The sequence below is a fragment of the Lepidochelys kempii genome, chromosome 14 (genome assembly GCF_965140285.1).
Source record: "Lepidochelys kempii isolate rLepKem1 chromosome 14, rLepKem1.hap1, whole genome shotgun sequence".
Classification (NCBI taxonomy): Eukaryota; Metazoa; Chordata; order Testudines; family Cheloniidae; genus Lepidochelys; species Lepidochelys kempii.
Window position 1 is genome coordinate 42,082,052 of NC_136393.1, and position 61,778 is coordinate 42,143,829.

At 54.0% G+C, this 61,778-nt stretch overlaps 1 protein-coding gene across 1 annotated transcript; it reads right to left on the minus strand.

Annotated features, from left to right (window-relative positions):
- Positions 1-28,587: 28,587 nt before the first annotated feature.
- Positions 28,588-56,327, minus strand: LOC144929313 (E3 ubiquitin-protein ligase TRIM39-like). Its single transcript, XM_078848482.1, has 6 exons — positions 55,845-56,327; positions 51,242-51,337; positions 47,770-48,000; positions 47,254-47,276; positions 47,051-47,154; positions 28,588-29,507 (listed from the first exon to the last, which is right to left on the minus strand). Exons 1-6 carry the CDS (start codon positions 56,262-56,264, stop codon positions 28,948-28,950), a joined length of 1,434 nt encoding a protein of 477 aa, XP_078704608.1. The 5' UTR covers positions 56,265-56,327; the 3' UTR covers positions 28,588-28,947.
- Positions 56,328-61,778: the final 5,451 nt, after the last annotated feature.

Genomic DNA, 61,778 nt, shown 5'->3' on the forward strand with positions numbered 1-61,778 from the left:
ATTTCCAATTTTGGTGGTGGTGGGGAGGATAATTTCACCCTGATTCCAGGGGCTACTTAGGCACCTGAAAACTCTAGTGTTTTGACAGATAACTTAGCAATGAGCTGACAGGAACACTTGCCAGACTGCTTTCCGGGGAAGACAGCTATAAGAATGGATCCAGGGAATGGTTCTGTATTTCTGAGCTGTTTGGACACTTTCAAGGAACATTCCTGATGCAAGACAGAGATCCCCAAAGTTATCCTGGGTAACCCTGAGAGACTTATGGAAAATTAGCAGATCCCACATCTCTGCTGTCACTTTGCACTGACAAACTCGGACTGTCCGAACCTGTTCATGTATTTTACATGCTTTAACCTCTCAAGAACTTTCACATATAAAAGAAAGAAAATTAAAGAAATGACATAGTTACATCGATATAGGGCCGTAGCATAAACCCGACCTCAGAGTTGTCCCATTGAAATGGAATTATTCACAGCAGTAATTAAAGTGAAACATGCACGTAAGTGTTTCCAGGGCCAAGATTAAGGCCACAGCTTAGGAGAGGTGCAGACGCAAGAAGAGAAGAGCTGTGCAAAAACTGAAATGCCACTTGGAACCTGGCCCAAACAATGCATCACGAAAAATAAACTCATCTTGTTATACAGTCACAGAGCTGGTTCAAAAGTGTTTTACACTGACAATGCAACCTTTTAACTAAAAATGCCACTTTGGATTACATTGATCATTTGAAAAAAGTTCCCTCTTTAAAAAAAACATTTTGGATTTCTCTGCCCACTTGAGAGAGAACATGGAGTTTTTCCCACCAAAACGAAAGAAAAATTTGATAATTAAAAACATTTCCAAATAAGTTTGAAGACTATGGGGGTGGGGAGTGGTTTCTTCTTCAATTTTCATGAACCTCTCCACCCTCGCTATTTTTGACCAGTTCTAATTGTGAATAAATGTCTGTCTGTCCATGAATGATAAATATGTCTGCTACTGAAACATTTACAAACAACGGCTCTCATCAGGAGCAGTGAGGTCACATTACGCAGAGAAACACCCAGAGAAGGGAGTGGGGGGGCACTGTTTTGGGGGCAAGGGGTGGCGTGAAGTGGGAGCTCAGGGAGAAAGGCGGTGTGAGGGGGGGCCTCAGGGAAAGGAGCGGTTTGAGGGGGCAGGACCTCGAGGAGAAGGTGTGGCACAGGGGCTGGGCCACAGTTTGGGTGCCAGCAGCCCCCCACAACTTTTAGGAAGCTTTTGCCCATCCTGCCCTCATCCCAAATTAATTTATTGCAGTAAGAAAACTTTGAGCAACAAGGAGACTTAGAGACCCACAATATAACAGCCAAAATCCTCACCTGCCTCTCGAGCTGGGCAAACAGAATATTTTGGTTCCTGGCAATTCCAAAAAAAAGATGGAAAAAAACGGTTTCAGGTTGAACAAAACTAACATTTTTCCAAATTTTTGATGAACCAAAAAGTTTTAAAAAAAAACAAAGAGACCCAGGAACATTTCAAGGGTTGTAACTTTTTGAATTTTTAAAATAAAATTGAAGGACATTTTTAAACACAAAAGTTTTTCAAACTGAAAAATCAAAATGGTTTGTTTGGAAAGCGTCTAAATGAAATGCTTCGACTTTTTAAGAACTGTGGGGAGGGTCTGGACATGAACAATTCAGCAGACCAGATACGAATTCGCAATCAGGTCTCCTTCCCCATTCTTCAGGGCTGGATCTCGATTCCTGTTTCTGGTTCCCTGGGCCTGGTCCCCGTCCCTGTCACACACTGCGGGGAGCTCAGATTCCTGGGAATCCTGCCGACTTCCAGGCTGCGGGGAGGGATGAGTCAGCAGCTTCCTGAAGATGAGTTGCGAGTAGGCAAACACTTTTCCTCTACCTTTCCAAAACCCACATCGGTACAGTGAGATTATCACCCCCACCACTGCCACCACTCCACGCACCAGGAGACGATTCCAGGACGCTGGCTCTGAAACAAAAGTGAGAGAAAGGCCCCATGGCTAAGGGGCTCCATTAAATCATCCCACTGCTGCCATGAGGATCCCAGAAGATGAAGACGTTCCTGGGATACAGGAAGAGCTGAGCTGGGTCGTGCGCACATGGGCACCACTCAGAGCAGCGGGAATGAGATAATGAGATCCTTATAACCAAAACCATGAAGAGCCTGGCAATACATTGAGATCAACAGTCCACAGTGGAGAGTCCCATCAGCCCTGACCCACAGGGCGCAGCTGGGACTCACCATGTTAGGGCATGGGCAGGGTAGTGGGGGGATGGCAGTTGAGGGGTGCTGGAGGGATTAGGGGCCATTGCTAATGAGACTGGGGCAGTGAGGAGGGGAGGGGGCATTTCTCCACTTGCTGCCCACTCCATCTGGGAGAAGCTGCGCCAGGGGCCAGGCCCAGTTCACACCCGTGCAGTGCGTCTGCACTCAGGGTTTGCAGTGGGGCACCAACATGGCTGAGACACTGCTGTGCCACGGACCAGAGCCCCTCCCCTCACTGGGGTTATGGAGCAATAATTACAGGGTCACTGGAGCAGGGGAGCTGGACTCTGGGCTCCCAGCAGGGGCCCAAGCCACTGGGTTGCAGAGTCAGTTTCACTCCCACGCTCTGGCCCATGCCCATGGCAGTGTTTAGACATTCAGGGTGTCTTCAGCAAGAGAGATTGAGGGAGCCCCACACCAGACACCTGGAGCCCAGTGGTTCCAGCCCTAACCTCGGGGGGGCACCCATATTCCAGTTCCTGCCCCACATCCCACGGGGGGATGGAACCAGGGGCTCCCCGCTGAGGGCCCAGCCACAGAGCTAAAGGCTGGAAGGGAAGCGGCGGCACCTTTCTGTTCATTGAAACTTGTCAGCAAACTCGACATGGATTCACGAATCGTTTCTGTCGACCCGAAATATAATTTTGCAGCAAATAAACTATTTACCCCCCAAATTACATGCAGCTTGACTTCAACTTAAGAGCCGAAATCCCAATGACTTGCAGTGAGTTACTGTCAACACCTCCAGAAATGCACAGTTACGGGCAGGGCAGGCTCAGGACATCAGCTATGAAACACTCCAGAACTGCTGTTAAATTTGCCTTGGGTAGAAACATTTCCCCACGGGCTCCCATAGCTCTTTTACTGAAGGCTGCGAGAAAAAAGATACAGACAGTTGTAATTACTGACGCTAACAAGGAACTAGTCTGAATGAAAGAGACCTTGGAAGAGACTAGCTGCAGAGTTATGTGAATTCAGGGGACATCTTTACCTGGTAGTCGTGGAGTATTTTTCCAGGTAGGTAGAAAGAGTGTACTTGAAAGACATAACAGACCAAAGTGTTACAGAGCAAGTGAAGTGCACTTTTGGGCATTTCGGGGTTCCAGAAGACCTTGTGACAGAGCATGGAACATAATTTACTGACGTAGAATTTAATTTATCCAAACAAAATATGATCTTCCTCATATTACTAGAAGCCCATATTACTCACAAGCAAATGGAGATGCTGAGAGCTGTACAGACAGCCAAGAATATCCTTCAGCAGGAAGATCCATTCTTTGCTCTACTGAGTTATAGATCAACCCCAACAGCAGCTACTGGATATAGTGCAGCACAACTCCTGATGGGAAGACGACTCAGAACTATCCTCCCAACTTTGGAAAAGAATCTATCTCCAAAGTTGTCAGACACGTAGAGAATAGCCAAATCGAATAAAAAGGGGAAAAAAAGTTTACGAACACTTTTACAACAGACATCACTTAGAAAACTACCAGGCCTAGAACCTGGTGACCATGTTTGTGTCAAACTGGATGGAGAAAAAGAATGGAATACTCCAGCTGTTGTAAAGAAAAAGAATTCAACACACTGGTTGTATGTGATCAAGACCGAGAGAGGAGAGTTCAACAGAAACTGTCAACATCTACAGTTTGTTCCTCAGAAAGAACAATCAACTGAGCAAACTCTGCAGATGGTGGATGCAGAACAAGAAGATGACTCAAGGATTCCAGACTGACCACAGTCAGTCAGTGGAACTAATGGACAGCCAGATGACCAAGCTGTTACCTGTTTGGGTGATGTAATTAGAAGGCCAGTACCATTCAGAGACACCTACCAGACTGATCCACACTGAACTTCAAAGACAGTGCGATAATGTAAACATTATAAATGGTAGAAATGTAGAACTTAAAGGGGGAGATGTAATGGAACGCTAAACTGTATTCTGCTGTTCAACCACTAGGTAGCGCTGGGTAAAAATACGATATTTAAGCTGACCTTAGCCATGGTTGGTAGAAAATTAAAGGATTTTGTGATGAACACTTCTGGTGTGTATCTGGCTGAGAGGGAAGCACTGTAGCCAGCCCATATCTGCTACAGGACCACCACACCAATGATGAAAGCCCAGTGCTATCGACTACCTCTGCTATGGCCAACGAGTTCTTCTGAACTATGACATGCTGAAGACTATGGGGGATTTTACCCATGACATGTGCTACATAGAGACTTGGGGAATCAAACTCCTGGTTTCTTCATATTTCAGTGACGAGAATAAAATTATTGCCAAGGGCCTTGCAGATTTCCTCGTGGCAGCAGGGCAGGAAGTACCCCCCACCTCACCCCAGCTGCAGAACATAACCAAGTATCAGCAATGATCAAGCCGACCTTTGAATACAGGTTGGCTCTCGGGGGGAAGAGTGGGAATGTGTCAAGAGGGCTGGCCCTTTTACAGGAGTTAGGGAGAGGCTACCTGTGATAGGCTCCTGTAAGGGAGAACCAGCCAACCCAGACCAACCTGGAAGTAATTAAATCCCTAGGTGGCTAGTTGGCAGCTAAATAGCTAATGAGCCTGATAAAGGGTTACCAGGGCTCAGCTGAAGGGATCCGAGGGATAGGAAGCTGCCGAGGAGAGGAGCTCCCAGGAGAGTTCACCAGAGCAAGGAGCCTGGAAGGGGTGATCCTAGAGCAGTGGTCCCTAAACTGTGGGTTGTGCCCCCCAGAGGGTATGGAGGAACATTTGGGGGGCATGGCAGGGCCTGGACCAGCCCCCATGGGTGGTGGGAAGGGAACGCCACCCAGCCCTGCTCTGCCCCCAGTTCTACTCTGGCCCCATCCTAAACCCCAGCTGCAGCTCCAGCCCCAACCGTGCTTCCACTCCCAGCTGAAGCCCACGACTTCTGGACCCAAATGCCGTTCCACTCCCAGCCATGGCCCGCGGCTCCTGGCCCCAGTTGCAGCCCCGTTCCTGGCCCAACTCCTGACCGCAGCTCCTGACCGCAGCTCCTGGGGTGGGGGCACAAACCAGGTAAGGGAGGGCATGACCAAAAAAGTCTGGGGACCACTGTCCTAGACAGAGGAGCTCCCTTACGGGGGAGGAGCTGCCAGAGATGACAATGACAGCAGCAGCTGTAGCAGGACAGAGCCCTGGAGAGCTGCCCCCGGCTGGAGAAAGTGGACGCAGAGAATAAAGGCACAGTCTGAAATCACCCCAGCTCTGGGAAGGAGGGCTGAGGACTCCTGTCTTGAGGACAGTGAGGAGCTTGAGTGAGAGCTGGAGGCTGGAGCAGAGTGAAGGAAAAGATTTTATTTTGGGGTTTACTTGGACTCAGAGCAGGCCCCAGGAGGGGATATTTCTCTCAGATCTTTTTGACTGTAAGACTTAATTTAAGGAGTGCTGAAGATGGTAAACTGAGGCAAGATGCTTGCCAAGACACCCTGAAACAGCTGAGGGTGATACCTGAGGGCGCGTCCCCATGATGAGTCTACAAAATTGGAAAAAGAAAAGGAGTACTTGTGGCACCTTAGAGACTAACCAATTTATTAAAGCATAAGCTTTCGTGAGCTACAGCTCAAAGCTTATGCTCTAATAAATTGGTTAGTCTCTAAGGTGCCACAAGTACTCCTTTTCTTTTTGCGAATACAGGCTAACACGGCTGTTACTCTGAAACCTGTCATTATACAAAACTGGAAGCCATTTAACGAAACTGCTGCCCCTTCCCCATGCAGACAGAGCCTCGCTATCTTCAGTCTGTCTGGGTGGGCCCCTCACCCCAGGGTCTGACCCCAACAGATCCTGCATCACAGAGTGGGAACCTGGAGAGAACACAGCACAGGGTTTTGGGCCACCCCCCTGGCTTCCACACTGAACTTCCACACCTGTCCCAGCTCCCAGGCTGCTCCCGCTTCCCCACAACTTCCAGCTCCCCCCGTCCTCAGGCTGCCTCTGCCCTGTCCTGTTCCCTGGGGGGGTGACCCAGGGTCCAGCATGTAGCCATCAGGGTCACTACAATACTGTCTACCACACCCAGAAGACAGGCACAGGGTGGGCTCAGGGAGTGGCTGGCCCCACAATGGGACCCCCGTGTCCCCACCCCCAATGTTTGCTGCTGCCCTTGCTGGGCCTTGTCTCCACTCAGACCAGGAGCCCTGTGGGGCTGGCAGCCCCGTGTTCTGTCTCTGCAGTGCCTGGCTCACTCGTGAGCACTATACGAATGAAAACACTCACTGCCCAGCCCCGAAGGGCTACATGACAGCGCGGGGCCTTCCCCATTGCACACGGGGACCCTGGGGCGCAGGGAGCCCTGGTTACTCTGCCCCACACATTCACCCAGCGACTCCCCCGAGCTGCCAGACCCAGGTCCCTGGGGTCAGAGCGCGGGCAGTCGAGTGGCACTGACCGGCCGGGGCTGCTGGGGTGGGTGGCAGGAAAGAGTTGCCCCAGACCCAGAGAACCCAGGGGCCGGGGGAGGAGCAGCCCCAGCAGCGCCACATTGGCCCTGGCACGGGCTGAGCCTGCGAGCGCAGCACCAGAGGCTGCGGCGTGGGGGGGGGGCTCAGCCATTGAGAGCAACAGGGTCCCCCCCCACCCGCAGGGGAGGGGTCGGTGCTGGGACAACAGGCCGGGCTGGGCCAGGGGCTGGGAGCTCTGGCAGCCAGCACGGGGCCGGCACCAAGGGCCCTGCTGGAGACCCTGGGCCTGGCCAGCCGGGAGCAGCCAGCGAGTGACTCAGGGCCTGGGGCCCTGCCCAGGACGGGGTTTCCGGGGGGTGACAGGAGGCTCCCCAGGGGCTGCTGATCCCCTAGAAGGAGGCACGGAGGTGACTGGCTCAGGATCCCGACAGGCTCAGGGGCCAGGGCTGTGGAATGGCCCAGAGCCCAGCCGTGTTCAGGGTCCGGTGGGCACAGACTGGGCTGGGCTGGGGGCAGCGAGGGGGGAGGGGAGCAGGGATGTGCTGGCTCCAGCCAGCCACAGAGAGGAAGCTGCTTCCCCCACAGCCTGGGGTTCCTGCTCCCCGGAGCCCTGAGATCCTGGCCCTGCAGCCGGCACCCACTGCGCAGCCTCCATCGGCCGGGACAGACACACCCAGCTTGGCCCCTTCGACTGCCCCCTGCTGGGGGTGGGGGGTGGGAAGAGAGGAGGGCGGGGGTAGGATGAAAGGGCCAGTTCAGCAATCACAGACCGAGCTCACTGAACCTTCCCACTCCCCCTCTCCTCGGCCTTAGTTTCTTCTCTGTCCCTCCTCGCTGTCAGGTTTCTGCCTTTGCCCCAGTCTCTGTGCTGGGATTGTGGGGAGGGTGTCAAGGTTCCTTCCCCACTCTGAACTCTAGGGTACAGATGTGGGGACCTGCATGAAAACCTCCTAAGCTTACTTTTACCAGCTTAGGTTAAAACTTCCCCAAGGTACAAATTATTTTACCTTTGGATTTCCACTGCCACCACCAAACTTTATCTGGGTTCCTGAGAAAAACGTAGTTTGGACATGTCTTTCCCCCCAAAATCCCCCCAACCCTTGCACCCCACTTCCTGGGGAAGGTTTGGTAAAAATCCTCACCAATTTGCATAGGTGACCACAGGCCCAAACTTTGGATCTTAGAACAGTGAAAAAGCATTCAGTTTCCTTACAAGAAGACTTTTAATAGAAGTTAAAAAAAGAATCATCTCTGTAAAATCAGGATGGTAAATACCTTATAGGGTAATTAGATTCAAAACATAGAGAATCCCTCGAGGCAAAACCTTAAGTTACAAAAAAGACACACAGACAGGAATATTCATTCTATTCAGCACAGCTATTTTCTCAGCCATTTAAAGAAATCATAATCTAACGCATCTCTAGGTAGATTACTTACTAAGTTCTAAGACTCCATTCCTGTTCTGTCCCCAGCAAAAGCATCACCCAGACAGACACAGACCCTTTGTTTTTTCTCCCTCCTCCCAGCTTTAGAAAGTATCTTGTCTCCTCATTGCTCATTTTGGTCAGGTGCCAGCGAGGTTACCTTTAGCTTCTTAACCCTTTACAGGTAAGAGGATTTTTCTTCTGGCCAGGAGGGATTTTAAAGGGGTTTACCCTTCCCTTTATATTTATGATGGAGGGGTTTGGATGGGGGCAGCCCACGCTCAGACACTGTGACAGGATCACACTCTTGCGTGTGAGTCTTACTCACTGAGCAGCAAACCACTGACCCAACCTCACACTGGGCTGTGCTCAGAGCAGTCGAGGGGCCCGTAGGATTCAGCTTGTTACCCAGTAACATGCAGCCCAGGTCAGACCGCAGCAGCCAGACCGGCCTCTCCTCCAGCTCAGAAAGCTCAGCCAAGCCTTGGCTAATGGAGGATGGGGCAGTGCTGAGTGGTGGCCACATAACGCAGCCCTCACATGTCCCAGGACAGAGGCACAGACACATCATCCGTTACCAGTCTGTGCAGCTCCCAGCACGAACAGACCAGTCCAGGCCCACAGCACCTGGCTCAGGGACACCCATAAACGCAGCCATGGAGGGGTCAGGATGTCACAGTGATGGGGCCTGGTCAGACACCTGGGCAAGTACCAGCAGGTGGCTCTAAGTAGCAGGGAAACTGCCCAGCACTCAGCGCATCAGCCTCCAGCTATCACACAGCTCCAAGCTTGTCAACTGGGTGCAAGAGTGTCCTGGGGTCCCAGGCTCTGTCCAGATCCCCAGCACAGTACAGTTGAATGTCCCAGTAGATGCCACTCACCTCTGAATTTTTTCGGCGCTTCCCTCATATCAGGGGAAATTTTATACACATTCTTCAGGTCAGTAGAAATGGCTTCTGGTTCCTGGAGTTTCACATTCTCAGTCCTACAAAGAAAACATCCCATCATCACTCAGCTGCTGTGTACTCATCCCAGAACCACCACCAAGAATATCAGACCAATGAACATAGGAAACACACCTGCTCAATGTGCTTTTCACATCCTGAAAGGAAAAAGAGAATCAATGTTCTGTATTAACACAATGTGCATAAAACTGAGTGAGTCTCACTCTGGGCATCAAAGTTTCATCCAGAAAAGAGATCAACCCTCTCAGGCTTCACTGTTTTGTGGTAAAATCTCACACTCTATGTTGCATTAACACTTGTTTCATTTGTGGAGGCGAGACAGGTATTTAGCTAAAGGGTTCTCCCTTCTCCGGACCCAACCCATCAGAGTCTGTGTTTATCGACTGGGTTAGGTCCAGTTTTCTGGAGTCAGAGCAGGGATGGGTTTTGCTCAGGATCATTTTTGTATCATGCCAACATCTGGGTTCTTTTCGCCACCAGCTGCCTCCAACACCTGTAGCTTCACCACCCAGCCCTGTGACCCTTATCCACTGCACTCAACCCCCATCACCATGCATTTTAGCCAGCCTGAAGGGCAGCACTCATTGCACAGCACTCCAGACATGAAGGCCGAGTATGAGAATAAGACATGCCCAAATCTGTGATTGTACCATTCCCCACCCCAACCTTTGCCCTTTCTGTTTCCCAAGCAGTTGTGTTTCTTTTCAATAAATGGCTTTTTTGCCTTTGAAACCATTCTTTATTATTGTATTAAGGAAAAGATACCTTAGCCCGGAAAAGCAACAGGCACTGCAAGTCAGTGTAGCAAACACAGATTCCTACTAACATTGGAAACACTGCACTTCACTCCCATGCAGGGCACCAGACATTACTGGTGGCTTTCAGCCTCAAATTGCTCCCTCAAGGCATCCCTAATCCTTGCAGCCCCACACTGGGCCCCTCTAATAGCCCTGCTCTTTGGCTGTTCAGATTCAGCCTCCAGGTGTTGTACCTCCGAGGTCCATGCCTGAATAAATCTTTTAGCCTTCCCTTCACAAATGTTCTGGAGGGTACAGCATGCTGATATAACCGCAGGGATGTTGTCATCAGCCAGGTCCAGTTTCCCATACAGAGAGCACCAGCGGCCCTTTAAACGGCCAAAAGCACACTCCACAGTCATTCTGCACCGACTCAGCCTGTTGTTGAACCGCTCCTTGCTTCTGTCAAGGCTCCCTGTGTAGGGTTTCATGAGACACAGCATTAAAGGGTAAGCGGGGTCTCCAAGGGTCACAGTGGGCATTTTGACTTCCCCTACGGTGATCTTCTGGTCTGGGAAGGAAGTCCCGGCTTGCAGTTTCCTGAACAGGCCACTGTTCCAAAAGATGTGTGTGTCATGCACCCTTCTGGGCCAGCCTGTGTTAATGTCAATGAAAGCCCCACGGTAATTCAAAAGCGCCTGGAGAACCACAGAGAAATAACCCTTCCGATTAACGTACTCGGTGGCTTGGTGGTCTGGTGCCAGAATTGGTAGATGCATCCCATCGATCGCCCCTCTGCAGTTAGGGAAATCCATTTCTTCAAAGCCAGCCACAATGTCATGCACGTTACCCAGAGTCATGGTTTTTCTGAGCAGGATGCAATTAATGGCCCCGCAAACTTGCATCAACACGATTTCAACGGTCGACTTTCCCACTCCAAACTGGTTAGCGACCGATCGGTAGCTGTCTGGAGTTGCCAGCTTCCAGATTGCAATAGCCACTCACTTCTCCTCTGTCAGGGCAGCTCTCAATCTCATGTCCTTGCGCCACAGAGTGGGGACAAGCTCATCACACAGTCCCAGGAAAGTGGCTTTTCTCATCTGAAAGTTCTGTAGTCACTGCTCGTCATCCCAGCCTTGCATGACAATGTGATCCCGCCACTCAGTGCTTGTTTCCCAAACCCAAAAGCTGTTTACCACTGCGGTGAGCATGTCCGTGAATGCCACAAGCCATCTCATGTCGTATGCGTTCTGCGAGTCAACATCATCGTCGGAATCCTCACTGTCAGTTTATAGCTTAAGGAGTAACTCGAATGCCAAATGTAAAGTGCTGGTGAGACTCGTCAGCATGTTCCTCAGCACTTCGGGATCCATTCCCGCAGACGGAAAGGGAAGACAGAGCGCACAATACAAAAAACATTGAAAGATGGCACCAAATGTGGATGGAAGCACAGGGATTGCTGGGATGCAAAGTGATGCATCACAGGGCATTGGGACAGGACTCGGAATGCCCCGCACCCTGCAAAGGGCCGTGGGCCTGCAGCCTCCTTCCCCACCTCCTGCTGGGAGGTGTTGAGTTACAGCTAATTCGAGTGGTGCAGCGTTATTGTATCTCCTAACATCTCCCTTCACCAGACATGGACAGCGCATCCTTCATGGGGGCCTGTCTCCTCCCTGGCCCTGCTCCCACCCGTGGGGATACTCCCCACCTGGCTCAGGCCCATGACAGCCCCTCTCAGGGGGTGACTGGCCGCCCCTGCTGGGGCTTGTCTCTCAGTTGCTGGGGCTGCAGTTACTCTGCACCAAATGACACTGATCATTGGGCCGTGACCTCTGGTGCTCTAGGGTTTAACTCGCTCTCACTGGGCGATAATCAAGGGTTTCAGAACCACCCAGTGACTGTCCCAAGGTGCAGCTGTCTCCATAGCGCTGGCTGGGCACTTTCTCCAACATATTCAAACCTGGCTGTTAATTGTTATGAACCTAAGTCCCTAAGGTCTGAGGAATTGAGCACCAACTGCTTTCGGTGCGGGCCATGGGAGCTGCTGCGGTTCTGTCCTCTGGAAACCAGCCCACTTCCTCCGGGCTCTAAATACAGCATCAGATGCAGAACCAGGGGCACCCAGCTCTGAGCATTTCCGACAATTATAATACCCTGGCGTGTACATCCTGGTGCACAATACCAGGCGTATGTCAGCTATAAGGCCACCCCACATCCTCCTCATGTTATCTGGGCTAATGGCCGCGGGAGTTAATGTGGGTGGAGCAGGGCTGCTGGACGGGGAAGAGCTGAAGGAGGAGAGAAGAACAGATTATGGGGAGAGAAAGAAAAGCAGGACACAGGTATGAGCAGTGGCTTTCGGTGCCAGTGATGTACCGGGATGCGTCAGGGTCCAGATTGTTTTGGGTGCAAGCAGGGTCTGAATGAGCTCTCCCCCCGGCAGCTGGCTGGGGAGGAGAAGCCTTCAGGTGCAGACTGTATTTACATGAACACACCGACTCTGCCTAGGTAGCCAGCAGACAGGGCCGTGTTGCCAAAGTGATCAACTGTGGTTGGTGCTGGATTACAAATCACTTCAGTATTGAATGTGGGGGTAATGAAATTGTGTTATCTTTCTTGTATGAGTAAAGGACAGCAGAGTAGCACTTAGCCTGTCCTGATTGAGGGGGTCACCCTCCCCTGAACTGAACTTGCTAAGCAGGGGGCTTCAATGCCAGACCCCAGTGAAGGTGAAGAGGGGGTGGGCACAGGTGTGCTTGCTGGGCAGTGTGGACTTTACCCAAGAGTCTTAGGGCTTGGCTACACTTGTACGTTATACCGCAATAAAGCCGCCCAGTGCGCTCTACCTCACTCCCCATCCACACTGACAAGGCAGGTCGAGTGCTCTGAGCCCTGGCTAGAGCGCTCCTGGTACTCCACCTTGGCAAGAGGGATAACGTCTGATGCGTCTTGGGTGAGAAGCTCCAGTGTCAGTGTGAACGAGGTGTTGCATTACTGCGCTCTGATTGACCTCCGGGAACGTCCCATAATCCCCTTAAGGCAAGTGGCCAATCTTGTCATTGTTGTGCAATCAGCTGTAGGAATGCGGATGTGCCCTTTCAAAGCTCCGTTTCTGTCAACCAGCTGCTTCTCTGCCCCGAGACAAAGCGAACATTTACTATTTGCTATGAGTGAGTGAGAGAGAGGCAGAGAGGGGAGGGGGGTCTGAACTGACCAGACAGCATGTTGACGCACTCTCAGCACCCCAAAACCCATTCTCTCTCCCCAACGTACACACAACACACTCCCTGTCACACGCCACCCCACCCCCACATTTGAAAAGCACGTTGCAGCCACTTGAATGCTGGGAAAGCTGCCCATAATGCACCGCTCCCAATGCAGCTGCGAGTGCCGCAAATGCGGCCACGCCAGTGCGCTGTCAGCTGTCAGTGTGGACAGACTGCGGCGCGTTCCCTCGTGCACTCTCCGAAGGCTGGTTTAACCCAAAGTGCTCTTCATCTGCAAGTGTAGCCAAGCTCCTAGGCACGGTTTAACTTGCTCCTCTCCACTGTTCAAAGACAGAACTAACTAAGGCTCCAACTGGAGTCTTTTGTTTTGTTAAGTGATCAGTAGAGCTGAAATCACTTGTTGTGGGTCAGTGTTTCGGCCCAGCCTGCTTCAGCAAGGAAGTTCCCCCACTACGGGCTTGGCTACACTGGCAGATGTAGAGCGCTGGGAGTGAAACCAGCCTTCGGAGAGCGCAGCAGGGAAACGCTGCCGAGTGTTCACACTGTCGGCTGCAAGCGCACTGGCCTGGCCACATTAGCAGCTCGTGCAACACCACAGAGAGCAGTGCATTGTGGGAGCAATCGCAGTGTGCAAGTGGCTGCAGCCTGCTTTTCAAATGGGGAGGGGTGGAGTGTGACAGGGAGTGTGTTGTGTGTATGTGGGGGGAGAGACAGTGTGTTTTGGGGGGCTGAGAGCTTGTCAGCAGGCTGTCTTCTCAGTTCAGACAGCAGCAGACCCCCGCCCCCCGCCTCTCTCTCTCACACACTCATAGCAGCAGCATTCCACACTCATGGTTTGCTTTGCCCCAGAGCAGAGAGGCAGCCGGCTGTCAGAAACGGAGCTTTGAAAGGAGATATCCACTTGCCTGCAGCCGATTTCAAAACAGTGACAAGAGTGGCCATTTGATTTCAGGGGATTATGGGATATTTCCGGAGGCCAATCACAGCGCAGTAATGCAACACCTAGTTCACACTGACACCCGGGCGTTTCAGCCGGGGCGCAGCGAGCGTTATGCTTCTCGTGGAGGTGGATTACCAGGGGTGCTCCAGCTGCAGAATCCAGGTGCTTTACGTGCCTTGCCAGTGTGGACACCTCAGGAGTTAGGGCGCCCGGGGCTGCTTTAATGCTCTCTAACTTGCAAGTGTAGCCAAGCCCTAGGAGTTGAAAATCACTAAGAGCAGCGTAGAACCTCAGGAGACTGATCTGCACAGGTTATAGCAGAGAAGCAGGTGATGGCTGGCAGGGCGGCCGGTGGAGTGGGCCAGTGGGGTGTGCGGCAGGGTGGTGACACCAGAGCAAGTGCTTGGACAGCGGAGCAACCAAGGTGCCTTCTTCCTCCCCCTGCACCCCCCCAGGGTGGGAGCTGAGCTCACACAGATGCATCCCTGAACCCTGAGTCTTCACTGACCAAGGACAGCCACTGTGAGTGGGGTGGGGTGAGGGAGCAGAGAGGGGCACAGCAAAGGAACTTTTGGTTATTGAACTCCAGAACATGAGGCAGAAGACACTGACCAACGTACACTGGAGAGGGTGTTTTGCTCACGGTTTTATGTTTATGAATCCTGCGTGTGGCATTTTCCTTTGTCAATGCCGGTGACTTCCCTCCTCTCATTTAGAGTTTCTTTTCTACCATCGGCACCAACTCTGTGGGTGCTCCAGGGCTGGAGCAACCATGGAATAAAAATAGTGGGTGCTCAGCACCTACTGGCAGCCCCACCGATCAGCTCTGCCCCTGCCCCGCAATGCTTCCTGCCCGCTGGCGGCCCGGAGACCAGCTTCTGCCCCATCCTCCCAGCGCCTCCCACCTGCCACAGATCAGCTGTTCAGAAGCTGTTCCCAGAAGCTGGGAATGGGTGACAGGGGATGGATCTCTTGATGTTTACCTCCTCTGTTCATTCCCTCTGGGGCACCTGGCATTGGCCACTGTCGGAAGACAGGATACTGGGCTAGATGGACCTTTGCTCCCACAGGGGATGGCTGTTCTTACAGTCTTAAGGTCTTGCTGCCCACTCCACCTGGCAGACGGGTTGCAGGTGCACAAAGAGCCGTCAGCCATGTTCTCTCTATTACATGTTGGAACTTGCAGTTTTGGAGCAAAAAAAGTTCGGATCTTTTCCAATTATCCACAACCCACAGTGCTCATCCCCTCTGAAAACCAGGCCCTTTTCGTTTAGGTGCCTATCTTTAGGCAGCCAGGTGTGAATGTTTGTCCTTGTATTGATGGGGGATAAACCTGGTGTCCTTAAAGGGTTTAATTAAGCAAAGTCAACAGCATTTCTTACCTTGCATCCCTGGGCAGCCTCCTCAATGAGAACCACAGTGTGAGACTTGTGGTCCCGGGATTTCTCACGCACCCAGCAAATAGTTTCTCCATCATCCTCACAGAAGTGTTTGAGATGTTCCTCGTGTCTCTCACACAGATCCTCCTTTTGCTCTTTTCCTGGTTTTAACCCCAGTTGTTTGATCTTTTGTATGATGTTGTTCAACTGTGTGTTAATTTGCAACTCCCTTTTCTGGAACTGGGCTCTCGCACTGGGGACAGGTCAGGGGTGTCCCCGTTCCCTTCTCCTCACTATACTGGGTGAGGCAGGCTCAGCAGAAGTTGTGCCCACACGCGATAGTCACCGGCTCCGTCAGATATTCCAGGCAGATGGAGCAAATAGCTTCATCTTGTATTTCCCCTGCTGTAGCTGCAGCGGCCATGGCAGCTGGGTGAGCATCTGTTCTCTCTGCCCTTCGCTGTGCAGTGTGGGCTTGTGCTGACACTGGGAGGGGCTGTCTGCAAGTATCTGCTAGTCCCAGCCACAGAAGGAGAAGAAGAAAAAGGAGGAGCCAGGAGGGGGAGAAAACAGGAAAGTGAAACTGAAGGAGAGTAAAAGAGGGAGAGGGCAGGAGAGAAGGAATGAATGGAGGTGGGGAGAAGGGATGGGAGAACAGGGGGCAATGGAGAGAGGGGGAAGAATATGAACCAATCTGATGTGTATTGCTGTAAGGGTAGAAGGGAGAGCATATCCCCTGCCCCACAGGCAGGAACTGTCTAACCCACCCCAACACTCCCTGGGGATTGAAGTGGGGACCTACAGCGCTTAGCACAAGTCTCTATAGCTGGAGCTAAAGAGTCAGTCTGTGAAGTTCAGAGCTGTAAAAACCCACAAAATAGGGTCTGGATGAAGCATGGTCTGAGGATGCTTAACCCCCCTCTCCCCCCACACCCCCCACAGACCAGGGTGAAGCCCTAGCAGTCCGGTTTACTGGGCCCTGCCTCAGCTGGATGTGGTGATTTCTCCGGACCCTTCCAGCCCCACATTTCTATCCGTGAGCTTTGGCCTGTCTGAGACTCTCCGGGCCTTGGAGCCTGATCCGGTGCCCCTTGCAGTCAATGGTCAGATTCCCATTGGCCGTTTGATCTGGCCCTCGCGCACATCCCATCACCTGTGTATTGCACTCAGGGCCGGCGCAAGGATATTTTGCGCCCTAGGAAACTTCCACCTTGTGCCCACCCTCCCCCTCCTTTCCCCTCCCCGCGTACTGCTTCACTGCGGTACGAAGTGGCAAGGACAATATCAATATGACAAATTTCAACAACACACGCATATCGGCACGTAAACAGACACACTCAAATACTGAGCATACCCACACAATGGACACAACATATTCGCGAAGTGATGCAGCAGCACTTGCCAGAGTCTGAGATCTGAAACAACTCCACAGACATCGTAAGCCTCAGTCGACAACCTCCGAAAACGAGTCAACGTAGCACGATAACCAGCCTGTCAGAACGGGTGACGGCCGTGCGCAATGAGGAAACAACGTCACACGCACACACACACACACGAACACACACACACAGAGCGGGAGGTTTCCATGTTTGGTAACTATAATGCCTCATGATGCCCGCTTGTCTCTTCATTGACCAGCTGTGGCTCCAGGTGAGCACTTCCCATAGAAATCCTGAGACGGGTAAACTGTCCCAAGAAATTTAAAAATGTCCTGGGCCAAATGTAGAATGAGGGGGGCAGGCAGGGGTCTCCGAGGCTGCTCACTATGGGGAGCTGGGGCACCAGCGGGAAGGCTGCGGGGGGCACACGGGGAGGCAGTGGCAGGTACCCAGGTACCCTCAGGCTTTGGGCCAGGAGTCCTGCTCCATCCTCCTTGCGCCTGCCTTCAGCTCCCATCTGGTCTCACCACAGCCCTGCTCCATGAACAGTCCCACCATAGGGGGACGAGCCTGTCCCACCTCATGGGCCCGTGGGGGCTGTGCTCTGCCCCAGAGCAGACTGGGCCCCGTGCTCTCTGCCCCGGAGGGGGATGGCCTGGCTCCTCCCAGGGCCGAATTAACTTTTTGTGGGCCCGGTGCCAAACATATTTGTGGGCCCCCCCTGGGGAATGAAGAGGCCGGGGCAAGAGCACAGCGGGCAGGGTAGATTTGATTTAAATCATGACTTAAATCACTAGTTAGGAAGACTTGATTTAATCATGGGTTTCTACATAAAAGTGCATTCTTGTTGGTTGTTATAACCTTAATACATATTCTTCACAACTCAGAGACAGATGTAGGTTTCATTTCTAGAAGGCACTCACTATACATTTGTAAACCGTGATTTATTTTGAAAACTTTTCAGATGAGTTTTACGGCTGTATCAGAAAATGAATGATTGTTTGGTTATTTCATTTGTCAAAGATAATTGAAGCAGATATTTATGAAGTCATTGGAAGGTGAACTATCTCCAATTCAAGAGGTTAATCATGAATATTTGGAGGATTTTCTTGTCAGGCTGTATTAAGAGGAGAACACTACCAGACAGACATTTAAATTGTTTTATTTAACTAAAACAACAACGTTAAGTATTTTTTTCTTCAACAGCAAACATAATATTTTAATAAAAAAGCATATGTCCATCACTTCTCACATTTATCTCCAGACTTCTTCTCCTTTTCCAGATCTATTCTGCCCCCAACAATCTTCTGTTCATTGAACTTTTTGAAACTTTTCACTTTTAAAGAGAGGTAAAGGGTTGACCCTGTGTACACAAATTTGCAGAGGGACAATAGAGTTGAGGTCTGTTATTTCTCACCGCTATACAATATTTATTTATTTAAAAACATTTTTGCTGTTAACAAGCATGTTACCTCTGGAGACACAAATCCACAGTTTGAGAACTGCAAAACTAAGCATCTCTGATGGTATCTTCCAGACTGAGCACTGAATCCCATTGGGTAGATAGAAAAATTAACTTAAATAATCTATACAGAAGCCCCTGGAACCCCATAAGATTGGGTCCCTAATCCATGAACTATTAGAACTTATTTACAAAACTTTTCTTAAAGATTACAATTATATATTGTCTCATACTATAGAATTAGAATTTATTATCCCTATTCCATGATATAATGTATCTTAATTAAAACTGTCTTTAGATCGTTTTTTCCCTCAAAAATCCAAGTTAAATTAAAATCTAATTTTTTTATTTTTTCTTAAAGTCATTGAATTTTATCCACCCTGACAGCTGGGCATGGTGGGGGGGAAGGATTGGTCCCCAGCTGGAGCGAGGCAGGGGCCAGGGGCAAGATGAGCACAGTGGGTCATGGTGGGAGAATTAGTCCCTGCTGACTGGAGCAAGGCAGGGGCCGGAGGCAAAAGCACAGCGGGGTGGGAGCTAGGGTTGGTCCTTGGAGCAAGGGAGGGGCTGGGAGTAAACTGCAAGTGCAGCAGGCCTGGGGAGGGGGTAAACAGGATCCCTCCCTCACCCCTGCCCACATAGAGCTGGAACCTACCTTCTCCCTGGTTCTAGCCCATTCTCTTCATCTCTCTCTGCACCGAGCTGACGGTGGGGGTGCAGGGTCTGGGAGGGAGTTAGGGTGCAGGAGCAGGCTGGGGGTTGGGGTTCAGGGTCTGGCCAGCAGCTAGAATGAGGGAGGGGGTTCAGGGCTGGGGCTGGAGGTTGGGGTGTGGAGTGCTTCCCTGGGGCAGCTCCCGTTCGGTGCGAGGGGTGCAGGTGGGTATGTGGGGGGCCGGGTTCAGGAGCTCCCATTTGGTGCTCAGGGTGGTGGCGGGGATGTGCAGGAGTCAGGGCATGAGGTGGAGGGGCAGGGTATATGTGGGGGTGCAGGAGTCAGGACTGGGGGCTGTGTGTGTGTGAGGGGGGTTCAGGGGTTCAGGAGTCAGGGCATGGGGTGTGGGGGGTGCAGGAGTCAGGGCAGAGGGCTGGGTGTGTGTGAGGAGGTGCAGGAGTCAGGGATGGGGTCATGGGGGTGTGTGGGGGGTGCAGGGGTCAGGGATGGGAGGTGTGGGGGGTGCAGGAGTCAGGACAGAGGACTCGGGGGTAGAGGAGTCAGGGCAGAGGGCTGGGGGTGTGGGCTTGGGTCTTGGGGATGCTCCCAGCCCCCTGCCCTGAGAGGCTCATGGCAGGGGCCTGGAGGGGATATGTCCCAATTCCACCCCTTTCCCCAAGGCCCCGCTCCTGCCTCTTCTCCGCTTCCTCCCTCTCCCTCTCGCAGGCAACAGCTGATGGGTGGCAGGGAGGGAGAGGGAGTGAGGGGGGAGGCGGGAACCCAGCATGCTGGGGAAGAGGCGGAGGACGGGGGAGCTTGGCGGCCGGCACAGCCTGCCCTGTTGAAGCAGGACAGAGCCCCGGGAGCCGCAGCACCAAGCTTCTGCCGCAGCAGGGGAGAGCAGGGGACGGAGAAGAGTGGCCGCTGGGGCCCCTTCGGAGTGTGGGCCTGGCGCATTAGCTGGCGCCATGGTAAATCTGCTACTGCCCGCGGTGCTGCCCCGCCCGCCGCAGTGAAAGCTGGACCCGCCCCGCCCCTCCCCGCCGGTCCATCCCCCGGCTCCGTGCGCTGCACAGTGGCCAGGCAGCGCCCCTGCTCCTCGGAGAGAAGACAAGTTAAAATGTAAAAAAAAATTGGGGGGGCCCGCTTTTTGGTGCCCCCAAATCTTGGAGCCCTGGGCGATCGCCTAGTTCGCCTAAGGGTTGCACCGGCCCTGAGTGCACTGTGCGTCGTTAGGGGCCTAGCGGCCCCCTGGGTTATTGTTACAGGGAGACACTGAGCTGAGCTCACAGAGTTCTGTCTTGGCTGTTAAATCTCCTCCGGGCTTCCGCCATCCTCCCCTGAAAATGAAAATGTCAGAAAGTAACAACAGCCCTGGGGCTGCTCCAAGTGACTCTGCAGAGGCCCTGCGAGTTCTCCTGCTCCCGAGGCTGAAGTGCAAACCCCAGCCCAAGCCAGGTGCCAGATAAGCCTCAGGCTGCAGCTTTCAGGTGAACGTGGCACACCCCAGGTAACTGAAGAGGAAGGAGCAGAGGGAAACTAACAATGTGATTTTATCGGCTATTGTTTCATCTGGTCACATTATTTTTTTTTCAAGAAAATAGGCTCAGTCCAGTGAGAACAAGGGAGAAAAATAGCATTTCAAAATTAAGGGGAAAAGTTATCAAGACACCCTAGTTAATGTCTAGCTCTACCCACCATTCCCAGGGAATTCTAACCACACACTAACCCACAGAAAGCTTCCTACCAACACTACGAAAAGAAGGATTCTGCGTGGACTCCTCCTGAAGATCAAAACAGCAGACTGGACTTCTACATAGAGTGCTTCCGCCAGTGTGCATGGGCTGAAATTGTGGAAAAGCAGCATCACTTGCCCCATAACCTCAGCCGTACCGAACACAACGCCATCAACAGTCTCAGGAACAACTCTGACATTATAATCAAAAAGGCTGACAAAGGAGGTGCTGTCGTCATCATGAATAGGTCAGCATATGAACAAGAGGCTGCTAGACAAATCTCTGACACCACATTCTACAGGCCATTACCCTCTGACCCCACTGAGGATTACCAAAAGAAACTACACCATCTGCTCAAGAAACTCCCTAAAGAAGCACAGGAACAAATCTACAGTGACACACCCCTAGAGCCCTGACCAGGGGTATTCTATCTGCTACCCAAAATCCATAATCCTGGAAATCCTGGACGCCCCATCATCTCAGGCATTGGCACCCTGACAGCAGGATTGTCTCGCTATGTAGACTCTCTCCTCAGGCCCTACACTACCAACACTCCCAGCTATCTTCGAGACACCACTGACTTCCTGAGGAAACTACAATCGTTTGGTGATCTTCCTGAAAACAGCATCCTGGCCACGATGGATGTAGAAGCCCTCTACACCAACATTCCACACATAGATGGACTACAAGCCGTCAGGAATAGCATCCCCGATACTATCACAGCAAACCTGATGGCTGAACTTTGTAACTTTGTCCTCACCCACAACTATTTCAGATTTGGGGACAATTTATACCTTCAAGTCAGCGGGATTGCTATGGGTACCTGCATGGCCCCACAGTATGCCCACATTTTTATGGCTGACTTAGAACAACGCTTCCTCAGCTTTCGTCCCCTAATGCTCCTACTCCACTTGTGCTACACTGATGTCATCTTCATCATCTGGACCCGTGGGAAGGAGGCCCTTGAGGAATTCCACCAGGATTTCAACAATTTCCACCCCACCCTCAACCTCAGCCTGGACCAGTCCACACAAGAGGTCCACTTCCTCGACACAACAGTGTTAATAACCGATGGTCACATAAACACCACCCTACTGACTGCTAGACTTACCTACATGCCTCCAGCTTTCATCCAGACCAAATCACACAATCCATTTTCTACAGCCAAAACATACTCCAATGTGAAACTGTAGAACTGGAATTAATTTGCAAACTGGACACCATCACATTAGTCCTGAATAAAGACTGAATTAGGGCTGGTTGGGTCATTACAAAACCGAAACCTAATTTTCCTCATACTAATTTCCCCCTACTGTTACTCACACTTTCTTGTCAACTGTTTGAAATGGGCCACTCTCACTAACACTACAAAAGCGATGTTTCTTCCCTTTGTATCCTACTGTTAGTTGAATTGTCTCATTAGACTGACCTCACACTTGGAAGGCAACTCCCATCTTTTTATGTATTTATACCTGCTCCTGTATTTTCCACTCTAATGCAGAGGGGAGCCTCTGAGGTCAGAGTCTCCTTTTTTATTGCACATTATTGAACTATTGCCTGACAGACGGACCCTGAGTCAGGGCACCAGCGACGCTGAGCCTGTGTGCCCCAGAACACACTGACAGGGAACAGTCATTAAACACCCCGCTGCCTGTGCTGACCAAGCTCAGGGGATCTGAGACGCTTCAGGTGTGGCTCTGTAGGGAGTTCCAGGGTAAGGTGCATAATTCCCTGCTCCGCTACAGACTCCCTGTGTGGCCTTAGGCAAGTCACCTAGGCCCAGAGTTTCCAAGGTGTTTTGATGTCTATGAGGCAGATAGGCGCCTAGTGGAATTTTCAAAGATGCCTGGGCACTTAGCTTCCAATGGGATTTAGGCACGTAGGTGCTTTTGAAAATCCCACTAGATTCCTAACTACATCTTTAGGTGACTACAGACATTCCAAACTTTGCCCCTTAGTCTCTGTGCCAGATTTGCAAAGCTATTTAGGCTCCTAAAGATGCAGACTGGAGCCTGGTGGGACTTTCAAAAGTGCCTGCGTGAGTTAGGTGCCTGACTCCCCATGAACTCCCTTTAGCTCCTGCCCCTTCTGCATTCATCCCATGCATATTCCATCGACGGCGCTTGCCAGCAGGAATGTCCATGCAAACAAAGGATTTCTACTAAATGTTATAAAATATTCCTGGGAAGCAATCTCTGAACATTTAGGCCCCGACCCAACAAGGTCCTTAAGTATGTGTAGAAATTTCAGCAAGCAAGGAACCCCACCAAAGCATTAATCACAAATATTTGCACCAAAAACCTGTTTCTAAGAGTTAAATTCAGCCAATCAAGAAACAGAAACAATCCCATGTGACCTGTGTGTGTAATCATAACTAACCCCACAGAAATCAATGTATATGACAAATGTATTTGAACAAATAAATGTGAGAAAATTGTGATCAGTGTGTGGGCAGCTGACAAACAGGAACAGAAACTGAGCTCACTGGACACGTCACATTCTGCACATTATTTCCCCAGCTCTGTTTTCAGACCTTCTGTCCTCCCCCGGCCCCTGCCCCACCTGGTCTTGGTCTCTTGACTTTTATTTATGCCTTTACTCTGCCTGGAGAATTACTGTTACTATTTATTCCATATTATTTCTGTAGCTCCCTCAGTACCCTGGGCATGTTGTATGGTCCCTGCCCTGGGTGCTCCCAAGCAGGGCTGGTCTCAGGGGCTCACCAATGGGTGTATGCAAGGAGAAGTCTGCAGGCCCAGGGCAATAGGTCAGGGTGGGCATCCAGGCATGGAGGCAGGTGCAAAGATAAAAGAATATAGGGTGGGGTATAAGCTAGGTAAGAGGCTGAGGTGTGGAGAGGGTTGAAGAGCTTCCTGGGCTCCCAGGTCCCATTCGCCCATCCTGGATCCCTTGCACACACAACCCTGGGGCTGGGCTCTCCCTCCCCTTCCCCAGCTCTCCCCACTCCCCATCCCCACCCCTCCCTCCATTGCTCTGGGACCAGTTTCCCTGACACAGCTAAGTTGGCAGCACAAAGCAGCCTGTACAGCAGGGCCTGGCGCTCTCACTCTTGGCCCCTGTGGCTGTTTCACTCCTCGCCATGGGCAATGAGTCCCTAGGGCAGTAAATGCCGGGACATTCCCTGTTGTTCACTGGCCCCATCGCACTCACTGGGATCCTGGGCTTGTCTTGTCTTTGGGAGTCAGACCATGCAATTATTGGTCCTGACGGGACCTGGGAATTCCCCCAAGCCAGGCCTGGAGCCGACCCCACTGGGCTTCTCCGGGAGGCTGTGGGGGAGGCTTTAAAATGAGGGGACTTAGGTCTCCTCCCCTAGAACATTCTGAAATCCCACTGCAATTTTCTGAATTTGACACAATAATAAAAAAAAAGCTGAGGCCAAACATTGCAAGTGCCCATGTGGGACCCTGTCCGGGGGAAGCAGCCTGTGGTGAGCTGGCCGAGTCGTTCAGGGGAATTTTCAAAGGTGCCTGAGCACCTCGCTTCCAATGGGAGTTAGGCACCTAAGTGCTTTTGAAAATCCCACTAGAAGCCAAGCTACATCTTTAGGTGTCTACAGACCTTCTGAAATCTGTCCCTTAGTCTCTGTGCCACATCTGCAAAGTTATTTAGGCTCCTAAAGATGCAGAGAGGAACCGAGTGGGACGTTCACACCTGCCTTGTAAGCCGATTTATATTTTTTTAAAATAATGTAAAAGTGGACTGGAAACAGGAAGCGTTTAACAGTTTCCCTCTATTCCACAATATCACCATCATAAGGAAAATGTATTTAACGAAGAATATCAACTTTATTCATACTCTTTTGAATACAGAAACAACCCAGCACTCTTGGATCAATAGCCCTCAAAAGCAAATACTTTCTAAATGTAACCCTTCTGCCAGGCCAAGTTCATAGCAGCAAGGGCCGGGTTCAGTACACAGGGGTTCCCTCTCATCAAAGCAAATGCAAAACTGGCTCGAGCCCCACCCAGTGACCTGGGAAAATCTTACACACCCCCTGGGTGCCTCAAAGAGGCAATACTTCCCCTCTCCCAAGCACAGAGTCTTGGTGTAGTAGAGAATCTTTAATAACATGAGGTAAACAACATCAGCATTAAATTGGGAAAACACCACAACTAGTGTTCATTAACCAAACCATGAGCAAAGACCCACCCCAGAAAATTGGGCCACATTCTTTCCCTTGGGTTCTTGAGTCCCAGAACCCAAACGTCTCTTGAGTCCAGCAATCCACAAATCACCCAAAGTCCAAATAGTCCAGCCCCAGAGTTCAAAAGTTCATCTGCAGAGTGTTACTCCCCAGTTGGCTAAAATGTGCCTGTGTGTGGGGGAAAGAGGTAAGGGGCACCTTATGTGTCCTGAAGCTGACTGCCCCACAGGGCTCTGCTCTGCTGTCTCACGAACAGCTCTGCTCCACCACGACCGGCTCCGCTCTGCACAGCTCGCCATCTCACGAACAGCTCTGCTCAGCTCGCCATCTCATGAACACACCGCTGTCTCACGACCAGCTCCGCTCTGCACAGCTCGCTGTCTCATAAACACTCCACCAGCCTATCCACAAACAGCACCACTGCACTCTAGATCTTCTGGCTCCCCACTACTTGACACAGTGCTCAGTGATTTCAGTTCATAGTAGTGGGAGCCTTAGTGCTGGTGCACCATAAGGCCAAAGTGAATGCAGCACAGTATCCGTAGCAAGACTCTTAATAAACCCAAAACTAGTTCTAACATTCTACAGTGGAGAGAGACAGAGGTGCAATTGGTGCTTCAGGCCCTCACAAATGGACCCACACCACCACATACTAATACCTGTCTCAAGTCTCTTTCAATTCACAGAGTTTTGGAACCCATGTCCCTTGCCTAGCGAGTGCTACTCAGTTGATGGTGAGTCCCTCCATCATAACAAAAGGCCAAGTACAGTTCCAAGCACAGTTCCCATAATCAGGATAATAACAATTTATTCTTCCCGCCCCAATAACAGAGACACTGGGGATCCCACAACAGCCAAAGTGACCATTTGGGCAGTTATGGCCTCATTCTAGGCGGGGTGGGTGTGCCTATGCAAATGAGATCAGCCCCTGAAGTTCTTTTCCACAACTTGCCACACCTCACCACCAGATGTCAGGGTGGAGCCCATCCTGACTCTGCTTACATAAAATTAAAACAAAATGTCTCCCCTTCTTTTGCGATGTTCTTCAGGAGGCAGCAAACACTTTTCGTCGTTGTCCAGTGGGGGATGGGGCTGCCCCTTGCCCAGCCTGGGGCAGGAGTGGTGACTGCGGAGGGCGGGGGAGGGCAGGGTGTCACGACACTCACCCAACCCCCAGCTGCTCAGGTCCAGGAAGCCCCCTCGCCTCCCTTGTGGTGGGTGACAGAAGGTGGCGGGGGGGGGGCTGCTGTCACGTGTGCACCTCCTCCCCTGCTGATGCCTGTCACCATAGCATCACTGGGGGTGGGGGATGGGGCATCACCTTGCCAAGCGTGGGGCAGGAGAAGTGACTGCGGGCGGGGGCACGAGTCCAACACAGACCCATGCCCCAGCTGCTCAGGTCCAGACTCCAGGAAGCCTCCTCGGAGTTGGAGTCGTCTCCCAGTAGGTGCCAGGGGGGCTGCCATCACATGTGCACCTCCTCCTCTCCCCCCTCCGTAGGCGCAGCGGCCACCTCAGCCTGCCGCCCGCGCCAGTCCCTGTGTTGTAGCCAGCAGTGGCCGGTGAGGGAGCACTGCGCGGAGCAGCTGGCGGGGCCGGGGGCGCTCCAGGGGAGGCCCATGGGGGCAGCAGATGGGGCCGGGGCAGAGACCTGGCCCCAAACATTGGTGGACCCTGGCTCCCGGGCCCTGAATATTGCTGGAGCACGAGCACCATGGGCCCATATAACTCGCCGACCCTGCAAGGTGTATTTATGCACGTTCTCAGTTGCAGAAATTTGTCCGGTATTTATTTACTTCTGAAAAACACTAAAAGTTAGATTCTGACTGTGTGGAGACATCAACTATTACAGAAACCACATTATAATGTTTACTTTTCTTACTATAGATGGGATTATAATAAAAATGTCATAGGAAAGATCCAAATGAGAACTCTCGCCTGTGTTGTTGCACATAGGTTGTTAAAACCTGGGAATTGCTGAGAGCAGATTTAATCGGGCTCTATCCAGTGTCTCAGAAGCGATACCAGTATGTACTGAGAGCTACAGATGATTTTTCAAAATAGGTAGAAGAATTTCCACTTAGAACTATGAAAGCACATGAGGTGGAGAAGAAGACATGTGAAATGATATATTAACATGGCTGTCCAGAGCAGATACTGGCAGATCTAGGTTCTGAATTGAATAATGAGGTAACAGTTTACATTTGGTGATATTTTCACTAGATGGTCAATTACACAATCATGGTGGGGTGACACAGAGCTTCAGCAGACCATGCCACCTAGACAGCAGCAGACTTGATAAAACCACAAATGAATCCATCACAAGATAACGTGAGGGTATTTATTTTCAAATAATCAGCGTAAGTTTAGGGCCCTCTGCCATGGATGGCGTATTGTGAATAAATCTTCAAAACTGAATGATGACATTGAAAATGTTCATAACGCGTCACGTTTAAAACAAAAAGTGGTCCTAGCAATGCCATGTGATGTGCCTCCTCTCACACGCAGCTCAGCCAGCTCTTCCAGAAATTAGGTTCAATCGCTAACATCAAGGAATTGGACCAATCGGTCACTATTTTTACAGAGCATTCTAGAAAGTGGTGGACAGAACCCATTGGAATTGTGATGAATTTCCTGGAGCAACTTTCTTTTCTTTGTACTCTAAACCTCACATGACAACAAAAATGTCACCCTTTCAACTGATTTATGGCCGAGAAGAAAGGTCTCCCAATAAAACGTCACCAAATTTCATGTTATGTGTCATTAAGTGCCAGTATATTAAGTTAATTTGTGATGATTCAGTAAAGGAATACAACCCCTTCTCTATTTCTTTCTCAATCTACATTTGTTGTGTCCTTATAACCAAGAACATGGAAAGCCTGGCAGTACTTTGAAATCAACAGTGCACACTCAAAGTACATTGCCTGCAAATAATATTTCTAAAGAAAAATAAACCAAAAAAAATGAGATTGTAGAAGACATTTTTGTATTTCGCAGGGGTAGGCAACCTATGGAACGTGTGCCAAAGGCAGAATGCGAGCTGATTTTCAGTGGCACTCACACTGCCCGGGTCCTGGCCAAGGGCCGGGGGGGCTCTGTATTTTAATTTAATTTTAAATGAAGCTTCTTAAACATTTAAAAAAAACTTATTTACTTTACATACAACAATAGTTTAGTTATATATAATTTACTTATAGAAAGAGACCTCCTAAAAATGTTAAAATGTATGACTGGCACTCAAAACCTTACATTAGAGTAACTAAATGAAGACTCGGCACACCACTTCTGAACGGTTGCCGACCCCTGGTATCTAAGAATACAGCATTTGAGGTTGGGGACCGCGTTTTGTGAGAAAAAGAAAGGAAGGGTCATATCTTGATTACCGATTATGTGCAGCTAGAAAGTGAATTAATGCTGACAGAACTTCAAAGAATATTATATAATCTTGTATGGGTTATTTTAAATATATTGCTTCATTAATTCTATCATTTTTAAGCTATTAATTTTCAAAGGTGCAGTGCAGGAGGTGGGTGTATGTGCCCTGCCTCCCAGAGAGAACCAGTCAAGACAATAAAGGGGGCGGGGGGGGGGAGAGAGAGCGAGAGAGCAGCTGCACATGTGTGTAGTTGTGATGTTTATGACACACGTACATTGTAACGGAACAACCCCATCTGACAATTTAATAGTTTATTTTGTGAAGATAAATATTTTGGATTTCTTGAAATTCCACTGTTGAAATACAAATGACATTAGTTAGAGAAGTTAAACTTCAATACAGATTTGAGGGAAGAATCAAAAAATAAATGTAAATAATTCCATTTCTAAAAATATGTTTAGATGCTTGACTTTTGAAATACTGTTGAAATGTAAGTGAAATATTCTTGTATTTTCACCTTGTTACAATAATATTTTCTAAATTAGATTAATCTTTTTTCTTTCCTATTTTACACTGAGATTTCACAGGGATAGAAAATTCTGGCAGGAGTGAATGACGCCATCCCCCACCATCTGCTACCCCCGGGGCAGGGGACGGGGCAAGGTGAGGGCTGGGGGTTGCCGGGTGTCCGGTTTTCGTCTGGACCCTCCAGTGGAAAAGGGAAACTGGCAGCATCCGGTCAGCACAAAAACTCCAGTAGCTGCAGTAACCGGCCCCCCCACAGAGGAGCAGCAGCACTGGGGGGGCCGGTCTGTGCCGCGGGGTCAGTGTCAGGGACCGAGATTCCCCCCGGCCAGAGCCGGGACCGGGCAGAGGATCAGGGGAGCCGCGTTTTCACCCCCAGCACTGTAACCAGGACAGAAATAAGGGCGGAGCGTCCCGGAGAAGGTGTCAGTGAACGTGAAGAGATGGGACCCGTCAGTGACATTGTAAAACGAGACCTCGCCCGCCTCATAGTCCAGGAAAATCCCCACCCGGCCGGGCGGGACGCTCACGGGGAGGGGGGTTAGGGGGTCGGTGAGGGCCTCGTATCCCCCATACCACAGCCGCACGGCCCAGTATCCATCCTCAGGTGTGTGTGTGACCCACTCCTCCCTGCTCACAGATTCCCAACAAACCCCCAGAATCCATCTCGTCTTGTCTCCCACCCCCACCTCCCAGTAACGCCTCCCGCCCGCGAACCCCTCAGCGCCCAGGACAAGGGCACAAGGATCAAATCTCTCAGGGTTGTCGGGCAGATCCTGGCGTCTGTCTCCATCGCTCACACGTTTCCGATCCCCAGACAGGACGAGGTAGGGATTTGCCGTGTCTGGATCCAGAGTCACGTCCACTGGGGAGAGAGTCACAGAGTCAGGGCCGGGGGCAGGGGCTGGTCACTGGGATCGAAGGGAAATTAACCTGTGTCCCCGTTAATCACTGGGGGGGGTTGTTGCCTGAGGGGAGTCAGGGCCCTTCTGCCTGTGAGGAGACAATGGGGGGAAGGGGCAGGAGGAGCGGGGGAGGGGTGGGAAGGTGTCAGTGGGGAGGGGGGAGGATGATGCTGGGAGAGGAAAGGGGAGGGGCAGGTGACAGGAGCAGAGGGGGGAGGGGTAGAGGGGTGGGGCAGGTGACAGGAGCAGAGCGGGGAGGGGTAGAGGGGAGGGGCAGGTGACAGGAGCAGAGGGGGGAGGGGTAGAGGGGTGGGGCAGGTGACAGGAGCAGAGGGGGGAGGGGTAGAGGGGAGGGGCAGGTGACAGGAGCAGAGGGGGGAGGGGTAGAGGGGTGGGGCAGGTGACAGGAGCAGAGGGGGGAGGGGTAGAGGGGAGGGGCAGGGAGAAGGGCAATGTGGGGACAAGGGAAGGGGCAGGCACCATAAGAACAGAGGGGGGGCGAAGGGCAGGATCCTGGGGGCTGCAGGGGATGGGGGGAGGGGTGGGCTCCATGGGAGAAGAAGGGGACGGACCCCAGGGGGCTGCAGGGGGCAAGGGAAGGGGCAGGCACCAGGGGGCAGAGGGGTGTGAGGGAATGGGGGAGCTCCAATGGGGCAGGGGAAGTCAAGGGGAGGGTGAGCTGCCAGGGGGTGAGATGATGAGGAGTGGGGAGGTGAAACCATGGGGGGAGCGAATGGGCAGGCACTGGTGCCGGGGGGCAGAATGGGGGGTGAGGGAGCAGGTGAGCAGAAGGGGGGCAGAGAGAGGGGTGTGGAGAAGGGCAGGACCTAGGGGGGCAGAGGAGTGTGAAGGGAGATGTGGGCACCAGAGGGGCAAAGGGAGGGTGAAGGGAGGGGTGGGACCCAGAGATTAGGAGAGGGTGAGGGGAGGGGCGGGCCAGTGCTGAGGTGAGGGGAAGGGCAGAGACCAGGGGTCCAAAGGGGGGCGAGGGGAGGGACTTGCACCAGGCGGGCAGAGGGGGCAAAGGAAATGGCAGGCACCAGGGAGGCAGATGGGGCAAGGGTAGAGCTGGGACTTGGGGCAGAGGAGGAGCTGGCATCAAGGGACTAGAGGGGTGCTGAGGGGTGCAGGTGTCATGGAGCCAGAGGGCGAGGGGAGGGGCAGAGTGAGAAATAAAGAGAAGGTGGCATGGATGATGGTGGCAGAGGGGCGAGAGGAGAGTGAGGTCAGTGGGGCAGAGGGTGGTGAGGGGGTAGGCACCAGGGAGGAAGGGGACAAGGGGAGGGTCAGGTTTTTGGGGGGGCAGGGGGAAGGAGGGAAGGGTGCGGGGGGTAAGGGAAAGGGTAGGTGCCAGGGGGATTGAGGGGGTTGAGCAGAAGGGCAGACACAGGGAGGGCAGAGGAGGGGAGGGACAAGCACCAGGGGGCAGAGAGGGGCGAGGAGAGAGGCAGGGGCAGGTGGGTAGAGGGAGGTGTTAGGAGATGACATTGGGGAGAGGCAGGTGCCGGGGGGTCAGAGTGGGGCTAGAGGAGGGGTGGGCACAGGGGGGTGAGGGAAGGGGTGCGTGCCAGGGGTCAGAGAGGGTGGGGAGAGAAGCAGGTGCCAGGAGGGCTGAGGGGAGTAAGAAGGGCAGAAGCCAGGACAGCAGAAGAGGGTGAGGGGTGGGACGGCCATCAGGGGGCAGAGGGGGTGAGGGCAGTGGCAGGCACCAGGGAAGCAGATGTGAATGAGGGAAGGGGTGGGAGACCTGGCAGCAGAGGAGGGAAAGGGGAGAGGTGGATGCCAGGACATAGCGGGGGTGTGAAGTGATGGGTAGGCTCCAGGGTGTAGAGGATGTTTGGGGGAGAGGGAAAGGTGCCAGGAGGGCAGGGGGGAAGAAAGGGGGGTTTCCGGTGGGGCAGAGGTGGGTGGAAGGCAGGGGCACATGCCAGGGAGGCCAAGTAGGGGACAGAGCGGCCTGGGGAAGCAGAAAGTGGGTGGGAAGAAGGGGAGGGGGAAGGAGGAGGGGTCAGAATAGACACAGGGTCCAGGTGGGCACAGGGGTGAGAAAAGGGTAAGGGAGGGGCAGGAGCCAGAGGGGTGAGGGAGAGGCAGGTCCCAGGGAATCTCTCTTGCTTTGGGGTCATGTGTGGTTGGTTTCTCACTAAGAGCAGGTTGGTGTTGGCCCCACACACACTGGGGATGCAGCCCTGCCCTAGGGGGCGCAGCTGGGACTCTCCATGCTGGCGGGCCCCATGGGCACCACCTTCCAGCCAGGCAAACCCCACAGCCAGCCCCGCCCCTTTCCTGGCCCAGCCCGTCTGCCATGGGGCAGTGCTCTGGGTTGGGCTCACTGGGGCGGCCATGCAGTGGAGGATTCTGGGGGAGGGGGGGGCAAATGCGTACTAATAGGCTGTTGCTAATGAGGCCAGGACAGTGGGGAGGGGAGGGGGCATTTCCCCACTTACTGCCCCCTCCATCTGGGAGAAGCTGCACCAAGCGCCAGTCCCAGTTCACATCCGCACAGCCAGTCTACCCTGGGGGTTTGCACCGATGCAAGGAAACCCCGGCAGACATGGCCTGAGACACTGGTGTGCCAGGGGCCGTAACCCCTCCCGTCACTGGGGTTATGGATCAATGATTACAGGGTGACTGGAGTAGGGGGGCTGGACTCTGCGTCTCCCAGGTCGGGGCCCGACACACTGGGCTGCAGAGTCAGCCTAGCTCCCACGCTCTGGCCAGTGCCCAGGGCAATATTTAGACACAGGGGGACGTCATCAGACCCCCAGAGCCCAGCAGCTCAAGCCCTCATGGCGTCCCACGGGGGGATTGAACCGGGGACTCCCCGCTGGGGGCCCAGCCACGGGGCTAAAGGCTGGAAGGGAAGCGGCGGCACATTTCTGTTCATTGAAACTCGTCAGCAAACTCGACAGGGGTTCGTGAATCGTTTCTGTCAACCCGAAATATAATTTTGCAGCAAATAAAGTATTTGTCCAAAACATTTCACCCAGCTTCACTGTAAACCTGTCTGAGCAACTGAGGAGCCCAAATCCCAGTGACTTGCAGTGAGTGACTCTCAACATCCCCAGAAACGCAGTTACGGGCAGGTCAGACTCAGGACATCAGCTATGAAACACTCCAGAGCTGCTATTTAATTTGCCCTGGGTAAAAAAATTCCCCGAGCCCCTGATCTCGCCCCCAAAATCAGGCTGAAAATGGAGACCCCCACAAATCAGCCTGAACTCTGCCCAGAGCGATTGTCCCATGGATGATGCTGGCGGCACAGACCCTCTGCAGCTGCACCTGGGCGTCTCCCAGAGCAGACAATGGTCACAGAGACCGTCCCAGAGCCCCAGGGGCCCCGGTGTCTCCATCTAACCACTGCGCCAGCCACCCCCCTCGCTCTCATTAACCAGCCCTGGATCAGATGCGCTGGGAACTTTCAGACCCAGACTCTGGACACACTCTGGGTTCATGTACACAGCCCGCGGCAGCGAGTCTCCGAACAGGGTGGACAGATTCAGGCTTGTGGGGCTCCCTCTTTGGCACTAAAAATAGCCATGTAGACGTTCAGGCTCAGGCTGGAGCTCAGGCTCTGAAGCCCAGCGTGGAGCCAGGTCTGCCCCTCACAGCGCAAGCGACGAGATTGTCTGTGTCCACGTCCCCTTCACCCCATTCCTGGGACAGGGAACAGCAGCCCCTGGGCCCCTCCCTTCACCCGCAGGGCAGGGGAGCGAGAGCCCTTGGCCTCCTGGGCAGTGGGGCCTCCCAGCACCGATTCCTGGGTCAGTGAGAAAGTGTCTCCACCTGGAGAGCTCTGTGCACCCGGCAAATACACAGATGTGCCCGTGGATCAGGATCCGGGATGGTCCTCTCCCCAGGAGTGATGGAAACTCCCTAAAAGTAGAGGGGCCACCGGTGCCTGTACCATGGCCCCGCCCTCCCATGTGGGTCCTTCTCCGGGAGCTCCTTCTTAAGACCCCGCCCCCGCACCGCCCATTCTCCCCAAGACTCCACCCCCGCACCGCCTCTTCCCCCCAACACTCTGCCCCCAAGGTCGCTCCTCTCTGCCCCCTCCCGCCCCCCATCGCTAGCCCTTACAGCCGGTAAAAAGTGGGAGACCTAGCCCTCCTATCAGTAAAAGTGATGGGGCCATGGTCTCCTGGCCCCTCTCTTCCAGTGCCATTTATTCACCCCCCCAACCTCGGGAGGAGCGGGGGCCTTGGGGCAGTGTCAGTGAGTTCAGTGCTGGGGGTACAAGTGGGGTTTACACCCCTCTTGCTGGAGCTCTGGGTAGCGAGGGTACGAGGGTGTCACAGTGGCCTTGTGAGCCCCGCACTGTCCTGCCAACGTGGCTCAGCCCTGACACCTGCTGGAGCCTCTCCCTGGGGAGGAACCGTCCCTGCGGCCCCTTCAGGCCTTGGCCTCCCTGCGGAGGTGGCCGGTCAGGCTGCCGTTGACAAGAATTATGACATGAGCTCCTGTTCACTAGGAGCCGGACTCTGAGCCTGGGCTGAGATCGGTGACTGGGGAGTGAAAGGCCCCAGCTCCCTCACTGCCCCCCTGAGCCAGCCCAGCGCCCCCAGCCATTCAGAGCGATAACAGCGATGCTCACACCTGGTGACACCCCCAGTGCCCGCAGCGGGCAGGGCGAGGGCCTGTCCAAGGAGCAATGGGTGCAAGCTGCAGCAAGGGAGACTGAGGCTGGAGATGAGGAAACACTTTCTAAGTCTCAGGGCAGTGAAGCTCTGGACCTGGTCCAAGGGAGGCTGTGGGATCCCCGTCACTGGAGGTTTGTAAGAACAGATTGGACAAACCCCTGCCAGAGATGGTCTAGGCCCTGCCCCAGCACCAGGGGCTGGGCTAGGTGACCTCTCCAGGTCCCTTCCAGCCCTGCAGTGCCACGAGTCTAGGTTACAGCTGTTCCTGGGGTGTGGTGTGTGGCAAGTGGCAGAGTTAACACTGTTAGTAACCATAGCAGCTCAGTGCCCCTGCCAGGGGCCTGGGCTGGCATGTGGCTGCCTGTACCCAGCTCAGCAGGGTGATACTGGGCCGTGTGGACAGGACCTAGGACTGTCCACAAGGTTGCCAGGCATCTGTCCTTCACCACAAATCCCTCATCCCCAGCCCCACCCCAGAGCCCGCACCCCTCCCTCACTCTGAACCCTTCGGCTCCAGCCCGGAGCCCCTTCCTGCAACCCAAACCCCTGATCTCTGGCCCCACCCCAGAACCTGCACCCCCAGCTGGAGTCCTCAGCACCCCTGCACCCAACCCCCTACCCCAGCCCAGAGCCCTCTCCCACACCCTGAACCCCTCATTTCTGGCCCCACCTGGAGCCCACATCCCCAGCCCAGAGCGCATCCCCCTGCTGCACCCCAATCCCCTGTCCCATCCTGGAGCCTTCTCCTGTACCCCAAACCCCTCATCCCTGGCCCTAACCCAGAGTCCGCACCACCAGCCGGAGCCTTCATCCCCCTCCCACACCCCAAACCCCTGCCCCAGCTCAGTGAATGTGAGTGAGGGTGGGGGAGAGTGAGCGAGGGAGGGAGGAGGGATGGAGGGAGAGAGGGCAGGGCCCCGGAGAGGGGGAAGGGCAGAGCCTCAGGGCAGGGGCGGGGCAGGGGTGTTTGGTTTTGTGAGATTAGAAAGTTGGCAACCCGACCTGTCCAGGTTTTCCCAGGATTGTCCCTTTGTCCATGTCACTCTCCTGGGAAATCTGTGAGTCTGCCCAGGACGTGACAAGTCCCAGGTGTGTCAGTGGCTGTAATGGGGGAGCTGCGGGGTGACCATGCCTACGCAAAGGGAGCTCTGGGTCCAGAGTGCCTGGGAGCTGCAGAGACGGGGCAGCTTGGAGCAGTGAGTGAGATCGGGAGCTCAGGGCCAGCAGGGCCCAGTCACCCCTGTGCAGGTACCAGCTGCGGGGGTCACTGCCGGGGGCAGTGGGGTAGATCTGGCGCCATGTCCTGCTTGGTGAGGTTGGTGAGTCACCAGTGGGTGGAGGAGGGTAAGAGGAGGGGCAGGTTCCCAGGGGGCTACGGGGAAGGGTGAACAGAGGAGCATATGCCAGGGGAGAAAATGGGATGATGGGAGGGGCAGGCACTGAGTGGGGCTAAGGGGGAAGGGGAGGGACTCCGGGATACCGCGAGGAAGCACGAGCAGGAGCACGCGAGAGGGCAGGGTTCCCATCTCATACTGAGAAAGAGGGACAATCAGCGAGTTATCTCAAGTGCCTATACACAAATGCAAGAAGCCTGGGAAACAAGCAGGGAGAACTGGAAGTCCTGGCACAGTCAAGGAATTATGATGTGATTGGAATAACAGAGACTTGGTGGGATAACTCACATGACTGGAGTACTCTCATGGATGGATATAAACTGTTCAGGAAGGACAGGCAGGGCAGAAAAAGCAGGGGAGTTGCACTGTATGTTAGGGAGCAGTATGACTGCTCAGAGCTCCAGTATGAAACTGCAGAAAAACCTGAGAGTCTCTGGATGAAGCTTAGAAGCGTAAGCAACAAGGGTGATGTCGTGGTGGGAGTCTGCTATGGACCACCAGACCAGGGGAATGAGGTGGACGAGGCTTTCTTCTGGCAACTCACGGAAGTTACTAGATCACAGGCCCTGGTTCTCATGGGAGACTTCAATCACCCTGATATCTGCTGGGAGAGCAATACGGCGGTGCACAGACAGTCCAGGAAGTTTTCGAAAAGTGTAGGGGACAATTTCCTGGTGCAAGTGCTGGAGGAACCAACTAGGGGCAGAGCTCTTCTTGACCTGCTGCTCACAAACCGGGACGAATTAGTAGGGGAAGCAAAAGTGGATGGGAACCTGGGGGGCAGTGACCATGAGATGGTTGAGTTCAGGATCCTGACACAGGGAAGAAAGGAGAGCAGCAGAATACGGACCCTGGACTTCAGAAAAGCAGACTTTGACTCCCTCCGGGAACTGATGGGCAGGATCCCCTGGGAGAATAACATGAGGGGGAAAGGAGTCCAGGAGAGCTGGCTGTATTTTAAAGAATCCTTATTGAGGTTACAGGGACAAACCATCCCAATGTGTAGAAAGAATAGTAAATATGGCAGGCGACCAGCTTGGCTTCACAGTGAAATCCTTGCTGATCTTGAACACAAAAAAGAAGCTTACAAGAAGTAGAAGACTGGACAAATGACCAGGGAAGAGTATAAAAATATTGCTTGGGCATGCAGGAGTGAAATCAGGAAGGCCAAATCACACCTGGAGTTGCAGCTAGCAAGAGATGCTAAGAGTAACCAGAAGGGGTTCTTCAGGTATGTTAGCAACAAGAAGAAAGTCAAGGAAAGTGTGGGCCCCTTACTGAATGAGGGAGGCAACCTAGTGACCGAGGATGTGGAAAAAGCTAATGTACTCAATGCTTTTTTTGCCTCTGTCTTCACAAACAAGGTCACCTCCGGACTACTGCACTGGGCAGCACAGCATGGGGAGGAGGTGACCGGCCCTCTGTGGAGAAAGAAGTGGTTCGGGACTATTTAGAAAAGCTGGACGAGCACAAGTCCATGGGGCCGGATGCGCTGCATCTGAGAGTGCTAAAGGAGTTGGTGGATGTGATTGCAGAGCCATTGGCCATTATCTTTGAAAACTCATAGCGATCAAGGGAAGTCCCGGACAACTGGAAAAAGGCTAATGTAGTGCCCATCTTTAAAAAAGGGAAGAAGGAGGATCCTGGGAACTACAGGCCAGTCAGCCTCACCTCAGTCCCTGGAAAAATCATGGAGCAGGTCCTCAAGGAATCAATTCTGAAGCACTTAGAGGAGAGGAAAGTGATCAGGAACAGTCAGCATGGATTCACCAAGGGCAAGTCATGCTGACTAATCTAATTGCCTTCTATGACGAGATAACTGGCTCTGTGGATGAAGGGAAAGCAGTGGACGTGTTGTTCCTTGACTTTAGCAAAGCTTTTGACACGGTCTCCCACAGTATTCTTGCCAGCAAGTTAAAGAAGTATGAGCTGGGTGAATGGACTATAAGGTGGATAGAAAGTTGGCTAGATTGTCAGGCTCAACAGGTAGTGATCAATGGCTCCATGTCTAGTTGGCAGCCGGTGTATCAAGCGGAGTGCCCCAAGGGTCGGTCCTGGGGCCGGTTTTGTTCAATATCTTCATAAATGATCTGGAGGATGGTGTGGACTGCACCCTCAGTAAGTTTGCAGGTGACACTAAACTGGGAGGAGTGGTAGATACACTGGAGGGTAGGGATAGGATACAGAGGGACCTAGACAAATTAGAGGATTGGGCCAAAAGAAATCTGATGAGGTTCAACAAGGACAAGTGCAGAGTCCTGCACTTAGGATGGAAGAATCCCATGCACCGCTACAGACTAGGGACCTAATCGCTCGGCAGCAGTTCTGCAGAAAAGGACCTAGGGGTTACAGTGGACGAGAAGCTGGATGTGAGTCAACAGTGTGCCCTTGTTGCCAAGAAGGCCAATGGCATTTTGGGCTGTATAAGTAGGGGCATTGCCAGCAGATCCAGGGACGTGATCGTTCCCCTCTATTCGACATTGGTGAGGCCTCATCTGGAGTACTGTGTCCAGTTTTGGGCCCCACACTACAAGATGTGGAAAAATTGGAAAGAGTCCAGCGGAGGGTAACAAAAATGATTAGGGGACTGGAACATATGACTTATGAGGAGAGGCTGAGGGAACTGGGATTGTTTAGTCTGCGGAAGAGAAGAATGAGGGGGGATTTGATAGCTGCTTTCAACTACCTGAAAGGGGGTTCCAAAGAGGATGGCTCTTGAGTGTTTTGAGTGGTGGCAGATGACAGAACAAGGAGTAATGGTCTCAAGTTGCAGTGGGGGAGGTTTAGGTTGTATATTAGGAAAAACTTTTCCACTAGGAGCGTGGTGAAACACTGGAATGCGTTACCTAGGGAGGTGGTGAAATCTCCTTCTTTAGAAGTTTTTAAGGTCAGGCTTGACAAAGCCCTGGCTGGGATGATTTAGTTGTGGATTGGTCCTGCTTTGAGTGGGGGGTTGGACTGGATGATCTCCTGAGTTCCCTTCCAACCCTGATATTCTGTGATTCTATGAGGGACATGCATCAGGGCTGTAGAGTGTGAGTGAGGGGCAGGACTGGTGCCAAGGAAAAGAGAAAGATGAGGAGAGGGGTGGACACCAGGGGTCCAAAGGGTGGGATAGAGAAGCGGCGGGCAGAACTGGGGGATGGGAGGAGGGAAAGGGGCTTGCACCAGGGGACACAAGGGGTGAACAGAGGGTCAGGCGCTAGGGAGGCAGAGGGGGAGTAGAAGGAGGGGCTGGCACCAGGGGAAGAGGAGGGGGTGGGAGAAGGCGCAGGTGACAAGGGGACAAAGAGGGGTGGGGGTAGGACAGGTTTCAGAGGGACATGCCGGGGCAAGCGGTGGGGCAGACCCCAGGGGGCAGCAGTGGACCGAGGGAAAGGGCAGTCATAAAGGGAGAGAGGGTCATGAGGGGTGGGTGACAGGAAGACAGAGGTGGGAGGAGGCAAGGGGTAGTCACCAGGACGGATGCGGAGGGATGAGCAGAGGGGTAGATACAAGGAGTGGAGAGAGGAGAGGGGCAGGCACTGGGGGGCAGAAAGTGGAGTGTGGAGAATGGCGCACCCTATGGGCAGCGGGGTGTGGAGATGTGGGCATGAGGGGGGAAGAGGGAGGTTTGGGGTGGGGTGGGACCCAGAGGTTAGGAGATGGGGAGGGGAGGGGCAGATACCAGGGGGCCCAAAGGCGGGCAAGGGAAGGGGTTTGCACCAGGTAGGTAGAGGGGGCAAAGGAAGGAGCTGGCACCAAGGAGGCAGATGGGGGCAATGGTAGAGATGGGCCTCAGGGGGGCAGAGGAGGAGTGAACAGAGGGGCTGGCACCAGGGGACTAGAGGGGGGTGAGGGGTGCAGGTTTTAGGGAGGCAGAGAGTGAGGGAAGGGAAGGGGGAAGAACTAAGGGGAAGGTGGCAGGGGAGGGGTGCAAGGGAAGGGGCAGGCAACAGGGGGTGGGGGTGCAGGAAGTGGCTTGTACTGAGGGGAGAAGTGGGGGCCAGGGCGGGAGAAGGAAGGGGCAAGAACCGGGGGCAGAGTGGGGGAGAGACAAATGCTGGGGGGTTGGGGGACAGTGGTGGGGCATGGGATGGGGAAGGCACCAGGGGCAAATGGGCGGGACGGTGAGGTAAAGTGTGGTCGTCAGTGGGTAGGAGGGCAAGGGAAGGGGTGGGTGCCGGGAGACTAGAGGGGTACGAGGGGAAGGGTGAAAGCCGGGGGGCACAGGAGCGTGAGCAGATGGGCAGGCAGCAATGGGACAGTGGGAGGGGAAGGTGCCAGGGGGACAGTGGTGAGGCATGGAATGGGGCAGGCACCAGGGACAACAAGAGGCAAGAGGCAGTATTGGGGGCAGAGGGGGGCAAGGGAAGAGGTGGGTGCCAGAGGGGCAGGGGGAGGGGCAGGTGCCGGGGGACAGAAGGGGGTAAAGGAAGGGGGCAGTCAAAAAGGAGGGAAGGGGGTGGGGAGGAGTGGGTGCCAGGAGATGGGGGGTGAAAGGAGGGGTGGTCACGAGAAAGGCAGGGGGTGGGGCAACTCATGGGTGATGGGGGAAGAGGGGCGTGAGGAGAGTGGAGTCAGGGGGCAGACGGAGTGAGGGGGGTGGGCATCAGGGAGAAAGGGGGCAAGAGGAGGGGCGGGTACCAGGGGGCCAGGGTGAATGAGGGAAGGGGTCGGCACCAGGAGGGTGCAGGGGGGTCAGGAAAAGGGCAGGTACCAGGGGGATTGAGGGGGTTGAGTAGGGTGCCAGTGGTCAGAGAGGGTGGGGAGAGGGACGGGTAACAGGCAGGGCTCAGGGGGGTGGGAAGGGCAGGAGCCAAGACAGCAGAGGAGGGTGATGGGGGGGCATGAAAGGGCAGAGGGGTGAGGGCAGTACAGGCGCCAGCGGGGCAGGGGGGGCGAGGGGAGGGGAAGGAGACATGGCAGGAGAGGGGGAAAGGGGAGAGGAGAGGGGAGGGGTAGCAGGGGGGTGAAGTGATGGGTGGGCTCCAGGGTGCAAAGGATGTTTGGGGGAGAGGGGCAGGACGGCAGGGGGAGAAGGGAGGGGTGAGTTCCAGGGGGGCAGAGGTGGGTGGAGGGCAGGGGCACATGCCAGGGAGGCAAAGTGGGGGCAGAGGGGCAGGGGCCCAGGGGAGCAGAAAGGGGGTGAGAAAAAGGGGAGGGGTGAGGATAGAGGCAGGGGCCAGGTGGACACAGGGGTTAGGGAGGAGCAGGAGCCAGGGGGCACAGGGGAATGAGGAGACTGGCTGGTGCCAGGGGGCAGAGGTGGGTGGAGGGCAGGGGCAGATGCCAGGGAGACAAAGATGGGGAGAGGGGCAGGGTCCCAGGGGGAGAAGCAGGAGTTTGGGGTGAGGGTGAGGGGACAGGATAGAGGTGGGGGTCAGGTGGGCACAGGAATTGAGGGAAGGGTAAGGGAGGGGCAGGTGCTAGGAGGATAGAGGGAGGTGAAGGGGGGCAAGAGGGAAGGTGAAGGGGACAGGCCCCAGGGAATCTCTGTTGCTTTGGGGTCGTGTGTGGCTGGTTTGTTGCTAAGAGCAGGTTGGTGCCATCCCCACACACACTGGGAGTGCAGCCCTGACCCACGGGGCGCAGCTGGGGCACTCTCCATACTAGGGCACGGGCAGGGTGTCTGGGCTCGCTGGAAGGGGACAGGGTAGTGGGAAATAGGAGTTGAGGGGTGCTGGGGGGAACAGGGGCCATTGCTAATTAGGCTGGGGCAGTGGGGAGGGGAGGGAGCATTTCCCCACTTGCTGCCCACTCCATCTGGGAGAAGCTGCACCAGGGGCCAGTCCCAGTTCATACCAGTGCAGTGCATCTGTACTTGGGGTTTTCAGTGGGGCACCGACATGGCTGAGACACCGGTGCGCCAGGGGCCAGAACCCCTCCCCTCATGGGGGTTATTGATCAGTATTTACAGGGTCATTGGAGCAGCGGAGCTGGACTCTGGGCTGCCAGGTGCAGCCCGACCCACTGGCCTGCAGAGTGATTCTCACTCCCACGCTCTGGCCCAGTGCCCAGGGCAGTGTTTAGACACAGGGGGACGTCTTCAGCAGGAGAGATTGTGGGAGCCCCACATCAGACACCCGGAGCCCAGCAGTTTCAGCCCTTTCCTGGATTCCCACATTCCAATTCCTGCCCCACATCCCACAGGGGGATTGAACCGGGGGCTCCCCACTGAGGGCCCAGCCACGGGGCTAAAGGCTGGAAGGGAAGTGGTGGCACCTTTCTCTGTTCATTGAAACTAGTCAGCAAACTCGACATGGATTCGCGAATAGTTTCTGTCGACCCAAAATATAATTTTTCAGCAAATAAACTATTTACCCCCCAAATTACACCCAGCTCTATTTCAAACATGTCCCAGAAACTTAGGAGCCCAAATCCCAGTGACTTGCAGTGAGTGACTGTCAACATCCTCAGAAACGCACAGGTACGGCCAGGCCAGGCTCAGGACACCAGCTATGAAACACTCCAGAGCTGCTGTTAAATTTGCCCTTGGTAGAAACATTTCCCCATGGGCTCCCATAGCTCTTTACCGAAGGCTGCAGGGAAAGAGATATGGCCAGTAGTAATTAGTGACACTAACAAGGAACTAGTCTGAATGAAAGAGACCTTGGAAGAGACTAGCTGCAGAGTTATGTGAATTCAGGGGACATCTTTACCTGGTAGTCGTGGACTATTTTTCCAGGTATATAGAAAGAAAGAGTGTACTTGAAAGACATAATGGACCACAGTGTTATAGAGCAACTGAAGGGCACTTTTGGTCATTTCAGGGTTCCAGAAGAACTTGTGACAGAGCATGGACCATAATTCACTGACGTAGAATTTAATTTATCTAAACAAAATATGATCTTGTGAAGAATCATACAGTGAAGAATATCCTTCAACAGGAAGATCCATTCTTTGCTCTACTGAGTTATAGATCAACCCCAATAGCAGCTACTGGATATAGTGCAGCACAACTCCTGATGGGAAGACAACTCAGAACTACCCTCCCAACTTTGGAAAAGAATCTATCTCCAAAGTTGTCAGACATGTAAAGAGTAGTCAAATTGAACAAAAAGGCAAAAAGAGCTTGCAAACACTTTTACAACAGACATCACTTAGAAAACTACCAGGCCTAGAACCCAGTGACCATGCTTGTGTCAAACTGGATGGAGAAAAAGAATGGAATACTCCAGCTGTTGTAAAGAAAAAGAATTCAAGACTCAGGTTGTATGTGATCAAGACCCAGAGAGGAGAGTTCAACAGAAACTGTCAACATCTACAATTTGTTCCTCAGAAAGAACAATCAACTGTGCAAACTCTGCAGATGATGGATGCAGAACAAGAAGATGACTCAAGGATTTCAGACTGACCACAGTCAGTCATTGGAACTAATGGACAGCCAGATGACGAAGCTGTTACCTGTTCGGGTTGTGTAATTAAAAGACCAGCACCATTCAGAGACACCTAACAGACTAATCCGCACTGAACTTCAAAGACAGTGAGATAATGTAAATATTATAAATGGTCGGAATGTAGAACTTAACGGGGAAGATGTAATGGAACGCTAAACTATATTATGCTGTTCAACCCCTAGGTAGTGCTGGGTGTAAAATACCATCTTAAAACTGATCTCAGTCATGCTTGGTGGAAAATTCAAGGATTTTGTGATGAACACATCTGGTGTTTATCTGGCTGAGAGGGAAGCTCCGTAGCCAGCCCATATCTGTGACAGGACCATCACACCAATGATGAAGCCCAGTGTTATTGACTACCTCTGCTCTGGCCAAAGAGTTGTTCTGAACTATGACATGCTGAAGACTATGGGGGATTTGACCCATGACATGAGCTACATAGAAAGTTGGGGAATCAAACTCCTGGTCTCTTCACACTTCGGTGACAAGAAGAAAATTATCGCCAAGGGCCTTGCAGATTTCCTTGTGGCAGCAGGGCAGGAAGTACCCCCCACCCCAGCTGCAGAACATAACCAAGTGTCAGCCATGGTCAAGCCAACCTTGGAATATAGGTTGGCTCTGGGGGTGGGGGGAAATGTATGAAGAGGGCTGGCCCTTTTATGGGAGTTAGGGACCAGACTACCTGTGACAGGCTCCTGTAAGGGAGAATGAGACAACCCAGACCGACCTGGAAGTAATTAAATCCCTATGTGGCTAGTTGGCAGCTAAATAATTAATGAGCCTGAAAAAGGGTTACCGGGGCTCAGCCGAAGGAATCCTAGGGACAGGAAGCTGCCGAGAAGAGGAGCTCCCAGGAGAGCTCTCCAGAGCAAGGAGCCTGGAAGGGGTGCTTCCAGAGCAGTGGTCCCCAAACTGTGGGTTGTGGCCCCCTAGAGGGTGTGGAGGAACATTTGGGGGCATGGCAGGGCCTGGACCAGCCCCTATGGGTGGCGGGAAGGGAACGCCGACCAGCCCTGCTCTGCCCCCACCTCCACTCTGGCCCCAGCTGCAGCTCTGGCCCCAGCCTCAGCCACCGACTCCTGGCCCTGCTCCAGGCTGTGACCCCAGCTGCAGCTCCAACTCCAACAGCGGGTCCAGTTCCAGACCCGGCCCCCAGGTCCTAGCCCCAATTGCAGCCCTGTTCCTGGCCCAGCTCCCGACCGCAGCTCCCGGGGTGGGGGCACAAACCAGGTAAGGGAGGGCATGACCAAAAACGTTTGGGAAGCACTGTCCTAGACAAGAGGAGCTCCCCTAAGGGGGAGGCGCTGCCAGAGATGACAATGACAGCAGCAGCTGTAGAAGGACAGAGCCCTGGAGAGCTGCCCCCGGCTGGAGAAAGTGGATGCAGGGAATAAAGGCACAGTCTGAAATGACCCCAGCTCCCGGAAGGAGGGCTGGCGTCATCTGATTCCACGACGGAAACTAATCCAAGCCCAGCTCCGGGAAGGAGGACTTAGGACTCCTGTCTTGAGGACAGTGAGGAGCTTGAGTGAGAGCTGGAGGCTGGAGCAGAGTGAAGGAAAAGATTTTATTTTGGGGTTTACTTGGACTCAGAGTGGACCCCAGGAGGGGACTTTTCTCTCAGATCTTTTGGACAATGAGGCGCAATTTAAGAAGTGCTGAAGAGGTTAAACTGAGACAAGATGCTTGCCAAGACACACTGAAATGACTGAGGGTGGTACCTGAGGGGGCCACCCCACGATGAGTCTACAAAACTGGAACCAATTTAACAGAACTGCTGCCCCTTCCCCATGCAGACAGAGCCTTGCTCTCTTCAGTCTGTCTGGGCGGGCCCCTCACCACAGCATCTGACCCCAACAGAGCCTGCAGCACAGAGTGGGAACCTGGAGCAAACACAGCTCAGGGTTTTGGGCCATCCACCTGGCATCCAGTGTCCCTGTCCCAGTTCCCAGGATGCTCCCGCTCCCCCACAGCCTCCAGTTCCCCCCGACCTCAGGCTGCCTCTGCCCTGCCCTGTTCCCTGGGCAGTGACCCAGGGCCCAGCATGGAGCCATCAGGGTCACTACAATACTGTCTACCACACCCAGAAGACAGGCACAGGGTGGGCTCAGGGAGTGGCTGGCCCCACAATGGGACCCTCGTGTCCCCTCCCCCAATGCTTGCTGCTGCCCTTGCTGGGCCTTGTCTGCGCTCAGACCAGGAGCCCTGTGGGGCTGGCAGCCCCGTGTTCTGTCTCTGCAGTGCCTGGCTCACTCGTGGGCGCTATATCAATAATAACACTCAGGGCCCAGCTCCAAAGGGCTGCATGACAGCGCGGGGCCTTCCCCATTGCACACGGAGACCTTGGGGAGCAGGGAGCCCTGGTTACTCTGCCCCACACATTCACCCAGCGACTCCCCCGAGCTGCCGGACCCGGGTCCCTAGGGCCTGAGCGCGGGCAGTCAAGTGGCACTGACCGGCCGGGGCTGCTGGGGTGGGTGGCAGGAAAGGGTTAATCCCAGCGCGGTGGCGCTTTGCTGCCCGGCCCTGGCTGGTCTCTGCCCTCCGGGGGCAGCACAGGGCGCGTGTCTCTGAGCAGGTCCCTGCCCACTCGCCCAGCCACTCGCCCAGACCCAGAGAACCCAGGGGCCGGGGGAGGAGCAGCCCCAGCAGCGCCGCATTGGCCCTGGCACGGGCTGAGCCTGCGAGCGCAGCACCAGAGGCCGCGGGGGGGGGGGGGGGGGGGCTCAGCCATTGAGAGCAGCAGGGTCCCCACCCCCCCCACCCGCAGGGGAGGGGTCGGTGCTGGGACAACAGGCCGGGCTGGGCCAGGGGCTGGGAGCTCTGGCAGCCAGCGCGGGGCCGGCACCAAGGGCCCTGCTGGAGACCCTGGGCCTGGCCAGCCGGGAGCAGCCAGCGAGTGACTCAGGGCCTGGGGCCCTGCCCAGGACGGGGTTTCCGGGGGGTGACAGGAGGCTCCCCAGGGGCTGCTGATCCCCTAGAAGGAGGCACGGAGGTGACTGGCTCAGGATCCCGACAGGCTCAGGGGCCAGGGCTGTGGAATGGCCCAGAGCCCAGCCGTGTTCAGGGTCCGGTGGGCACAGACTGGGCTGGGCTGGGGGCAGCGAGGGGGGAGGGGAGCAGGGATGTGCTGGCTCCAGCCAGCCACAGAGAGGAAGCTGCTTCCCCCACAGCCTGGGGTTCCTGCTCCCCGGAGCCCTGAGATCCTGGCCCTGCAGCCGGCACCCACTGCGCAGCCTCCATCGGCCGGGACAGACGCACCCAGCTTGGCCCCTTCGACTGCCCCCTGCTGGGGGTGGGAAGAGAGGAGGGCGGGGGGGGTAGGATGAAAGGGCCAGTTCAGCAATCACAGACCGAGCTCACTGAACCTTCCCACTCCCCCTCTCCTCGGCCTTCGCTTCTTCTCTGTCCCTCCTCGCCGTCAGGTTTCTGCCTTTGCCCCCGGTCTCCACGCTGGGGATGTGGGGAGGCGTTTGGGTGGGGGCAGCTCACTTTCAGACGTTGTGAGTCACATTCTTTTGAGTGAATCTCACTCACTGAGCAGCAAACCACTGACCCAACCTCACACTGGGCTGTGCTCAGAACAGACGAGGGGCCCGTAGGATTCAGTTTGTTACCCAGTAACACACGGCCCAGGTCAGACCGCAGCAGCCAGAGCGGCCCCTCCTCCAGCTCAGAAAGCTCGGCCAGCCTTGGCTAAAGGGGGCTGGGGCAGTGCTGAGCGGTGGCCACACAACGCAGCCCTCACATATCCCAGGAGAGAGGCACAGACACATCATCCGTTACCAGTCTGTGCAGCTCCCAGCGCAATGTGCCCAATCCAGGCCTCACAGCACCTAGCTCAGGGACACCCATTAACTCAGCCATGGAGGGGTCAGGATGTCACAGTGATGAGGCCTGGTTAGACACCTGGGCAAGTACCAGCAGGTGGCTGTAAGTAGCAGGGAAACTGCCCAGCACTCAGCGCATCAGCCTCCAGCTCTCACACAGCTCCAAGCCTGTCAGCTGGGTGCAAGCGTGTCCTGGGGTCCCAGGCTCTGTCCAGATCCCAGGCACAATACAGCTGAATGTCCCAGTCGACGCCACTCACCTCCAAATCTCTTCAGCGCTTCCCTCATGTCAAGGGAAATTTTATACACGTTCTTCAGGTCAGTAGAAACAGCTTCTGGTTCCTGGAGTTTCATATTCTTACTCCTATGAAGAAAATGTCCCATTATCACTCAGCAGCTCTGTGCACACATCATCCCAGAACCACCACCAAGAATATAAGAGCAATGAACATAGGAAACGCACCTGCTCAATGTGCTTTTCACATCCTGAAAGGAAAAAGAGAATCAATGTCTTGTATTAACACAATGTGCATAAAACTGAGTGAGTCTCACTCTGGGCATCAAACTTTCTTGTAGAAAATAGATCAACCCTCCCAGGCTTCACTGTTTTGAACACTTGTTTCATATATATAGAGGAGACAGGAATTTAGCTAAAGGGTTCTCCCTTGTAGGGACACAACCCATCAGTATCTGTGTTTATCGACTGTGTTGGGTCCAATGTTCTGAAGTCAGAGCAGGGATGGGTTCAGCTCAGTATCATTTTTCTATCATCCATCTAATCTCCCATGGCCTCACTGGATCTCCATGAAGAGAATTCCCCTCTAACATGAACTGCGATATTTGGGAACTGATGGAGCCCTTAGCCTCATGTTCTGTTTGTCAGTAAACCACAGAACACATTGACTCTAATTGTTGGAATCCAGACCCATGGAGCTGAGTTATAATTTTGGATGGGTGGAGAATTTTGATGCCATCTCACCTTCAGCAGCTCCGCAACCGGTTGCTGACACTTCTCCTCTATCTCTGTGATCAGCTGCTGCAGAGAGGAGCTTTGCTGGGAAAGTTTGGTGACATTTTCCCGTAGTCTCTGCAGAGTCTCCCTCTCCTCCTCCTCCAGGCTCTGCAGAAGCAGCTGCTCCTCCTCTCTCAGCAGTGTGTGCAGTTTGTTAAATTCACCTGCAATCATCTCTCTCTTATTCTTCACTTTCCCCTTGAGATAGAAAAATAGGAAAGGCACAGAGAAAACGTGAGCCAGATGTTGAGTTACATGGACTGGGCCTCTGTTCATGAAACAGGGGATATTAGATCAGTATCAGTTTGGAAGGGTATTTACTTCATATGGCCAGTTCCGTAACGGGGTTGTCTAGGGTGCTTTGTAAAGACGCAGTACGTTATTGCAGGTGGCACGGGATGGACACAGTGGAGTGGGGAGAAATCGAGGGGACAGTAAAGATTTACAGGGGGCTGCACAGGGCGTCCGTGGGGGGATTTGGGTGCCAAGTGCTGGGCACTCAGACACCCCGGGGACCCGTCACAGCGGGATGTGGGCAATGCTCCTTCTTTGACAACCAGCTCCCGGGGCTGCAACATTCAGGACCTAGGGCTGATGCTAATAGTCCTTTGGGTGCCATCCTGGGGCTCACATGGGTGTTGGGCACCCAGGGCATTGTCAGGGCTGGCTTTGGCCTCACCCAGCCTGGCCGAGTGCCCCATACCCACGTGCTGCAGCCTTTAGGGAGCCCTCTAGGCTCACAGAGCAGCGGGTTGCTGATGCCAGCTGTGTCCCCACCTGCTCTCTGAAAGGAGCCGTGGGAATGATGCTGAGCCAGTGCTGACCCTGGCCGGGGAACGGGCTGGCTGCTCTGCACTGGCCTCTCTAGCTCCCCTGCAACTCAGCCCAGAGGTGCTGGGTGACCCTGGAGTGAACCTGCCCCCCAGCGTGATTCGGGCTACAGTGATGTTAGGAAAAGTCCCTCTTACCTGAGCCCCCAGCGCAGCCCTCCAGCACCCCAGGGCCCATCTGCAACACCCACCAACCCATCCCCCAGACCAACCCCCACCCCGCCCTTGGGAGCGCTGCAGCCACAGGACACTCAGACAACTCGGGTACAGCCCTGACAAGGCCCAGCTGCCTCAGGAGCCCCTGTGGGCACCTGTCCGAGGCTTTGTGCATGTGGCCTGGACCCTGCAAAGGGCCATGGACCTGCAGCCTCTTTCCCCTCCTGCCCCCTGGGAGCTGTTGAGTTACAGCTAATTCAAGTCCTGCAAGTATTATGATATCCCCTAACATCTCCCCCCATCAGACATGGGCAGCGCATCCTTCATGGGGGCCTGTCACCTCCTGGGCCCTGCTCCCACTCATGGGAATACTCCCCACCTGGCTCAGGCCCATGACGGCCCCTCTCAGTGGGTGACTGGCCGCCCCTGCTGGGCCTCATCTCACAGTCGCTGGGGCTGCAGTTACTCTGCACGGAGTGACACTGATCACTGGGCTGTGACCTCTGGTGCTGTGGGACGTAACTCGCTCTCACTGGGTGATAATCAAGGGTTTCAGAACCACCCCAGTGACTGTCCCAAGGTGCAGCCGCCTCCATGGCGCCGGCTGGGAACTTTGCCGGACACATTCAAGACGGCTGTTAATTGTTATGCATCTAAATCCCTACTGTCTGAGGAACTGAGCACCAACTGCTTCCGGTGCGGAGAGTGGGAGCTGCTGCGGTTCTGTCCTCTGGAAACCAGCCCACTTCCGCCGGGCTCTAAATACGGCTTCAGATGCAGAACCAGGGGCACCCAGCTCTGAGCATTTCAGCTCTTGTAAATGGCCATTTTTATCTGAATCGTGGGACACCTGCTTCTCCTCTCCTCCCTGCTGCTGGCATCTTCCTCACGCCCCCCACGCTCTCTGCAGGGATTTCACTGGAAAAGGCAGGCGAACCAGAACAGACATTTTGTCCCCTGGGTTCATCAGCTGGCTACAGACAAGCACAGGTAAAGTCACAGTAACAGTAGCAGGTGCCTGGGATGAAGTGGCCACGTGATGGCAGGAGAGGCTGTGAGGTGGCCGAGTGCTGCCTGGCTTTACACTGACCTGCCCCTGGCTCTGCTCACTCAGGGGGTGTCCACACTGCAGTGAAGGTCTGACAGCACCGTGTGTAGACACACCCCAGTTTGCTTTGATCTAGCGAGCTCGGGTACTGGTAGCTATGAAGCCGCAGCAGCACGGGCTGTTCACACCCAACCAGACCCCTGGGTGTCACTCAGGGACTAGCCTGCAGCTAGCTGCTGGGGCCATGTAGATGCACCCTGGGGTCAGATTTTCCACAGAGCTCCACACCCGCCACTGGGTTTGATGTTCAGAAGAGCTCAGCTCCCAGCGTGCCCCCAGCCCAGCCAGCTGAGCAAATCTGAACCTCACCCGTGGGGGCAAATCGTCCTCCCAGCTCCAGAGTCTGGCCCAGGCACTGGGCAGATTCATTGCAGGGACTGTGGGAGCAGGGAGAGAAGGAACAATCTGTTTCCTCCAGGCTGCAGAGAAGCTACAGAGCTGTCATGGAGGCCACGGAAAACCGATGGCTGGAGCGGCCGACACATCCTCCCCACCTGCAGGAGGGAAACAGGATCCATGGAATAGTGAAAACACTGCACCCAGTATGGAGAATTTGCCCCATCAGAGATCTCAGGGGTGGGTCTGCACCACTGTACAAGGGCCAGGAACTGCCCCTCCTCCTCCGCCTACAGGAGCTGCTGCTGCGCTGAGATCCCCACCGGAGACACAGCCTGATGCTGCCAGCACCCTGGATGGCAGGTACCATAGGCCGGGGAGGCTGAGGCTCCACAAACAGGATGCAGCGCCCCTCCCTTTGGAGGCAGGCTACAGACCTGCTGCCTTTGGAGTCCTGCCTGCGCTCCGCCCTGTGCCCTCGCTCCCGCTCTTCCCCCGAACCCCGCAGCACCTGCCGCTTGCCGCCCATCAGCTGTGTGGGGGACCCCGCCACTTGCTCCTCTCCGCCCCTCCCCTGTCACTCACCCTTAAGGCAGGAGCGGGCAGAAAGGAGCAAGCGGCAGGTGAGGGGGCCTTGCGGGAGGGGGTGGGGGAGAGGAGAAAGCTGCACAGTGAACGGGGAGCCACTGGGGAGGGGGCTGGAAGGGAGTGGGGCCGGGCATGGGGCAGAGCAGGAAGGGAGCGTGGTCGGGGCCTTGGGGAGAGGAGGCCAAATGGGTCTGGAGCAGTGGGCAGGGCAATGATCTGGGCACCAGGGAGGTTCCGGCACTCACGCCCGGCCTCCCCAAATGCCGGAGGCATCCGCTGCCCATGGCCGGCACCAAGCCTGTGCAATGGAGCAAACAACCAGAGCAGGTTCATAGCCTCATCCTGGAGCTTTACGGGCCCCGGCATTCCTGGGAATGCTGCAGGGGGAAGGGGGAAGGGAGGAATAAACCCGGACACCCACCTGCCACTCTGTAGTTTTCTTTTTCTCTTTAGACGTCAGAGCCAGGGCCTCTTGCAGCTCCTTCCTCAGAGGGTCCAGGGCTCCCTGGAGTTTCACCTGCAAGGGCATCGTGTGCGATAAACGGCCATTAATCTGCCTGTCCGATGGACAACACTATCCATATTGGCATTTCATACAGGAGCAGTAAAATACCCTGGAAGCGAGCAGCAGACTCGGCTCTGCCGGCCCCAAAGGCAGCGTGGGAGCCAAGACGCCAGTCTCAGAGCGGGGGCTCTGCTTCGTGCAGACACTCAGGACTTCTCAAAGCCTGTGTTTTAGCTAAAGTTTCCCATCCCTGAGCACAGGCCAGAGGTGAAGCAGCTGGGAAGGTTCTGAATGATCCCTCCTGCCAGTGCGAGTGAAGAGGTTGGGACAGCACCTCGCTCCACTGTACCCCAGACCCAGGCCAGGAACAAGACCCCACTGGGCTCTCGTCTGTCCAGGCTCCCACGTGGCCTCCCTCAGGCAGCAGCTGAGCACCTGAACCAGTGCAGTCCCGTTAACTGTGCAGAGTGAAGCTGTGATGTAGCTGGAGGTCAGTGAGGAACAGGGAACACACTCAGTCTGGGGGAATGGGCCCCCCATAATTATAACGGCTCCAGAGCTGTAATAACCCAGGGCTCTCTTCCCCTTTGACAGCGTGTGATTCATTCACACAGCACAGCAACGTGCTCCTGCCCCGTCAGCCCCGCTCTGTGCAACACCCCTGGCAGTGCCCTAGACCCCTCTCCCGAGCCCCCGCCAGAGATCTCCCCATTTCACTCTCTTTTCACAGAGCCCTGGAGTCCTGGTTGTCTCTGAGCCCTGTCAGTGAGCACAGAGGCTTGGGCCTGATCTTAACGTGACACTTCAGTTGCCCTGGCTATTGTGCTGCCGGGCTGTAGCTGTGCTGCTGAAACCCTGGCAGTGTCGACGTGGCCTGCGAGATCCTGGGGCAGAGAAGCAGCTCAATGAAGAAGGGACTTGGAGCAGAAATTTGGGACAGTTCAGGCCAAACTGAGTGTGTCAGTGAGTCTGGTCCCTGTCGGGAGGGAATTCAGGCCATTTCCCTCCCTTCCTTCTGCAACCCTGGGCAGGGCCCTAACATCAGCCCATGTCCTCCCCTCTCTCCCGGGGTGCGGGCAGGGAACCTCAGCAGCGTCTCATCCCTGGCCTCCCACTCTCCAGCCCAGACACAGCCCCAGATGGGTTGGGAGCAATGACATGTTTCTTTAATGTGGTTCCAGAACCGTGTTGTCCACCCACGCTGTCAAAACCCAACCGTGTCAGGACACAGGTGGCCCCAACTTTGTCAGACAATTATAATACCCTGGTGTGTACATCCATGGTGTACCTAAGCTGTACAACCCCCTCTCATCCTACTAATGTTATCTGGGCTAATGGCTGCAGGAATCAATATGAGTGGAGCAGGGCTGCTGGACGGGGAAGAGCTGAAGAAGGAGAGAAGAACAGGACATGGGGAAAGAAAGAAAGAAAGAAAGAAAGAAAGAAAGAAAGAAAGAAAGAAAGAAAGAAAGAAAGAAAGAAAGAAAGAAAGAAAGAAAGAAAGAAGAGATCAGGACACAGGTACCAGCTGTGGCTTTCAGTGCCACTGACATGCAGGGATGAGTCAGGGTCCAGATTGTTTCGTGTGCAAGCAGGGTCTGAATGAGCTCTCCCCTGACAGCTGGCTGGGGAGGGGAAAAGGCTTCAGGTGCAGACTGTATTTACATGAACACACCGACTCTGCCTAGGTAGCCAGCAGCAGGGCCATGTTGCCAAAGTGATCAACTGTGCTGGATTACAGATCACTTCAGTATGGAATGTGGGGGTAATGAAATAGGGTTCTCTTTACAGTATGAGGAAAGGGCAGCGGAGTAGCATTTAGCCCAGGGGTGGCCAACCTGTGGCTCCGGAGCCACATGCAGATCTTTAGAAGTTAAGATACGGTTCCTTGTATAGGCACCGACTCCGTGGCTGGAACTGCAGACACCAGCCTTCCAAGGTGCCGGGGGGTGCTCACTGCTCAACCCCTGGCTCTGCCATGGGCCCTGCCCCCACTTCACCCCTTCCTGCCCCTTCCCCTGAGCCCGCCGTGCCCTCACTCCTCCGTCCCAGACCCTCCTGCACGCCACGGAACAGCTGATCGGGAGGTGCAGGGAGGAGGGGGAGGCTCTGACCGGCAGGGCTGCAGGTGGGTGGGAGGCGCAGGAGCGGGACGGGGGAGCTGATCGGGGGCTGCTGACATATTACTCGCAAAAAGAAAAGGAGGACTTGTGGCACCTTAGAGACTAAGTCTCTAAGTCACCTTAGTCTCTAAGGTGCCACAAGTCCTCCTTTTCTTTTTGCGAATACAGACTAACACGGCTGTTCCTCTGAAACCTGTCATTATGCATGACATATTACTGTGGCTCTTTGGCAATGTGCATTGGTAAATTCTGGCTTCTTCTGAGGCTCAGGTTGGCCACCCCTGGCTTAGCCTGTTCTGATTGAGGGGGTCACCCTCCACTGAACTGATCTCACTAAGCAGGGGGCTTGGATGCCAGACCCCTGTGAAGTTTAAGAGGAGGTGGGGACAGATGTGCTTGCTGGGCAGTGTGGACTTTACCCAAGAGTCCTAGGCATGGTTTAACTTGCTCCTCTCCACTGTTCAAAGACAGAACTAATTAAGGCTCCATTCGGAGTCTTTTGTTTTGTTAAGTGATCACTAGAGCTGAAATCACTTGATGTGGGACAGTGTTTCTGCCCAGCCTGCTTCAGCAAGGACGTTCCCCCACTAAGAGTTGAAAATCACCAAGAGCAGCGCAGAACCTCAAGAGACTAGGGTTTTGAGCAAAAGGGGACTTTTTCTGCTTTAAATTGCAAGTGTAGACAGGCCCTGATCTGCAGAGGTTATAGCAGAGAAGCAGGTGATGGCTGGCAGGGCGGCCGGTGGAGTGGGACAGTGGGGTGTGCGGTAGGGTGGTGACACTAGAGCAAGTACTTGGACCAGGGCCTTCTCTAGCCATTTGGGTGCCCTACACAGCCCCCCCCATGGGGGGGGGCTGTGTGGGGCCCCAGGCCACCCCCCCCAGGGTATGGATGGCAGGAGTTGTGGGGGGCCACACAGGCTCAGAGTGGCCCTGGGGATTAGCGGGGGGCTGGGAGGAGCCCGCCCCGCTTCCCTTGCCCCGGCCCTAGCCATATCGCTCGGGTTGCGGAAAGGATCACCTCCCGCTCTCACCGGCGGCGGGAAGCGGAGCGCCGTGGCTGGGATCTGGCGGAGTAGATCGGGCTGGGGCCCAGCTGCTCCACTTCCCGCCACTGCTGGTGAGTGCGGGGTTGCTGGAGAAAGAGGTGGAATGGGGGCGGGCCGGGGGCAGAGCAGGGGGGAAGGGTAAGAGGCAGGGTGGAGGGAGTGTCCGGAGCCCCACACCCCCGTAGGAAAGGCCCTGCCCCTTGCAGTGGGCACAGCCCGCGGGGGGCTGGCTGAGGGATAGGGCTGGTTGCCGGGGCTGGTGCTGCCAAGTATGCAGCATGCAGCTGCCTAGGGCACCATTAAATTTGGGGCAATTTGGTGCCCCAAATTTCATGGTGCCCTACGCAGCTGCGTATGCCTAAGGACGGCCCTGGCTTGGACACTGGAGCAAGCAAGGTACCATCTTCGTCCTCCCCCGCCCCCGAACCAGGGTGGGAGGTGAGCTCACACAGATGCATCTCTGAACTCTGAGTCTTCACTGACTTAGGACAGCCACTGTGAGTGGGGTGGGGTGAGGGAGCAGAGAGGGGCACAACAAAGGAACTTTTGGTTATGGAACTCCAGAACATGAGGCAGAAGACACTGACCAACGTACACTGGAGAGGGTGTTTTGCTCACGGTTTTATATTTATGAATCCTGCGTGTGGTATTTTCCTTCATTAATGCCGGGTGACTTCCCTCCTCTCATTTAAAGTTTCTTTTTTACCATCGGCACCAACTCTGTGGGTGCTCCAGGGCTGGAGCAACCATGGAATAAAAATAGTGGGTGCTCAGCACCTACTGGCAGCCCCACCGATCAGCTCTTCCCCTGCCCCCTAATGTCTCCTGCCTGCTGGAGACCCTGAGATCAGCTCCTGCCCCGTCCTCCCAGCGCCTCCCACCTGCCACGGATCAGCTGTTCCCAGAAGCTGGGAATGGGCGACAGGGGATGGATCCCTTGATGATCACCTGTTCTGTTCACTCCCTCTGGGGCACCTGGCATTGGCCACTGTCAGAAGACAGGATACTGGGCTAGATGCACCTTTGCTCCGACAGGGGATGGCTGTTCTTATGGTCTTATGTTCTTGCTGCCCACTCCACCTGGCAGACGGGTTGCAGGTGCATAAAGAGCCGTCAGCCCTGTTCTCTCTATTACATGTTGGAACTTGCAGTGTTGGAGCAAAAAAAGTTCGGACCTTTTCTCATTATCTACAACCCCCAGTGCTCATCCCCTCTGAAAACCAGGCCCCTTTCATTTAGGTGCCTAACCTTAGGCAGCCAGGAGTGAATGTTTGTCCTTGTATTGATGGGGGATAAACCTGGTGTCCTTAAGGGGTTTAATTAAGCAAAGTCAACAGCATTTCTTACCTTGCATCCCTGGGCAGCCTCCTCAATGGGAACCACAGTGTGAGACTTGTGGTGTCGGGATTTCTCACACACCCAGCAAATAGTTTCTCCATCCTCCTCACAGAAGAGTTTGAGACGTTCCTCGTGTCTCTCACACAGATCCTCCTTTTGCCCTTTTCCTGGTTTTAACCCCAGTTGTTTGATCCTTTGTATGATGTTGTTCAGCTGGGCGTTGGGCTTGAACTCCCCTTTTTGGAACTGGGCTCTGCACTGGGGACAGGTCAGGGGTGTCCCCGTTCCCTTCTCCTCACTGTACTGGGTGAGGCAGGCTCGGCAGAAGTTGTGCCCACACGCGATAGTCACCGGCTCCATCAGATACCCCAGGCAGATGGAGCAAATAGCTTCATCTTGTATTTCTCCTGCTGTAGCTGCAGCGGCCATGGCAGCTGGGTGAGTATCTGTTCTCCCTGCCAGTGGCTCTACACAGTGTGGGCTTGAGCTGACACTGGGAGGGGCCGCCTGCAAGTATCTGCTAGTCCCAGCCATAGAAGGAAAAGAAGAAAAAGGAGGAGCCAGGAGTGGGAGGGGGAGAAAACAGGAAAGTGAAACTGAAGGAGAGTAAAAGAGGGGGAAGGTCAGGGAGAGGGCAGGAGAGAAGGAATGGATGGAGGTGGGGAGAAGGGATGGGAGAACGGGGGGGCAATGAAGAGAGGGGGAAGAATATGAACCAATCTGAAGTGTATTGCTTGTCACATAGGCTGGAAGGGAGAGCATATCCTCTGCCCCACAGGCAGGAACTGCTTAATCCATCCCAACACTCACTGGGGATTGAAGTGGGGACCGACAGCGCTTAGCACAAGTCTCTACAGCTGGAGCTAAAGAGTCAGTTTGTGAAGTTCAGAGCTGTAAAAACCCATAAACCCTGTGGCTCAGCCATCAAGGGGGGTGTGAATGACACACACTCACCAGAGGGTTACAAGTGCACTGAGGGATTTTTCGGCTCCCTCAGGAGAAAAGGGGGTGTCACAAAGCTCAGGTAGAAAGTTAGGGTTACGGATGCTTTGGAAATTTCTGTAAATATAAATGCTACAGGACACTAAGGATTCAAAGCCCCTGTCATTTTGAACCTCACTTTGCTTTGTGTGGCAACCTTTGGCCAAATTCTCCTGTCCTTTAGACAGTGGAAACCGGAGACCATTTAGGTTATGTCTACACTGTGCAGCTGTTAGCGACAAGGCTGTGTCAACAAAGCGCTGTTTACACTTGCACTTGCCACAGCAAAACTTTTGTGGTTCAGTTGCAAGTGTAGCCTAAGCTACAGCCCTGAGCTCTGCCTTGCCCGCAGTGAGGGCACTCTGCAGGCAGGCCGTACAGCGCAGGCTGGCACTGCGTGATGGCACAGCTGAGATTCAATTCCATGCAGAGAACAACATTAAAAAAAAGTTCAGGTGGCGAAGTCAAGCATGTAAACACTGTGAAATGCCAGAATTAAGGTGCCTGAACAGCCACATCACCAGTATCAAGAGTCGACAGCTCAGGTAAGAGCATCAGAGGCAGGATTTTTAGTGCAGTCACAGTAGCTTTATTTCTCTGTGGGCTCCATGGGAGTGTTGACATTGACTCCGATAGAAGCAAGATCAAGCCCTATATAGGCAACCTGGGGGCTTGGAGCCAACTGCTAGAAAGGTCCAGGTGCTGCACCTTGGTTTCTGCTGCATTGTTTTCCCAGAAGCCACTGGTGTCCAGACTTTTTGGCTTACTCTGACAAGCTGACAAGTTGATCTCATTTTGAAGGTACAGCCTGAGCCTCTCCATTTTGATGGCACAGTCTGGGGACACACATTGTCAGGCTGTAGGAGGATTCGGGTTTTATCTTTGACCCCTGCCCCTCGTAGTTTATGCAGCTGTAGCCATGGATCTCAGCATGCTCAGAGCTGCACACCTCAGGGGGGCATGGGAAGGAAATGCCTTGGGGACGTTCCCCTCTGGGAGCCCCATGACCCGCTCCTGGGGGCACACAGATCCCAGAGCTCTTCGGCTTCGTTGGAGGAATTTACAGTGTCTGCTGTGACTCGGAAAGCTGCACATCTCTTCAGCTACCTGCTAAGAGCATCCTGACCATTAACAGCAAGTTGTTGCTGATGTCTGGCTCACAGGCCAGAGAGCCCATCTAGTGGGTTGTAAAGAATGAAACATGGGAGGAGCACAGACATGACGAGAAGTTCATACCAGGGTGGTTTGATCAGGGGTTCATGGGCGCACTGACGTCCGCAAAAACCCTGCAGTGATGTCTTCTGTCCCACAGGGCTGGGCTTGGCTCCCTGCTGTGGGTGTTGTGACCTGGGGGCTCTGACCACTTGCAGCAACACCTTCCACCTCTGCACTGTGACCCTAAACCCAGACTGGTGGAAAGGGGCAATGGGGGGAGGGGCTATAGTGTGAGCCTGCCCCTCACTCAGCCTGCAATGGGGAGCCAGGCACAGCCCCATGGGACAGGACACAGCACTGCAGAATGAGTGTGGGCTGGGCTCACTCTCCAGCCCCCTGCCCTCTGGCCTCCCCTCGGCACTTGGCTAGGATTGGGGCTGCGGTGCTGAGGCAGAAGGTGCTGTTGTGGTTGGTCTGAAGAGGAGGAGGAGGAGGAAGAGGCAGTGGCTGAGTGAAGTGGTCGTTAGGGAAGTCCATTTGTGCAAAGCCATCCACGATGTCACGCATGTTGCCCAGAGTCACGGCCTTTCAGAGTCCAATGGTCAACTTTCCCACTCCGCACTGGTAAGTGGCCGATCAGTAGCAGTCTGGAGTAGCTAGCTTCCACAGTGCAATCACCATGTGCTTCTCCAACGACAGGGCAGCTCTCATTCTCATGTCTTTGGGCTGCAAGGCTGGGGCAAACTCATCACACGGTCCCACGAATGTGGCTTCCTCATCTGAAAGTTTTGCAGCCACTGCTCGTCATCCCAGACGTGCATGATGATGTGATCCCACCACTCAGTGCTTGTTTTCTGAGCCCAAAAGCAGTGTTCCACTGTGGTCAGCACCTCCATGAATGCCACAAGGAATCACGTGTCGTAGCTACTACACATGGGAAGATGAATGTTGCACTCCTCTTGCCTTTGTAGCTTAAGGAATAACTCCACTGCCACTCGTCATGTTGTGACACTCTGTACCTTAGGGGAACACCCTGCACCCCCATGTTCATCCTTATAATATGATTGTGTGGTATCCAATGCAAAGTTTGTCATCTTGGGTGTCTTTGGAAGGCTCATGATGCACTGAGCATTGTTGTTATAGTAATGTTATAGGTTGTAATTTCAGGTATATAGTTATGAGGCTGAAAATGTGTCCTCATGGCTTAAAAGAAGCTCAGGCAAAACTCTCCAGGAGCAGAGGGGCAGTACACACCTCATCAGGGTATGTATGGGACAAACCCAGCCCAGCTTCACAGGAACAAAGGACACTGGCTTAGGCAGCAACAAAGGATCTATTGGACTCTCAAGTGAGTCACCCCCCTTCCCTTGGTCAGTTTGGGACTACAGTGAGGTAATGCTCACCTGACTCTGAAGCGGGAGGGGGGGGAAGCCAAGAGGGAAGAAAGAACACGATAAAAGGGAGAGACCTTTGCCATGCTCTTTCTTTTCCACCTACATCTACAGACACCACCACCAAGTGACTGAAGCACTGATCAAAGGGGAGAGCCTGGTTGAAGGGCAGCCAGCCAGCTGTGGTGAGGCGTATCTTAGTTTGTAAGGGAACTGAAAGTGTTAAGATCAGCTTAGAATGTGTTTTGTTTTTCTTTCATTTGACCAAATCTGACTTCTTGTGCTTTGACTTATAATCACTTAAAATCTATCTTTTGCAGTTAATAAATTTGTTTGTTTATTCTACCTGAAGCAGTGTGTTTGGTTTGAAGCATGTCAGAGCCTCCCCTTGGGATTTCAAGCCTGGTACATATCAATTTCTTTGTTAAATTGACAAACTCATATAAGCTTGCAGCGTCCAGCAGGCGTAACTGGACACTGCAAGACGGAGGTTCCTAGGGTTGTGTCTGGGACCGGAGATATTGGCTAGTGTCCTTTGATTGCAAAATGCAAGCAGCGGCTGGCCAAAAGTGCTCACTCATGTAGCTGGGAGCAGCTTACATGCTAGAGGCTGTGTGTGAACAGCCCAGGAGTGGGGATTCCCACAGCAGAGCAGGGTAAGGCTGGCTCCCAGACTCAAGGATTGGAGTGACCTAGCAGATCACTGGTCTAGACAACACCAGGGGAATGTCACAGTGTCCCATCTATGTGCTTGACTAAGCTGTCTGCAATATGGGGCTACTCATGCATATGTAACCCACTATTTTTTGTGGATGTTGTGTGGACGGTAACAGCCTACTGCTGCTGCCAGCTATTGTAACTAGTTCTTTAGTTCAAGTGGTGAAGAGCTGCGCTGCAGTGAGGAAAGACCAGCGTTCAAACCCTTGTGATGATGTAGAGGATATTCCAATTATACTGAAAATAACTTTTATGTTTTAAACAGTAGGAAATGACTTACCAAAAGCTACCTTACCAACATTGTAAATAACAAGAATTACTGTGGCCATGGGGAGCATTGAGCATTTGCAGGATTCCTGTTTGCTAAGACAACCTAGAGCCAGTGGGGTGTGAGTGTCCTGGGGAGCTGACCCATGCTTGGAGATCAGTGGTAGCTCCTGGGCCCCATATTCAGCATTATTCACATAGTTAAATGTGTCCAGAGCATCAATGTGGTGACAGTTTATGGTTCGGGCAGATGCCAGCCATAAGGGCGAATGGTGATGAGGGGAAACATCTCGGTTGGTGTTTCACAGGGTAGAGGCCCATCTGAGTGCACTGGAAATGCACATGCAGAAGCGCACAGACATTTGCACGCACAGCTACCAGAACCCCCCCTCCCCCCACACACTAACGTCCTGGCTCCTCTTCCCTCACTCATTGGAGGAGCCCCATTGATGTCAGGGCACCAGTGAGATGGCTCACGTGAACCAGGGCTGCAGGATGGGGCCCACGGGGGGGATTATGCCCACAACCAGCCCGTGCAGCAAGGCCCTTCGCAAGCACATTCTGCAGTCTCCAGGGCAGAAGCAGGTACAGAGCTGAGCTCCCATTTTCAGTGCACGAAGCTCCATCCTCCAGTTCTGAAACTTTGAGCCCATAAGTTAATTCAACATGGAAAGAGACTCTGCCAGTCCTAGCTCTTGCTGTGCTGTTCTCTGTGGCTGGGGCACTTCCCCTCTTCTCACAAACACCCTCCCTGCGGAAGTGCCGGGGCTGCAGCTCCCCACACATGAGAGATGGTTCCTTTAACCCTTCAGCTGCTGCAGATACTAGCTCACTCACCGCCCACTCTGGAGCAAAAAGGGCCAGAGTCTTGGGCCAGGCTGAGCTGCTATTTCTGCAGGACCTGAAGGGACCAGGGCAGAGTCCAGTGGAGACATTTTCAGCCCCATCTGGGCCTGATCTGGAGATTAAAACCCTGCAAAAATTCCTGCTACAGAACGAACTTTGAAAAGCTCCACCCCCCGCCCACCCCCTGCCATCCTCAAAGACCTGAGGAAATTCATAGATTCGGGGGAGGGGAGCGATTTTGTTAAACTGGAGCTAAAGGTGGCAGGGGAGAGAAGTCTCACTGAAGGGGAAAGCTCCCCGTACTAAGAGAATATTGTAGTTTTCTCAAAACCACTAAGGTTCAAAAGCCTGGAGATTCTAAGTGAAGGCGACCCTTTCAAAACACACCCCAGTATTGGACAGTCTGCCAGTGCACAGTTAGGTCACCAAACAACCCAGGTTCTGTCCTGTGCCAGCACCAGCCTCTCACCCCCACCCCAGTGAACCATGTGTGTGTCCTGGGCACGGAGTGGGCTTCTGTGGGGGAGGACTCTTTCTAAATGAGCGTTTGTTCACGGAGTCTCCAGGTTGGCGGGAGCTCGAACAG

Bases quoted from the DNA above. Each gene is read 5' to 3' on its own strand.
- LOC144929313 (XM_078848482.1), bottom strand. From the start codon at position 56,264: ATGGCCGCTGCAGCTACAGCAGGAGAAATACAAGATGAAGCTATTTGC. The intron at 48,001-51,241 runs GTGGGTGTCCGG...TTCTATCTCAAG, and splicing joins AGAAAACTACAGAGTGGCAG to GGGAAAGTGAAGAATAAGAG. The intron at 47,155-47,253 runs GTGCGTTTCCTA...TTTTCTTCATAG, and splicing joins GTGAAAAGCACATTGAGCAG to GAGTAAGAATATGAAACTCC.